Here is a 66,317-nt window from a genome sequence, read left to right on the forward strand (position 1 = left end):
ATGTTCTCATTCTGTATACAGTTTGATAATGTTAATTTTGCTTAACTGTATTTCTTTGTTATGGATCTATGGAGGAAAGAAAAGTCCATCACTATATTTTTTTAGGTTTCAAAGTAATTGCTTTACATTCTAATAGACTGAAGTTCAAACCAGTACATCTTTGACCATCTGGACTTTTTTTTTAAGTCTTTTCCACTGGGGAATACATTTTAGTTTGTTCTTTCTTGTTTAGACCTTTGCAATAAGTCTATTGAGACATTTTTTGTTTTAGTTACAATGTGAATGTTAGGTCTGTAGTTATGATGTCTGAGGAAAGATATTTTCTAGGACAATGGAACAATTGAATTATTATTATTACTACTACTACAATCATTGCTGGAAAAGACTTTTGTGAATTTCAGAAAATTTGTTAGATAATGTAACAAATAAAATGCTTCTCTTGCTGCTTCCTCCCCTAAAAAGAAAGCTAGATACAATATTTTTGATAGGAGTTTTATTATTGTTGGCCAATCTCTGTCAAAAATAACATTTTAAAAAATTAAAAATCTCTATCTGAATAGTCTTTCCAAAACTTTAAAATTAAATAATTTCTGGATAGTGAGATGGTTCAGTGGATAGAGTGCTCAAATTCGTCTTGGTGAGTTCAAATTCACCCTCAGACACTTACTGTGGACTCTGGCCAATTTAATTAATTCTGTTTTTCTCAGTTTTCTCATCTGTAAAATGAGTTAGAGGGGGAAAAAAGGTAAATCATTTCAGTATCTCTGCCAAGAAAATCCCAAATAGGGTCATGAGGAGTTGGATACAACTGAAAAATGATTGAACAATAACAAATGGATATCAGGGATATTTTGCTTTTGTAAGGCAATGGGGTTAAGTGACTTGCCCAAGATCACACAGCTGGGTAATTATTAGGTGTCTGAGGTTACATTTGAACTCAGGTCCTCCTGACTCCAGGGCCTGTGTTCTATCCACTGTACCACCTAGCTGCCCCATGACCAGGGATATGTTGACAAATACTTCAATGCCTTCCCCTAACTTGTCCCATTACCAACATATACACTAGTCCTGCTCCCCAATATAAACCTGGTCTTATTCCCTGTTGATTGCTACTATTACTAACCCATTTGCAAGCATGGCCAAAATTCTTTATGCTATTCTTTCCCTATGATTCTTAACCTCAATGGCAGCTGGCTGTTGTTTTCAGTCTAGTTGCAACATCTTGCAATTGTCCCTAATTTCTCTTCTTAATGCTGCTCTCCCTACTTATCCTCTGGCATCTGCAAGCAGTGGTACTGCTGCTTGTTGCTGTTGCTGCTGCTACTAATCCCCTCCAGGGATCAGTAGCTTCCAACTGCCTTTACTGCCTTTATCTTTTCTTTCCCTTAGCTTCTGCTAACAACCATAGTAATAAGTAATAATTTTCTCCTCCCTAAATACTTCTGGGTCAAGATTCACTCACTTATTCTCAAATTCAAAACTAGACAACACCCCAACATTTCCCCCTTTATTACTAGCATACCAGATCAAAGAGTATGTGGCAGAGAGCAAGGTGTAAGAAAACTGGAAAAGAAAGAAAGAGGGGGATTAGGTTAAGTAGAGTTTTGAATATCAAACTGAGCATTTTGTTTTTGATCAGGAGGTAATCCAGGAGTTTTTTGCATAGGGGAATGACATGGTCAGACCTTCACTTTCAGAAAATCACCTTTGTGACTGAACAGAAGATAGATTAGAATGGTGAAAGACAAGGCAGGCAGACCCACCAACTGGTATTTGCAAAGGTACAGGTGATGAGGATCTGCATGCACCAGGGTAGTAGCAGTGTTAGAGAAGAGAAGGAGGCTTATTGGAGAGAAGTTACAAAGTTGGTATTGACAGACCTTGATAACAGATTAGATATATGGGGGAGGTAGGATGAAATAAGAAATAATGAAAACTCAGAGATAATACCTAGTTTTTGAGACGATTAAATTGATTCTATTTTTTAATTGATCAACTTATAATTAATTGGTTTTGTATTGTAATTGCTTAAGTCTTGGTACTTTATCTTTGAATTCAGTGCAGAAATTTAGCTGGTCTATAATGAATTAAATTTAGAAATCCACTTCCTTGCTTATCACTGTTCTGTTCTTGCCTCTAGGAATTATGCTAGCTTTGGGGGATACAGTTAGAAGCCAGGTGTCTGATCTAGTATCTTTATGCCACCAGAATATTCTTCAAAGTTATCTGGTTTGCTATTCAATAAAGTCTGACCCACCTTGCAAATGTACACAAATAATGAATTTTTCTTATTCACTGGAGGGAAGCAATAGGGCTGTTGCTAGTCCCTCATTTCCAACTTCCAACCAATCATCTTGTTCCCCAGACTCAGCTATCTGATTAATCATGTTGTCTTTAGCCTGCTCTGTTCTTTGCTCTAACCTTATTTAAAAAAAAAGGATGGAGTCTTCATCTCAGGGTCTTTGACATAAATCAAGACAAGTCATTGACCCTTTATTAATAGGTTTGTGCCCTGTTAACAAACTATTATCGTGTCTGGTGGGAATTGTCTAATCTTGTCTATCTTGTCTAATTTTGTTAAATTTCACTCATAACAATTTTGAATGAGAGGGACTGGGAGGATAGTGTTGCCCTTGAGGTAGCAGGGAAGATAGAAAGAGTGAAGGGTTTCTAGGGAAAGATAAGGAATTCGGTTTTATACATTGTTTAAAATGTAATTCAAAATTCTCTTCCATAGTTGTTGAATTAATTTATAGCACCAACAATATTAGTGTTCCTATCTTCCCTCAGTCCCTCCAACATTAAATATTTCTGTCTAAGCCTTGCATTTTTGCAGATTTGCTGTACTTGAATTAAAACCTCAGAGTTATTTTAATTTGCATTTTCTTATCACTTTTAATTTGGATTAATCTTTTATGTGTTAATTAGTAGTTTGAAATTCTTTTGAGAACTACTTGATTATATCCTCTGGCCAGTTTTTAAATTGGGAATGGCTCTTAGTCTTATATATTTATATTAATCTCCTCTATATTGTGACTTTCAGATCTTTACCAAAGATATTTAATACAAAGGTGTTTTTTGTCTAATCAACACTTTCCCTTATCATGATTTTGTCCAAGCAAAATCCTTTTAATTTTATGTCATTGAAATTATCTAGTTTATCTTTTTGATCTTGTCTGTCCCTTGCTTTCTTAAGAATTCTCCCCTTAACCATAATTGTGAAAGCTTCTGCCTTTCATTTTCCTCCAATTTATTTTTTTTATTTGACTATGAATCAATTTGGATTTTTTTTTGAGATATATGGTACAAGATACTTATCTAAGTTTATTTTTTGTCAAAGTGCTTTCCAGTTTTCCCAGCAGTGCTAATTGAATAGGGAATCCTTCAACAAATAGTTTATATTCTTATATTTATTAAACACTGGGTTATTGAGTTTGTTCTTAATTATTTGTACTTTCCATTGACCTATTTTTAAACTAATACCAAATAGTTTGGATGATTATTGCATTATAAAGTGTTTTGAGGTCAGGAAATGCTATTCTCCCTTCATTACTACTAGCATACACTCCCCTTATATTTACCTTGAGATTCTTCATGCTCTATAACCCCAAAATTATTTACCAATTCTATAAAGAAATACCTTAGTAGTTTGATTTATACAGCACTAAAATCTATAAATTAATTTAAGAAGTATCTATTAATTACTATCTATTAAGTAGTATCTATTTAGCACTATTATTATTATAATGAATAAACCTTGGTCTTACTCACACAAAACAAACTCTCACCTCCTCATGACTCTGGGGTACCTTGAGAAGATATCTTTTCTCTAATGCCATAGACTTGTCCCCTATTTTCCTCCACTGTTAGGTGTCACTGGACTTTGTGAACAAAGTAGTCAAAAAGATCCTGCAAGATTGAGCCTGTGAACAGATTTTCCTCACTTTGGGGGTTACTTAATGTTCAGACCCAAGTATATGCATGGGTCTAGTATGAGCAGGAAAGAGTGAGGTTAATGGAAAAAGCAGAGAGTGAAGTACTCCACCCCACCTCACCCAGAGAAGGTTTGCAGGTCCTAAGTCAAGTGAGTTTCATTTCTTATCTAAAAGTAAGTGTGACTTTAGTAAATTCCAGGTCCTAAATCCCTTTTGGGTTGCATGCTCTAGGAAGCTCCATAGGGACCAGATTTCATTTTGAGATCAGAAATTAATTTTCTTTTATCTTTTTCTTTTTTCTATTGCTTTCATGTTAAAAAAGACCATTCAAGTACCAAGGCAGGAATTTATTGCATACTAAGCAGGTAAACTTTGTAAAATTCCCCTTGTTTATTAAATCTGCATAATTTTATTTTATATAATTTTTATCTACATTAATGGAATTGTATAAGATGTTGCTACACTGACTGTTTGGAGAGTCTTTCCTATATGGTGCCAAGGGAGCAAATGAAAAGACAATGCTTAGGCCTCCCCAGAACCCCAGAGAACTTTATTAGTTTAGAGATATAGTCATGAATAATGTGTTACAATTTGTCAAAAATGAGAAATTTTTCAAACAGAGGAGAGTGTAAACTGCAGCATTCATTCAATTAATTTAAATTTCCCCTGAGAAGACAGGAAAACCTCCTTCCAGAAGGGTATTGATGACCTGTGATAAAAGTGCCCTGAAGAGACTGAAGTCACTTAATTAGGAGAAATCTTTTTTGATTGGCTACATATCTGAAACTGGGACCATGAGTATGTTCAAAAACTGTTTCAGTCAGCCTTGGACCAGTCTCTTCCCTTCAATCTCTTCAGCTGTTCTCTTATGATGTGACTCCTTTACTAATGGAGCAATAGAGCACTTACCTGAAGTTAGGAAATCCTGAGTTCAAATCCTCTGTAGGATATCTCTGTGTGACCTTGGGCAAGACACTTAACTACAATTTGCTTGTTTCCTCAAATGTAAAATAGGGATAATAAAAGCACATGTCTCTCAGGATTGTTGTAAAGATCAAATAAGATCATTTTCCCCAAAGTATGAAGTGAGAGACAATGCTGATCAGAGGCTAGGTGGTCCCAAGAAATAAGCTTCAGCCCTTAGTTACCTCTTTTATAGCTACATATTGATTAGTATGAATAATGAACCTTATGAAATGATCACATTTTGTCCTTATTCTGGAATGAATTACTATATTTTGAATTATTGTAACTTCAAATGGTGTGAATTAGAATATTTAGGATCACTTCACAGAATTTATTGTGCATACATATTGAAACTAAATATATATTTTTTCAATTCTAGGTTAAAGGATTGGAGCTTCTAATTTTTTGAGTTTCTAGAGTCAGAAGAACAAGCAGTCAATTATCAGGGTATCCTACTACCTCTATTATACTAGCAACAGTCAGCTCAGCACCAGTACTGCAACAAGCAAGAAGTGACCTTCAGGAGCAACTATCAGGACCCAGGCCTAAGACAGAGATGTTGCATTTGGTCGTGAACTTGGTAGTTATGTGATGTTATATATGGAGTTATGCTGTGGAATAATTACACAAAGAGGATGCCCACCCTCCCCACAAACAAAATTGTATAGGAGACAGTATGCCCCCAAGGTGTTAGGAGAGAGAAAATGTTTGGAGTTTTGTTCTTGCAATGTCTTTGGAGTAAATTACCCTTTGTAAAAGTTAATTGCTATTAAATGATAAAATGGAATCGGGATGTTATTCTTTGGCATAATGGAAGAAACATAGACAATGGGGACTTGAGCTAATAGCTCAGCATAGCATCAGAGAAAGGACATCCCCCAAATCTCTCAGGTACCCTAAACTAAACTCTGTCAAGGTATGTGGGGAAGATGATGTAGCCAGCTTTATTCTGAGAAAGTAAGACAGAGAACACTTTCTACATAATCATATTGGTATGACTAACTATAAGCAATTTTTCCCCCTTATTTGGAAGTGTAGAGCACTAAGGCCTCAGCTATATTAAGAAATAATACTGTGACCCTGTTTCAGAGACCAAATCAACCTTTCTCAAGTAGAAAAATTAATCAACTTCAGGGAAGGGACTTAATTGATGCCCTGAAGCTAGGGTTCTTTGAAAGAGTTTGATTTGTTTATGTTGATAAGAGTAGAAACATCCTTTGATCAATACAATTAGAAGACTTATCCCTTTGCACCTATTTGAGCAGACTGAAAAGGGAATTCTTTGAGGAAATAGTTAAAGAGGAAGTAATTAATTTCAAGAAGAAATTTCCTCCCAGGTTTCTCAACATTCACATTGCTATCATTCTGTTTGGTGAATCAACCAAACATAAACTTCAACTATGCATTTTTGTTTTACATTGCCAAGAAGCAGCAAGAAGTAATTTTCTTTTGTTTCACTATTATTATAAAATATGGAGTCAGGAGTACCTGGGTTCAAATCCCGTCTCAGACACTTAGTAATTACCTAGCTGTGTGGCCTTGGGCAAGCCACTTACCCCCATTTGCCTTGCAAAAACATAATACATATATATATATATATATATATATATATATATATATATATACACACATATATATGTGTGTGTGTATAAATTGAATCCAATAGATATGATTGGATATTAATAAATTGTATATGACAGACTTTGGATAAATTGTAAAACAGTCTTTCTTCTACAATTACTTCTATAAAGAGTATTTTGTAATTATATTTAGATGAGACTTGAGTGACTTGGGTATATTGATATGGGCCACATCTGACAAAAGCTAGTCCTCTGGTACTTTGTGCTTGTTATTAGAACAAAATGAAGTACACTCCATCTGCCACTCAGTTTAGTTTCACCTGTTCAGCTTCCTTTTTTATGTTAGGGAGAGCCCCATTCAGTTGTAAGCTCCTTGTGGTCAGGAATTGCTTTTCTTTTTCACTTGTATCTCCAGCACTTGGCACTGTGTCAGGTACATAATAGGTGCTACAGAGAGGGTAGATTACTTAGCCATGGCAAGAGAAGGATATTCCACAAAGATAAATATTGAAGATGCCAAGAATTGATTCAGCTGAGCAAAGTTTCCTTGCCTGAGTTGTCCATCAAGGTCCACCAGTCAAGTCAGAGAGCATCTGTAGTTCTTTGTGATTATTTTATGCAATCAGGAAGTGATGTCCACAGAACATTCTGAGCCTTTAATCTTTTGTGCCAATAAAGCCTTGAGGATGTTTTCAATACCTTTTAAGGAAAAATGAGAAATGCCTCAGACATCAAGTTATCCCTAGATATCTGAAGGGGACGTGCAGTAACTTGGCTCTATAATTTCTTTATAAAAGCAGACCATGTACCAGGACACAGAGAAATTACAAATAAATATTAAAAGGTAGATTATTAAATTCCCATTATAGACTACAATTCAATAAAATAGAAAATAATATATAGATATAACTAAAAGACATAGATTTAAGTGAGAATTTAATGATTATATTAAATGTCATACATACTTCTAAGTCTCTTCCTGACCAAATAAGTATAGTTCAAAACTTCCACCTATGACTCTATTCAATCTCTTGGCTTAAGTGATAGTATTTTGTGTCATCTTTTTTCAAGAAGTATCTATTTATTCTTTATATCTATCCCCATCTAGTCTAATATGAATTCTTTTTATACATTCATGGGCTATATTCCCACATGTTCCTTCTTTATGTCCCTCATGAGATAAAGTACTTATAAGAGAATGTGAAAATGATTAATGATTGGTTAATAGTTAAAAGTTTTATTAACAACAGCAATACTAATTGTAACCAATTTCTAAAGGCTTAGATTTAGAAGCTATTTTCTACAGAACATGGTAGTATGATACTTGATAGGAGACACTGCAGGTCACTCTAAATAAATTTGCCAATTGAAGGAGATAAAGAAGATGAATGAATAATGATTCAACCTGGTCATGGGATGTTTTTCCTAGCACTGGGTATCTGTAATGCAGAGGAGTGAGGGATTAGGGACTTTCCAAGGATGTTGACTAATTCCGTGTGCCTGTTACCATGGAATCTGGAAGGCCTTTTTTGCAAGTCAGCATAATTATGAACAAATTACAGTCCTAGTTTAGTTGGCATTAGTTGACATTATGTAATGGACTTATGTAACCAGACTGAATAAAAGGATGCTCTGATTGTAAGGTGTGTGTGTGTGTGTGTGTGTGTGTGTGTGCAATCACTGAAGGGTCATTGACCTCTGTTATTGGTAATTGCTAATCTTATCACTAAATAGATTATGTTCAGATTTTTGTGCCTCAGTTTCTCTTAATTGCAGATTTAATATGACAAGAATTAATTCTGAACTCTCTCCTTTGTCATTTGTAGATATCACCAATGCTTATTTTTATTCATTTATTTATGTTTTTTTTTTGTGAGCTCTTTTCTAGTACCTCTTTCCTAAAAATATATTAATTCATGAAAGAAACAGTGTATGTGGTAACTGTCATTCTGAATTCTGGGTCAGTTCTCTTCTTATCCTTTGCCTTTAAAAATACCTTTCACCTGTAATAAGACTAGTATAACCTTTCTTCAGTTTCACATTCTTTCCCTTTAATCCTGGATGCTAGGCAACACTGGCCCTCCTCAATATACAAAAGCTGCATTCTCAAAGCACAGATCTAACCATATCACTTCTCTGTTCAATAAATCACACTTATTCCTATTATCTTAGTCAATTGATAAGCATTTAATTGCCTACTATGTGTCAGATATTGTCCTAAATCTACAGAATACAAAGAAAAGACAAAAGGCAATTCTTGATCTCAAGGAGCTCCTAATCTAATGGGGAAGACAATCAGCAAACTATATAAAAACTATGTGCCAGGGACAGCTAGGTGGTGCAATAGATAGAGCACCAACCCTGGAATCAGGAGGACCTGAGTTCAAATGTAGCCTCAGAGACTTAATAATTGCCTAGCTATGTGACCTTGGGCAAGTCACTTAACTCCATTGCCTCTCAAAAACCAATTCTCCCCCCCACCCAAAATGGGATAAATTAGAAATAATGGAAAGAAGGTACTAGAATTAAGGGTTTAGGGAAAGACTTCTTAGAGAAGATGAGATTTTAGCTGGGACTTGAAAGCAGCCAACAGAAGCCAGGTGACAAGTATAAAGGAGAGAATTTTAGGCATGGGTTACAGATCCAGAAAAAAGGAGGAGTGTCTTCTCTCATGGTAATATAACTGATAGGTACTAAAGGTTGAATCCAAATTCATGTCTTCTTTAGGACATATATCCCGAACCCTGGGTACCAATTTTCATCACAATTCCAAAAGTCTGAGGTCATCAAAATCAAATACAAAAATATCTAAAATTGAAAATCTTTCTTAACCTGACTCCAATCTCTTTACAAACTTTACTGTACTGAGATCAAGAATTGCCTTTTGTCTTTCTTTCTTTGTATCTCATGTTTGTCCTTCATTTTCGGAGAAAACTACAACATATGGGAGGTGATGTCATGACATGCATGTGAATTGGATTTGAGTGAAGGCTAAGTCACCAGTCTCACTTTCTCTTCCAGAGTCATCTGAGTCCAGGGACCAGATATAAATCAAGATGACTGGAGATGGTCCTGGGTGAGGCAATCAGGGTTAAGTGACTTGCCCAAGGTCACAAAGCCAGTTAGAGTTAAGTATCTGAGGTTGGATTTGAAATCAGGTCCTCCAACTCCTAAGTCAGTGATCATATCTCATGGACTTAGAACTGTGATTGGCACATGGTAGGCACTTAATAGCTTTTTATCAACTGACTGATGTAATAGGGAAGTGTTATTATTAAGTAGGGGAATGACAAGATTAGATCTGTGCTTTGAGAATGCAGCTTTGTCATTGTAGTTTGTCCTTCGTTCTGGAAGACCATGACATCAAGGAGGTGATACCATGACATGAACACGAATTGAATTTGCATGAGGGGATGCTGTGCAGTCACCAGCCTCACTTTCTCCTCCAGAGCTAACTGGGTTCAGTGACCAGATATGACTAGAGATATCCCTGGATACAAAGCAATCAGGGTTATATGACTTGTCCAAGATCACACAGCAAGTAAACTTTACTCTCCTTTCCATGCTCTTCAGTCTAACCAAACTATCCATCTTAATATTTCTCACACATGACAGCCCATCTTCTGAGGGTTTTTTTGCATAGGTTTTTTGCATATCTAGAATACATTTGCTTCTCTCTCACCTCCACCTTTTTAGCATCTCTAGTTTCTGCCTAAACTCAAATTATACAACATCTCCTACATCAAAAAGTCCCAATTCTCCCAAATACCATTCCCCCAAAATTTTCTTAACTTTATTCTGAATATAGCTTATATTTCCTACCTCTGACACATACTAGCTGGATGACTGGCAAGTCACTTAGCATCTAATGTTCTGAGAAATTCTCAACTATAAATTGAAGAAATAGGGACTGCATTGGTTAGATTATATATTTCTTCATCTTCAACTTCCTGAAGTTGTGAAATCAGGGATTTCTTTCTTTCACCAAAGACACCAACCCTCTCTACCACTCCATGGAAATGTTCTTTAATGGAAACTTTCCCAAATCTTCCACTGTGAGACCAATTTTCTATTCCCCTCCTTTCAATCCCTCCCCTCCACTATTTTTAACCTACTCTTTTATGCCCCATCAAGATTGTTGAAAGAATAAAGAAATCACTATCTCTTTTCTGTTCTGAGGCCACTTATTATCTATGTGACCCTGGGCAAGTCACTTTATACTGTTTTCTGCCTTAGTTTCTTCATCTGCAACATAAGCTAGAATAAGAAATAGTAAACCATTCCATTATCTTCGCCAAGAAAATTCCAAATGGGGTCATGAAGAGTCAGACAACTGAAATAACTCAACAGCACTACTAGAACAATAACAAAATTATTATAACAGATAATGAGAGGCATTTTGGCATAGTAGATAGAGGGGTAGATTTGGAGCTAGGAAGACCTCCATTTAAGCTCTGTCTCTAACACATAGTGGCTTATGTAAAATCATGGATAAATTACTTAGCCTCTCTGTTCACCAGGCAACTCTTGAAAATGATGATTTGTAAATCTACTTTGATAGAGGGAGTTTACATAATGGGTAGTCCTAACAACCAATGAAATCAAAAGACAGGATCAGATAATGATGATCTCATAGCCTCCTCCCTAGTTAAGATTCTGGGAATCAGAGATGAAAAGGGGAAGAGTCCCAGGCATAAAGGACAGTCAGTAAAAATACCCAGTTTAGAAAATAAGAATATTGAGATTGAGGAACAGCAAAGAGGCTATTGGATCACAGAGTTGATCATAGTTTACAAGCAGATAACTACCTAGCACTCTTTAGGCCAAGTGAAAATAAGAAGTTTAAGAGCTGGTCTCTGATCTGATTGATCTAGACACTAAGACATAAAACCTGCTGAAAGAAGGGTTTATAGATGGTAGAATTTGAACTAATTCTTGAATTTGGAGAACTAAAGATAGAAAGGAAAGCACTGAAGGTGGAAGAAATTAAATGAACAACCTCTAGGAAAAAAGAATGATTTTTGTAAAAAGAAAAAAAACCTAAGGACAGCTAGGTGGCGCAGTGAATAAAGCACCAGCCCTGGCATCAGGAGTACCTGGGTTCAAATCCGACTTCAGACACTTAATAATTACCTAGCCATGTGGCCTTGGGCAAGCCACTTAACCCCATGGCCTTGAAAAATCTAAAAAAAAAAACAAACACCTTATTGTGTAACATTGTATATTATAGCAATCTGTTTCAAGGTTATAGCTTACATACCAGTATCTATTGCAGAAGACAAAGAAATCCTACAAAGAATACTCAGCAGCTTCATTGCAAATGTTTAAAAAGAAAAAGAAAGGGATGAAAAACATGAACCAGGAGCAAGGAATAAGATGTCTCTATAACATTAGTATTTTCTTTGAGGAAAAAAATAGGAAGGTGTTGTATAAGAGACCAAATGACAGCAAAAATAAAATTATGTTTTGACAAGAAACAATTTGTTATTGATCCTGTAATCATTCCTGAATCAACTGATCAGGTAAAGTCAGACCAGCAATTTGTTTGAGTAAAGAACAAGATTCATATAAATCAAGGGGGAAAAGTCATTCCTTAATCAATAAGTGATCAAAGAATATGAAAAAATAGGTATTAAAAGAACTTCAAACAACCCTATGAAAGAATGCTCCAAATTAATAACAATTTGAGAAATGTACATCAAACAGCACTAAGTTTTGTTATATCACATACCCAAAATATTGACTAAGAGAAAAAAAGACAGGAATTGTCTATGTTGGAGGAGTTGTAAAGAGATATTCACAATAATATATTGTAGGTGGGGCTATAAATTGGTTCAACTGTTCCAGAAAACAATTTGGAATATGCAAATAAAGTGACTAAAATTTCCATACTGCTTGACCCAGAGATTCTTCTGCTAGACATATGCCCCAAAGGGGTTACTGAGAAAAAGAGAGACTCCTTATACACTAAAATATCTATAGCAGCACCTTTGTGGTAGCAAAGAATTGACAACTAAGTAGATTCAACAACTGGTGAATAGCTAAGCAAATTGTGTTAGGAAAATATAATGGAAATGATAAACATAGAAAAGCATGGAAATATTGATATGAAGTTATGCAAAATTTAGTATTCAGAGCCAAGAAAACAATATATACAATGACTATCAAAATCTAAATGCAAAGAACAATTGAAAAACAATTGAAACTGGAGGTGACAAAAATCTTAAAGTGTAAGCTTGACTCTAAAGAATAAAGATGAGAAGACACCTCCTCCCCCTTATTTGTAGAGATCAGGGTTCATGAGTGATTACATATAAGGGAATTGAGAGGATTAAAACAGCAAGTTGTAGTAGAAATTAAGTGAACCACATTGACTCTATCTTGCGACTCAATTCTGTTGTTAGCTCAGTTTCCATTTCTTTTTAGTTATAGGTCTAGTTCAATTTAATTCTTGTGAGAAAACTTTATTCAATTGTGAGAATTGTGAAAAAAATATTATTGCATTGTTTAAACCTTGCACTGCATGGTTGGACAGCTAGATCATCTCTACCTACTATTCAAAGACCCTTAACTCTGGATCTCACTTATGCTTACCAGGAATTCAGTCAAATCAGAAGACTGATGCAAAGAATTTTCTCATAGTTATACATCTCAAGAAACTTATGTGTTTTATTTGAAAACTGATCTTGTACTGATCAACCAGTTATTGTTTCCATGTTCTTTTGAATGAAAACAGACATTTGGGGATGGGGGGAGAAACATCTCTTTTCTGATTTCAGGGAATTGCATCTAGTTGTTCTCTTTAAAAATTCATCCAATTAGGGGGCAGCTAGGTGGTGCAGTGGATAGAGCACCAGCCCTGGAGTCAGGAGTATAAAATACCTGAGTTCAAATCTGGCCTTGGGCAAGCCACTTAACTCCATTTACCTTGCAAAAAAAAAAAACCCCTAAAAATAATTTTAAAAAATTCTTCCAGTTAGAAATCAAATGACCTAATTTCATATCCTGGTTATTTTTTCTCATAATTAATTATTCTTTTTTAATTAATTACTTTTAAAACAAATAAAAATCTGTCACCCCCCCTGAATTCAGGATCCAGTGCTGGAGCTTAGGAGGCCTGATTTTTTAACTGGTATGCATTGTTTAATACATTGATTCTTGGAAGTTTGAACCTCTATTCCTCAGTCATTTCATCTTCTACACATGTGATATGAGATAGTTTTACAGTATATTAATAAGATTTGCTGAATTTTTTCTACTTTTAAAATATTTATTTAACATTTTATTTTACTCAATTACATTTAAAAAATATTTTAATATTTGTTTTTTAAAATTTTGAATTCCAAATTCTCTCTCCCTTCTGTCTCCCTTCATTAAGAAGACATGCAATTTGATATAGGTTATACACATATAGTGATGCAAAACGTATTTCCATGCTAGTCATGCTGTAAAAGAAAACAGACCAAAAAAAGAAAGAAAGTATAAGGGGAAAAAGTATGCTTCAATCTGCATTCATCATAATTGTCTTGGATCATTGTATTGCTGAGAACAACTAAATCATTCATAGCTGATCATTGTACAATATTGCTGTTCCAGGTTTTTCTGATAATTTCTTTTAGTATAATAATAATATTCCATCACAATGTTAAACCATAACTGGTTCAGCCATCCCCCAAATTTGTCATCAATAAAAAAGCTGCTATAATTATTTATTTGTGTACTTTTGGGTCCTTTTTCCTTTTCTCTGATCTCTTTGGGATACTTTTCTAGCCTTCTGGCCATAGTTTCAAATTTCTTTCCCAAATGGAGGAATCAGTTCATGATTTCACTGACAGTATATTAGTGTTTCAATTTTTCCACACCTCCAAAATTTGTCATTTTCCTTTTTTGCCATATTAGCTAATTTAATAGGTATGAGATGTTTTAATTTACATTCCTCTAATCAGTAGTGACTTAAGAGAATTTTTTATATACCTCTAGACTTTGATTATATCCTTTGACCATTTATCAGTTAGGGAATAATGTCTCTTAATTTTATAAATTTGACTCAGTTCTCTATATATTTGATAAATGAGGTCTTTGTCAGAGAAAATTACTCTAAATTTTTTCACATTTATGATTACTAACCCTCTATTTCCCTCTATTTTCCCTCTTGTTTATCCTAGTCTCTCTCTCTCTACTTTCACCCCATCTATTCTCAAAAGTGTTTTGTTTCTAACCACCTCAATCTAGCCTGCCTTCTTGCAGTTCCTCACCCTGTCTCTTACCCTCTTTCCCTCCTACTGTCCTATAGAGTAAGAGAGATTTCTATAACCAATTGTATGTATATGTTATTCCTTTGAGCCAATTCCAATTAGAGTAAGGTTCAAGCACTCCCCCCATCCACCTGTCTCATTTTCCCCTCTATTGTAAAAGCTCTTTCATGCCTCATTAATGAGAGATAATTTATGGCATTCCTTTTCTCCTTCCAATATATTCCTTCTTCTTATCCCTTAATTTTACTTTTAGATATTATTCCATCATATTCAACTCATATCTGGGTCTTTGGTCTATGTATACTCTTTCTAACTAATTTAGAGCAGCTAGGTAATGCAGTGGAAAGAATACTAATCCTGGAGTCATAAAGATCTGAGTTCAAATTTGACCTCAGACACTTGGGCAAGTCACTTAACCCTGATTGCATCCAGGGCCATCTCCAAATGTCCTGATTCATATCTGGACACTGAACTCAGATGTCTCCAAAGGAGAAAGTGAGGCTGATGACTTTGCACAGTACTCCCTCACTAAAATATAATTCACATACATGCTCTGACATGGCATCATCTCCCTGATATCAAGGTCTTCTTTAAGAACAAAAGACAAACTGCTTAATAAGGAGAAAGCTCTTAGCAGTTTAAGGTATCATCTTCCCTTGTAGGAATGTAAACAGTTTAACTTTATTGAATCCCTTATGATTTCTCTTTCCTATTTATCTTTTTATGTTTCTAATGAGTCTTTTATTTGAAAGTCAAATTTTCTATTTAGCTCTAGTCTTTACATTAGAAATGCCTGAAAGTCTCCATTTCATTGAATTTCCATTTTTTTTCCACTGAAGTATTATACTTGGTTTTGCTAGGAAGGTCATTCTTGGTTGTAATTCTACTTCCTTTGCCCTCTCGAATATCATATTCTGAGCTCTCTAATCCTTTAATGTAGAAGCTGCTAAATCTTGTATTATTCTGACTGTGTCAGAAATATCCATGATAAATGGAGAAATAAAAAGTCAAAAATTTCCAAGGATTTAATGAAAAAAAAGCACAAAAGAAGGTGGCTTAGCCCTACCTGATCTAAAATTATATTATAAAGCATCAGTCATCAAAACTGTTTGGTATTGGTTAAGAAATAAAATGATGGACCAGTGGCATCAAAACTGTTTGGTATTGGCTAAGAAATAAAGTGGTGGACCAGTGGAATAGACTAGGTGCAATAGCAGGAAACGATTATAGTAATCTGCTGTTTGATAAACCCAAAGAGTCTGGCTATTGGGATAAAAACTCTCTCTTCGGTAAAAATTGCTGGGAAAATTGGAAGTTAGTACGTAAGAAACTTAGATTAGACCAATACCTCATACCCTATACCGAGATAAGGTCCAAATGGTTACAGGATTTAGACATAAAAAAACCAATACTATAAGAAAACTAGAAGATCAAGGACTAGTTTACCTGTCAGATCTATGGAAAGAGAAGCAGTTTATGACTAAGGAAGAGATGGAGAACATCACTAAAAACAAACTAGATGATTTTGATTACATTAAATTAAAAGGCTTTTGCACAGACAAAACCACCATAACCATGATCAAAAGAAATGTAGTAAACTGGGAAAGAATCTTTACAACTAATGTTTCTGACAAAGGACTCATTTCTAAAATATACAGAGAACTGAATCAAATTTTAAAAAAAGCCATTCCCCAGTTGACAAATGGTCAAAGGATGTGCAAAAGCAATTTAGATGAGGAGATCAAAGCAATCCATAGTTATATGAAAAATTGCTCTAAATAATTACTTATTAGAGAAATGCAAATTAAAGCTTCTCTGAGGTACCACCTCACACCTCTCAGACTGGCCAATATGACCAGAAAGGATAATGATCATTGTTGGAAGGGTTGTGGGAAATCTGGGACACTATTACATTGTTGGTGGAGCTTTGAACTCATCCAACCTTTCTGGAGAGAAATTTGGAACTACACCCAAAGGGCAACAAAAATGTGCATACCCTTTGATCCAGCAATACTACTATTGGGTCTATACCCTGAAGAGATGATGAAAAAGGGTAAAAACATCACTTGTACAAAAATATTCATAGCAGCCCTGTTTGTGGTGGCAAAGAATTGGAAACCAAGTAAATGTCCTTCAATTGGGGAATGGCTTAGCAAACTGTAGTATATGTAGGTCATGGAATACTATTGTTCAATTAGAAACAAGGAGGGATGGGAATTCAGGGAAGCCTGGAGGGATTTGCATGAACTGATACTTAGTAAGATGAGCAGAACCACAAAAGCATTGTACACCCTAACAGCAACATGGGGGTGATGTTCAACCTTGATGGACTTGCTCATTCTATCAATGCAACAATCAGGGACAATTTGGGGCTGTCTGCAATGGAGAATACCATCTGTATCCAGAGAAAGAACTGTGGAGTCTGAACAAAGACCAAGGACTATTAACTTTAATTTAGGGGGAAAAAAAACTGATATCTTATTGTCTAATCTTGCTATCTCTTATACTTTTTGTTTCTTCCTTAAAGATATGATTTCTCTCTCATCACATTCAATTTGGATCAATATAAAGACTGGGAAATTGCTTTCTGCTGGGGGGGGGAGTAAGATTAGGGGGAAAATTGCAAAACTCAAAATAAATAAAATCTTTAAAAAAAAGAAATATTATGATATTTGAATTGTTTGTTTCTGGTTGCTTGCAATATTTTCTCTTTGATCTGGGAGCTCTAGAATCTTGTTATAAGATTCCTGAAAGTTTTCATTTGGTCATCTCTCTGAGAAGGTAGTCCATGAAATCTTTCAAATTCTATTTTATCCTCAGGTTCAAGAATATCAGGGAAGTTTTCCTTGATAATTTCTTGAAAGATGATGTCTAGGCTCTTTTTCTGATCATGGTAATCTAATAATTCTTAAATTCTCTTTTCTGGATTTATTTTCCAGGTGAGTTGTTTTTCCCATGAGATATTTCACATTTTTATCTATTTGTTATACTTTTGATTTTATCTTATTGTTTCCTGATATTTCATGGAGTCATTAACTGTCACTTGCCTGATTCTAATTTTTAAGAAAATATTTTCATCAATGAACTTTTGCACTTCATTTTCCATTTGAATATTTATACTTTTTAAGGAATTCTTCTCTTCAGTGGATTTTATGCCTCTTTTACCATTTGGCATATTTAAGGTGATATTTTATTCAATATGTTTTGTGCCTCCTTTACCAAGTTGCTGACTTTTTTTCATTTCATTGCTTTACTCTCATTTCTTTTCCCACTTTTTCCTCTACCACTCTTATTTGGTTTTTAAAATCTTTTTTTGAACTCTTCTAGGAATTCTTTTGGGGTCTGAGACCAATTCACATTTGTTCTTTGAGGCTTTGCATGGAGTAGTTTTGACTTTATAGTCTTTATTCTGAATTTGTGTTTTGATCTTCCTTGTTACTATTGTAGCTTTCTATGCTCAGGTTCTTTTTGTTGTTGTTTGCTCATTTTTCCCTTTCTTGACTTTTAATTCTATGTTAAAGTGAGGTTCTGTAGCTGGGTGGAAGGGATACTGTCCTAAGCTTCAGTCTTTTTTTTTCCTGCTGCTCTCAAAACTAGTTCTGGGGGTCTGTAATTTTTAGTTCTTTCAAGACAGTATGATCTAAGAAGAGATGTAGTTACTGTTCTCATGACTTGTGCTCTGTTCTGCAGGGAACCAAGCAGTCTTTTCTGCCCTGGAACTGTAACCAGGGTACCTGCGCTCCTGAAGCCTCAAGCTCTAGGGTGCTAGTGCTTCTCCTTACCCTGGGACTGCTATTCAGATCTGCCCATGGTCAATGCAATAAAGTCCTGCATTCAGTGCCAGCAAAAGAACCCCATAATCTCCTTCTGATCAGTTGTCTGACCCTCCCCCATCTATAGACCAAAAAACTCCAGAAGCTGCTGTTGCCAGATTTAGTTGCCCCCAAGATCTGCTGCTCATTTACTGGGATGCAGCCTGCTCTGGCACAGTATGCACTGGGTCATATTCCATTCTCATTCAGGTAATACAGATCTTTCCTGCTGAGCTAAGTTGTCTTGTGCTGGTAAAATGTCTCACCCATCCTTTTGTGTGTTCTACCTCTCCAGAATTTATTTTGAAGCATTATTTAAAGTGTTTTGGAGAGAAATTTGGGAAAATTCAGATGAGTGCCTGATTTTTCTCTGCCACCTTGACTTGTCACCCCCCTTCCCCCTCTTTAATCTTTTTTTTTTTAAGGCATGGCTCTCTGGAAGAGAAAATAAGAGGATATGAAGAGAAAATTAGGCAGTGAAAAATCAAAGGATGTCTATATAAATCTATTTTTTAAAAGCCAGGATAAAGAATAAATTTTTTTAAAAAGATTTGGCATGCAATTAAAGCATTTCAAGCATAACAAATTATTGACATTGAAAAATGGATTATGAACAGACAAAAGGACCTCAGTGCTGATTACAGTGATTTCATATATAAGTTTAACTTTCTATAAATTGACATAAAACCAAAAGAGACTAAAAGTCTCCCTATTCAGCAAGCACTTGACTTTTTTTTTAACAAAGTGAAAAGATGTAAAAGGCAATATCAATTTTAAACACAAACTCATCTGTACAATCTAATCAAAAATATTGTAAATCACTCAATAAAAAAATCAGACAACAACGATAGAGGATAAGACCAAGTGAAGAAAGTTTAGCAAGAGAGTCAATTAAAGAAAAATTTCCTAAGGGCATTTTAGGATAAAGTTGGGAGGGGAACAAGATCCAGATAAAAGATGAGTCTGCAATTTTTAAAAAAATTCAACAAGCATACATTAAATACCTGCCATCAGGCCTTAAGGCACTATTTAAATAGAAGGTTGCTCTGTTGTGGTTTTTTAGCTTTATTAATGCATTTTATTTTTATATCACAATCAAATCTGATTATATCCAATAAATCTTCCCTTATGATGACCTGTCCATCAACATTTACCACATTCTATACCTATAATGCCAAACTTAAAAAAAAAAAAAGCAGGGAAGTATATTTCTTCATGTAACTCCTAGGGCTGAACATTTCATTATAATTGCCCAGTATTTTGTTTCATCATATAGATCTGTTTAATTAATAGGACACTGGAGTTGAATTGAATTACCAAGGTTCTGATGAGAGTGAAGAATTGATTTAAGAAAGATAAGCTATGCTGAAAGGCATAAGGAGAGAGAAGATGAAGGAGATAAGATCAGATATACTCATTTCACAATTTCAAGGAAATGGAATATTTACACTTAATAATGAAGTCCAAAGTGTGATCAAATAGTCCTTCAGGTGACTGAGGTGAAGTAGAAGAATAAGTCATGGAATCTGAGGAGACTGAGGAACTGGGAGGTTAGGAAATTAGGGGGATCAACAATATAAATATTGAAATTTCCTAGTTTAAGAGAAATAATTATTAATGATTTGGAACATGATTGCATTTGGCTATTGATAGTTTGTAATTCTTTTGAAAGTATTTGCTCATATCTTTTTAATCACATATCTTTTGAGGATACAAAGATTTTTGTTACTTTTTTATTGATATTTTATTTTTCCAGATACATGTCATGAAAGTCTTGCTAGGCATATGCATATTTTTAAGGTACATAATTTCCTTCTTCCCTCCCCTCAGTAGCAAACAGTCAAGTGAACATTGTACATACACATTTCTGTTAAACATGTTTACAGGTTAATCATTTTTGGTATGAGGAATTAGGACTAAGAGCAGGAAAGAAATACATAAGAGAATTTTTTTTAAAGTGAATGTAGGGGGCAGCTAGGTGGCGGCTAGGTAGCGTAGTGGATAAAGCACGGGCCTTGGAGTCAGGAGTACCTGGGTTCAAATCCGGTCTCAGACACTTAATAAATAATTACCTAGCTGTGTGGCCTTGGGCAAGCCACTTAGCCCCAAATAATTACCTAGCTGTGTGGCCTTGGCCAAGCCACTTAGCCCCATTTGCCTAGCCAAAAATCTAAAAAAAAAAACAAACCAAATAAAGTGAATGTAGTGTTCATCAGATTCTGATTTTTTTTGTTTGTTTTCCTTTTTGATTTTTTTGTTTGTTTGTTATCTTTTGTTTTTTCTTCCTCTGGGGATAACATTGTCCATATTTGGTCTAATAGGGTTGGATTGTTCTAGCTCTCTGAACTGCTAGGAGTAGCTGCATCCATCAGGACTGATCATCTCACAATGTTGTTGTTAATGTGTAGAATGTTTGGTTGGTTCTGCTCCCCTCACTCAGCATCAGATGCTGTAATTCATTCCACCCTTCTCTAGAGTCCAATCATTCATGATTTCTTATAGAACAATAGTATTCCATCACATTCATATATCATAACTTGTTCAGCCATTCCCCAACTGATGGGAATCCCTTCAATTTTCAATTCTTTGCCACTACAAAAAGAGCTACTCTAGATATTTAGAACATGTGGAACTTTTCCCATTTTTCATGATTTCTTTTTTTTTTAGGTTTGTTTTTTGTTTTTGTTTTTTGCAAGGCAATGGGGTTAAGTGGCTTGCCCAAGGCCACACAGCTAGGTAATTATTAAATGTTTAAGGCCGGATTTGAACTCAGGTACTCCTGACTCCAGGGCTGGTGCTCTATTCACTGCACCACCTAGCCGCCCCCCCATTTTTTATGGTTTCTTCTGGAAATAGGTCTAGAATTGGAATTGCTGAGTCAAAGGGTATGTTCAGTTTTATTGCTCTTTGGACATAGGATACAAAGATTTTTATAATAAATTTGGTCAATGGAGCTACCACAGTTAGACTCTAATATCCCACCTCCTGAAGTGCTACTAGAGGAAGAAAAAAAAATGACAATGAAGGAAAAAGCAACTGGATTAAATCAAATGTTGACAGAGGAGGTCCATGCTGAAGGTAATCACAACTGTGGGGGCCTTTAAGCTTCTCAAGGTATCTGAAGAAAGAGAAGGTACCAAATTTATGGAAAAAATAGAACTATTCCCATCTATATCAAATTTTTTATGGCAATAATCTTCACATGCATCAAGATCATTCTTTGTGAAGGTATTAGAAAGAAATAGTAGGGGCAGTGAGGTGGTGCAGTGGATAGAGCACCAGCCCTGGAGTCAGGAGAACCTGAGTTCAAATCTCAGACATTTAATAATTGCCTAGCTGTATGAACTTGGGCAGGTCACTTAACTCCGTTGCCTTAAATAAGTAAAATTTTAAAAACAGAGAGAAGGGAATAGTAAATTTCCATGACTTATGTGATATGTATGAGAATCATGCATCTTTACCAACACAAAACTGACTTAAAAATATAGAAAAGACAAGATCTTATTGGATCTATTTTTCTAATTTTAAAAAAGCACTTGATTAGGTAAGGTTGTGACTGGAATTGGATAAAGAAGGAAGCTGACTGGACTATCTTTAGGAAAACTTTGAAGTTCTCTTAATGACCTTGAAATAAAGACCTACTTTTTTCAATTACATATAGAAGCAATTTTTGATATTTGTTTTTCTAAAATTTTGAGTTCCAGGGGCAGCTAGGTGGCATAGTGGATAAAGCACCGGCCCTGGAGTCAGGAGTACCTGGGTTCAAATCCAGTCTCAGACACTTAATACTTACCTAACTGTGTGGCCTTGGGCAAGCCACTTAACCCTATTTGCCTTGCAAAAAAAAAAAACCTTAAAAAAAATTTTTGAGTTCCAAATTCTCTTCTCTCCCTCCCTCCTCACTGAAAAAGTAGCCATATTGATATAGGATATATATATATACAGTCATGCAAAACACATGTGTTGAAAAAGAAAACACAAATCAAAAAATCATAAAAAAAATAAGGCAAAAAAAGTATGTTTCGATATGATGACAGATTCTGTCAGTTCTTTCTCTGGAGGTAAAAAGCATTTTTCATCATAAGTCCTTTGGAATTATCTTAGATCATTTTATTGCTGAGAATAGCTAAAATCATTCATAGCTGATCATTGTATAATATTGCTGTTATTGTGTACAATATTCTCCTGCTTTTGCTCATTTCAGTTTGTATTAGTTCATGTAAGTCTTTACAGCTTATTCTGAAAGTATCCTGCTCCTCATTTCTTACAGCATAATGATATTCCATCACAATCATATACCAGAACTTGTTCAGTGTTCCCCAATTGACAGTTATATTCTCAATTTCCAATTCTATATTACCATGTTTTACAAGACTGCACATATATAACCGATATAAAGTTGTGAGGAGGGAGGAAGAGAATTTGGAACTCAATATTTTAGGAAAAATGAATGCTAAAAATTGTTTTTATATATAATTTTAAAAAGTAAAATATTTTTAAAAGTAGTTACTATAAATATTTTTGTATATATGGGTCTTTTTCCTTTTTTTAAATCTCTTTGGGACACACAAGTAGTGGTATTGATGAATCAAAACATCGGCACAGTTTTATAGCCCTTTGGGCATAGCAGGTTCATGTTTTTAATACTAAGTTTCTTCCTATAACATAGCTGAGTCACAGAATACTATGATCTCCAGAGAATTGAAAAGCAAGATCTTCCAGAGGGCACTGAAAGGGTACTAGATGGGGTGCCTAGGTGGCATAGTGGATAAAGCACTGGCCCTGGAGTCAGGAGTACCTGGGTTGAAATCCAGTCGCAGACACTTAATAATTACCTAGCTGTGTGGCCTTGGGCAAGCCACTTAACCCCATTTGCCTTGCAAAAACCTAAAAAAAAAGGGGGTACTAGAGTATATCAGAGTCATTTCCAATGTCTGACAATTCATGACCCCATTTGGGGTTTTCTTTACAAAGATACTGGTATGGTTTGCCATTTCCTTCTTCAGTTAATTTTATAGATGAAGAACTGAGGCAAACAGGGTTAAGAAACTTGCCCATACTCTGGCAGCTAGCTGGTTTGGAACTGAGAAAGTTATCTTCTGGATTCCAAACTCAATGAATGCTCTATCCCCTGTATCACAAGCAATGATATAGAGTAAAGCTGTGTCATCAAAATATTTTAGTTGCAGACATTAAGTACATGATCATGGGGGGCAGCTAGTTGGCCCAGTGGATAAAGCACCAACCCTGGAGTCAGGAGTACCTGGGTTCAAATCCAGTTTCAGACACTTGATAATTACCTGTGTGGCCTTGGGCAAGCTACTTAACCCTATTTGCCTTGCAAAAACCTTAAAAAAAGCATTTGATCATGGGCAAACCACTTAAACTCTGTCTGCCTCAGTTTCCTCACTAGTAAAATGAAGATTACTTAAGAAAGGACATGGATAAGAGTGAAATAAGGTAAGCAAACATGGCTAAATTATAATCTGTGAAAAAAAAAGGGGGGCAGCTAGGTGGCGCAGTGGATAGAGCACCGGCCCTGGAGTCAGGAGTACCTGAGTTCAAATTCAGTCTCAGACATTTAATAATTACCCAGCTGTGTGGCCTTGGGCAAGCCACTTAACCCCACTGCCTTACAAAAATCTAAAAAATAAATAAAAAAAATAAAAAATAAGTAAATCATAATGGAATATCTATTTTCATGAGAATACAGATCCATTTGATTTTTTGAAAGATATATGTACTTCTATCTCATATCCCTTAAAAAAAACAGAAAACCATATGAAGGCAGGCAGGAATTTTTTCTTCTAAACTTTATATATTCCTGCCAGTGCCTATCATAGAGTTTGGCACAGAGTAGGTGCTTAATAAAGGGTAAAATGACATGAGGTCAGCATGACAGGAATGGAAGGCTTTCTTCCTTTGGGGTGCATGTTACATGGGTTAGTGGGATTTTGAAAAAAGTGGAGCAGAGGAATCACAGAATCTCCATGTTGAAGACTTCTCTCAGAGTTCTTCTAGTACAACCCATACCTGAAAAGGTAATAAAAAATAGTCATTCAGAAATTGCTTTAAGACTTCTGCTGATAACTTTGGGCTTTATGTGGAAACCAGTTGACATCTCTTACAGGGAACCAAGAACATGAAAACAAAACAGTCTTCCCAAGTGATTAAGGAGGAGATGAGCAAAGTTAAAATTCATTGGAATCCTTTCTTTTATATTTGGATCTCTGATTGCTTTAATGTTTGGGGGAGGAAATAATTATTTTTTTGTTTTGTTTTGTTTTAGGAGACTGAATTTGGATCTCACCTCTACGTGACTAGACAAATTTTATTTTTGGACCCTAGTTTCCTCATCTATAAAGTGAAGGAGATGTCTAAGATGTCTTCCATCTCTCTAAAACCTATGAATAACTCTGCAACCAATCCCATTAGCCTAAAATTAGATGTGTGTATGGTGTTGAGGTAAGAGAGAAGGAGTGGCTCCCCTATGTTCTAAAGTGTCTTCATACATACAAAGGTTAATGCCCAAATCTCTTCTTGTTCCAGTTGGGGGGGGGGGGGGAGCTACCATCTTTTACTCTATTTCAATCATTCCAGAGTAGAAATGGGAAAGGTCAATCTCTCTTTAACTCAAAGCAAATAACCCTCCCTCTCCCTCTCCCATATTAATTATTCATGAGCAGAAGTGGGGTCTAATCTCAACTTTAACCTGAAGTGGGAGGGTCCCACTCTCCCACTCAAGCTATGTATAAGAGCTGAAGTGGACAGGCCCAATTCTCTCATCCCATTAGTCAGAGGTAAGTGGGTGAGGTTCTCCGTGTTAACTATTCACGACCAGATGAGGACTAGCCCAATGGTCTTATTCATGAACACAGGTGAGTACCCCGTCTTCCCATATTAGATATTTATGAACAGAAGTGTGTGAGGGCGGGGTGTCCAACCCTCTATATTAACCAGAAAGAAGTCCTCCCAATTCTCTATATTATTATTTACAGACATGGAGGTAAGTGGGCCTAGTTCTATACATTAATTATTTTTGAAGGAAATGGGTGTGTCCAACCCCTCCCTTTAACCAAAGTGAGTCCATATTGATTATTCATCACAGAGTGGGCTGGTCCTCAATATTAATTATGCATAAGAAAGGGGTGAGCCCAAGGTCATTTACCTTTCACAAGCTAAGTGAGCAGACCCAGCTCTTTCTCTTAAACTAAGGTAAGTAGTCCCAGTTTTCCATATTAATTATTCATATTCAGAAGTAGCCGGGTTTGACCCTCTCACAGTAACGGAGGCTAAATGACCCAATTCTCCTCACTGAATACTTATACTAATGAACGCTATTATATTATGTGAATGATTATAGGACTAATGAATGGTTGGGGAAAACTCTTATTTAAACCCCACATAAGTGCCCCCCCCCCGCCTCCGTATGAATTATTCATGAACCCAAGGTGAGGGTGAGCTCAACCCTCTCCATTTAGCCCTTCCCAAACCGAGGTGAGTGGGCCTTCGAGGAGGGCGGAAGGCGGGCCCCAAAGTGTGAAGGGTTGGCGGGAGATCCAGGCCGCCGCACGTGTCTAACTAGGCTCGGGGGTGGGGCCTCGGGGGAAGGGGCGGGGAAGAGCCGCGGAGGAAGTGAGGGGGCGGGGCTGGAGCCTCCTGGGTGGGTTCCAAATTGATTATTCATGAGGGCGCGCGGGCGGCTGGGGAGGAGGCGGCGGCGGAGGCGGCCGCGAGGGCGGGAAGGCGGCGGAAGCGACTCCCGGTCGCGCGCCTCCCGGTCGCGCGCGCCTCCCCACCTCTCTGTCTTCCCTACTTCCTCCCACCCGGGGAGAACTTGAGAGGGGCATTTTTTTTTTTTAGAAAAAGTTGTTTTTTTTTCAGATTTAGCCTTCCAGTAGGGGGATTAAGGGGCGGAAAGGCGGCCCTGCCTCGTTTTCCTGTGACATCCTGGGTAGGGAACTGTCAAACCTTGTGGTAAAGAGGGAGCTCCAGGCGATCCTTGAGGAGAGGCTCGCAGCAGCTGGGATGGAGCTGGGGGGTGGGGGGGATGCCGCCCCGGGACCCTGAACCCTCCGGGAGGCCCCTCACCCTTGTCCCTGGCCCGCCCTCCTGCCTTGCCCGGAGGGCCTTTCAGAACTCTCCCCGGGGCTGGACCAGAGAGGCTCCAAGGCCAAGGCCTGACCCGGCTTCAGAGCCTGGGGGGGGGGGGCGGGGCCTGCCGGGGCCCGGCTGCCCCGGGGCTACTGGTTCCCTTCCATCAAAATGAAAAAAAAAAAATGAATTGTAATTTGATAAGTCTTCCTCCAGGAAAATCCTTTGCCCAGAAGCTTGTCCCTGTATCAAAAGCAAATAAAAGGCAAAAAAAAAAAGCCATCATTTAAGTATTTCAGGAGATTATTTGTAAAAGCAGAGGCGGGGCCGGGGGGGGGGGGGGGGGGTAACCTGAGGTAACTGGACTGAAAGCATAACCTAGAGATGTTCAAAAAAGCCATCCTCTTTCCTTGAAATATGGTAAGGATTAGTTTCCTTATCTGTAAAAGGAGATTGGACTGAGTGACCTCTAAGTATTCCAGCCCAAAGAGGTGACAATTAAATCTTGTGCATGTTCTAATGAGGAATAGCAAAGGGAATTTGTTGTAAAAGGATCACTGATACTCATTTTAGACTGAGTGAGTTTATGGCAGAAGAATATCTTGAGGGGATGAAAAAAATGTGTATCTCTGTCAAGTGTAGCACTTGAAAGTGGTTTTTATTGCCCTAATTTAGTCAAGTTGCCCAAAAAGAAGACAAATGACTACTGAACCTCAGTCACTGAAGAAAGCCTTTGCTAGTATCATGTTTTAGTTGGAATCTCTGAGAAGTGTAAGCTGCATTATGCTTTTCTATTTTCTTTGATAATTTTGCACCTGTAAATATAACAATAGTGACTTTTAAAAATACTTTTTAATTTTTCTGTCTTTAGGGTATAATCTATAAAAAGCGATGCAAAGTTCTTTGTGGTGTTTTAAAAAGTTGATAAAATTGTGCATGAGTCAAGTAAAAAATTAAGCTTTAGGTTTATTTATATTTTAAATATCATGTAACTAATTTAAGATAAGTTAAATAGAGTATAGTTCCTTACATGAATATGTGACAAATTAGCTAAAGCAGTATTCTGGGCACAAAGCAGAAAATAAATACTTCAGCCATATTTGCAGGGCTTTAGTGAAATATCTTAATTGTTTAAAAAAAACAGCATTTACATTACTAACTGCTTCATTCAAGTAAATAACCTATTGACTTTTATAAACTTTATCAGTAAATTTTCATTCTTCAAATCATTGTTCAATCTTTCATTAAAGAAAGTTAGTAATTCTTATCTTAAAATGGAATCAAAGGAAAATTTAGTTGTTTCCCATTTGAATTCTATTCATTTAACTAGAGTGAAGTTGCATTGTCTGTGAATCACAAAGCATATATTTATAATCTCAATAAACTGGAGCTAGCCAATTAAAATACAGAATGGAGAATCTGTGAGGTCTATATTTTTTTCCTCTTTGGAGGGGTGGGGGGGATTGCTACAAACAAGGTATATGACTTTACCAAATTCCAAAGGGACAAAAAGAAAATTGCTATTTTTAAAGATACATTAACTGCTTTCTGTTTACAATTATTTTGAAACACCATGCTATTTGACAGAAATCTGTGCTTTGTAGTAGCATTTTGATCTTTTTCATGGTACTTATTCACTACTTTTCACACTTAGCATGATTTTCTTTGACTCTGAATATATTCAATTCAGTTAAAAATGTTAAGCTTACTATGTGCAGAGAAGGTGCAAAGATAACTACATAAACGGCACATCATATTGACTCAAACAGAAATTGTATATGGGAAATTTTATATGGGAAGATGTTTGTAACCTATCAAGCTATCATTTGGGCATTTTTTTAAAATCATAGTATCATAGATCTAGAACTGGAAGTCACCTCTTGGGCCAACCAATACAATCTCGTCATATTACAAATGAAGCTTAAAGAAGTTAGATAATATATATAAGGTCATACTTAGCTAATAAGTAACAGAGGACAATGTGGTTCAGTTAAAAAAAAAAAGTAACTCTTTCTAGAGTCAGCAGACCTGAGTTCCAACCCTGCCCTAATGTTTGCTATCTGTATAACCTCCTTGTGCCTCAGTTTCCTCATCCAGAAAAGGAAGGATTGGACTAGATGGTCTCCAGAGATCCCTTCCATCTCTAGATCTATGATTCTAAGAGCTGGGATCCAGTTAAATTCAACAAGCATTAATCAAACATCTACTATGGGCTAGACAATATACTAGGTTCTGGGAATATAAAGACAAAATGAAAAGTCTATGTTCAAGAATCTTCTATTCTTTTGTGGGGGATGGGACTAGAACAACATGTACCCAAATAAGCAAATAAAAAATATCTACAAAGTAAATAGAAATTTTTAAATGTCTGTAAAAGATTTTGTGATTCTTAAAAGAAATGTCAACTATTTTTATTATTTCTGACCAAAGAATTTAAGGAAAGTATAATGGAGGATGTAGTTTGGGGCAAGTCATCTCCTCTCCAGGCTTCAGTTTCCTCATCTTTTAAATTACAAATCTAAATCTTATGATATTAAGCAAACCCAACCAGGGAGAGTGGATAGAATGTCAATTAATGTAGGTGAAATTAAGAATGAAGGCCTCCCAGGCTTAGGGAGGATCATGTGAGCAAAGGAATGGAAGAAGTAAAGTCAGTGGAACAAAGAATTATCTAGATTGATAAGAGCAAGAGTCAAAGCTACACTTGTAAGCTGGAGCTGGATTCATTCATGTCTTCATCTTCTTTGTATCTTTTCCTTACTTTAATTCTCTTTCCTCTGTATCCCATCTTTATTTTAAATAGGAGAAATTTATGGGATAAAGAAAAGGATGACATCCATTGTAAATACCAGCTTCACCTTGATTCCCAACCAGAAATACAGACGTAGCGATCGACGATCCAACCATTCTTGCAACATCCTTGGCTCAGATTCTCAAAACTTATCAACACTTGGAGATTTTAAAGCATTACCATTAGAGCTTTTCCAGCTAATTTTGGAATATCTATCAGGTGAGGTTATAGGATAGGAAATATTGCTATAAGTAAACTAAAGAATTCACCATTTCAGGGGTGGCTAGGTGGTGTAGTGTATAAATCACCAGCCCTGGAGTCAGGAGTACCTGGGTTCAAATCCAGCCTCACACATACTTAATAATTACCTAGCTGTGTGGCCTTGGGCAAGCCACTTAACCCTGTTGACCTTGCAAAAACCTAAAAAACAACAAAAAAAAATAAATTAAGAATTCAACATTTCTGTTTTCCCTAAGAAACTATACTTTTCAAAAGACCATGTATCATTTTTAATATATTTCAACTTAGCTTAACCTAGTTTCTAAACTTAATTTTCTGAGGGATAATAATAGATACCCTATGTCAAGGAATCCCAACTTTTTTTTGTTCCTATATCACTTGACTTTAGGTAGTCTTCTTGTAACCTCACTTTCAGTTCAATATGAAAGGAAATAAATTATATGATTTACCAAACATATGGACATAAAAATAAAGAGATTAATTTTTCAGAAAACAGTGTGCATGTAAATAACATTTTAATATCATAAAGTTGTTAAATGTTTATGAGAAAGTTAAATAAATTTGTGAGATCCTTGAATCTGTTTCTTGCCAGCCAAGTTATTCCTGGTAGGTGTTTTTAACCTAGGATCAGTGAGCTTGTTTTTTAAAATATTTTAATATCTATATTTCAGTATAGTTGGTTTCCTTTGTAATCCTCTAGATTTTCTTTTATGTATTAAAAAAATTCTGAAAAAGGGTTCACAGGTTTCACTAGACTGCCAAAAGGTCCATCACACAAAAAAAAGCTAGGATCTAAGTTTCTGAAAGAGATACCTGCATATCATAAGTCAGCCTCCAGTTTCTTTCTTGAATTGGATGTGTAAAAAAATGATAAAGGACTGTGAATATTTATTCAAAGAGATGAATTTTTATAAACTATATTAGACCTAAACATGTTTCATTCCAAAAATTCTGTGGCTTCATTAATAGGAAATCAATTCAAACCTCCTGGTTATTTCAGAGCTCAATTAACTTATCTTTCACCTGGTCATTGTTGCTGATTTTTTTCTAGATCAGTATAAAAAGAATTGTGTAACAAACCTCAATTCATTTTGTTTTGATCAGTAGGAATTATCCCTTGACTGTCTCAAATTTTTCAGATATACTACATTGCTTTCTTCATTTTCCACTCCAAACCTCTCCTCCTCCCACCACCAAGTTCTTTTTCCAATCCACAAATTAACTAACACTATTACTATGTTAATATTTCAATAAGATAATATATTATTTATTAAACATTCTTCACAAACCCTTGACAAGCTTCTCATGTCCATGGTGGATACTGTTAAGTATCCCCAGAATGTGTCATATACCATGAGAACCTTTGGATTAGATGTACCAGAAAGTAGATCCAACCCCTTAAGACAGGGTCCTAGCTTTATTTAAGTAATTTTAATGTTTATGGAAGTCATAATTCTCCATTTTTTTGATAATTTTGTTAATGTATTAATTTATGTGATTAATTATATAACTAAATATAGTACTGGTTAAATTCTTATAGTTAAGCTAGTTGTATTGGGTTTTGTTGTTTTTAGTGAAGGATATCAGCATGCTAAGCATGGTGTCGAAAACCATCAGCCACCGCCTTATTACTTACATCTCAACCTCATCAGGAAGCAGAAGGCTTTTACAGCAAGATTTTCATACCCTGGACCTGTCTGGCAGAAGACAAGGCTCCTATATGCTGGAGCACTACAGATCTCTAGGTGACCTATAAAATGAGAATTGTGACAAATAAAGAGCTACATTTATTTAAGGGAATTCTCATCTATAACTCTTTTGCTAATGGGGAGTAAAGATATTTTTCAAATATTGCCTGGTATATCAAGGATTTCATTCCTTTTAAAAAGATCTTTCCCCATTAATCATGTATTTCCTTTTAACTATAACCCCAACATTTCTTTTGTGAAATGTTTACCTTAAAAGATAAATATAGAAGAAAATATTTTTGAAAGGAACTAACATAATGTAGTCACTTTTTCTCTTTTTCTTAGGTTACTTGATTGGAGCTTAAGAGTTTAGGGATGTGTGGCCTTGGGCAAGCCACTTAACCCCGTTTGCCTTGCAAAAACCTTAAAAAAAAAAAAGAGAGAGAGAGTTTAGAGAACTGATATTTCTGTGTAGAAGCTTCCTGTGAAACATTATGAGTTTAATTTCTGAATCTTTTATCTTTTTCAATTATATTCTAATCCTGTAAAAATGAGTCAAGCCTTTAAAATAATATATTGAATAAAATCACTATTCTCTAATAAGAAATTATGATTTCCTTTTATAAAAAATCCACACAAATTATTAAATCATATATTTTCCAAATTGTCATTAAATGGAGTTCAGCATAATCTTTCTTCCCTTGGCCTATAATCATTTATCTTTTTTTCTCCTAGTTTACTATTTCTGTTCTCTCTTAGAGGAATAATGATATAAAAATCTAATTTGGACCTTACTGATGAACATCAATTTAATCACAAAACTTCTGTTTTGTGCAATTAACCTTAGCATGATAGCAAAACTAAAATTTCACCAATGGTGAAATTCAGAGCTGAATAAAAACAAAAGAGCTCACTAAGCAAATACTGAATTGCAGCTCATGTATGCCTAATTTTAAGATAATTATCAGGAAGACTCCAAGTATAAAATAAGAATATTTAAACATTTAGATTTAACAAAATGAGTATAAATTGTGTTTTATAGTCTTACTATATTTTCTGTGTTAATAAACCAGATTAATTTAAAGTAGCCATTATTTTTGTCTATTATTAAAAATTATATATTTCTTCAAGGTTAGGTCAGGGTGGGAGTTAAAATGCTTGTTTCAATATTTTGTTTTGACCAAATGAAAGAACAAATTAGTACAGTTTTCCCCTACTATGATTAAATCTTCAACAAAGTCCTAAACAAAACAGCCTAATTAACAAATAAAAATTCTTCATATTAGTAAAATTTTCCAATTTCTTGAATGAGTAAGTATATAATAATCTTAGATTTCTATAGCATTTTTATATTTCATCTCTTTTGATCATGTACTTACATTTGATTCATATGTTTACTTCAAGATTCCATTTTACTTTGTAGATAACCTCTTTCTTCAAGTTTCTTAACATTTAAGAGTATGGACCATTTTTTCTTATTGCTGTTCTTCCCTGATCTTTTATTGGTTTCAAGCAGTAAGATAACATTTTCAGAATCTTTCACTCTGAAGACTGTGAATTTTAATTTACTGCCTTCATACAAGAAACAGAGCAGATGGCTAATATGAAGAGAACATTGCATCTGAGTCTATTTTTGTAGGAGGAAAGAAATTTAAGAAATTGGTCTGTAGGTTCTCTAAGCACCTGTAGCATTAAAAAAAAAAAGGAAAGAAAAATTAGCCACTATTGTTAACATTTTATGGACACTATATACCTTGAAAATCAGGTTTTTAATATTACAGGAAGCATCTAATATTCAATTACAGCTTATTTCCCTAGCCAAAATATGAAGGGAAAATATTTACCACTGAAAAGAGCCTATTACATATAAAAACTAAGCAAAGTCAATATTTAAATTTCATATTTAATCATAAGTTGCTCAGAATAATTTTCAAAAATTATATCAGTAGAATTTACATTTATATAATTTATATAACTTTTAATCTTCTATTTTTTCCAATTACATGTAAAATATTTTTAACATTTGTTTTTTAAAATTTTGAATACCAAATTCTCTCTCACCTTCTTTCCTATCCCCCTTCATTGAAAAGGAAAGCAATTAGTTATAGGTTATACATGTGCAGTCATGCAAAACATATTTCCATATAATTAAATCATTTTTAATGGAAGAATCATTGCCTTTACTGTTGCTAAAAGTCATGTTTTTAGGGTTTTCCCCTATGAAAAAAAATTATTTTCAGAATAAGAATAAGTAGATCATATTTATCACAGGACTTTTAAAATTTCCATTTGGGGAGTACAGTGCATGTAAAGTCATAGAAAGTACACAATCCAATCACTGACACTTTAGCAATAAAAACTGAAGATGTAAAGTTCTGTGAGAAATTAAAGATTTTTTAAAAAATTATCTGAAAACACTTCTATGCTCTTCTTAAAAGGATATTTTTGAAGGAAAATTTTAACACACGTAATAGTCCTTAATTTAGCACACTTAATGAAACTATTTGCAACTTCTGGAATTCTAAAATAGTTTTCATTTTAAATTTCTATATGTTTGGGGAAAAGGTTAAAATTGCTTTTGTCACTCTAGCAAAGTTCTTCACTGACAATTGTGCTTGCCTAAGGAGACAAGATGTCAAGAAATATAGCCTTCCCTGACATATCCACAAATTTTACTCAATATGCCTTTTTAGTCCAAATATTTTACCATGTTTGCAACTTTAGAGTCAATATCATATTTTTACTAAACTATGTTTTTTATTTTATTTTAAAATTTTTTTATCTTATTTCAATGTATAGAATAAAACAAGCAATTCCATAATATAGTATAATAAAAAGTTGATTGTACATGAAACTACAATATCATATTTTTTGCAGAATATGTCCCTGTCATAATTGGACATTAAAACAACTTAGTAAACAGCATATGCCTTGCACCTCCTTGCCAGACTTTGTCTTATCAGTTCACAGTTGACTTGGTTTAGTATTACTTTGATACTTTCAAGAGATGTGTCTACTTGGTCTGTTTAAATCATCTGCCATTTTCTTATATGTGTATCTGTTTCCTTTCTCAGGTTTATTGTTTAAAAGGTGTACATTGCTGCTGCCCACAAAAGAAAGGCTAAAGTACATTCATAAGATACTCTCAGAAGTAAGAATAAATTTATACTTCTGAATACATTCATAAATTTATTTTATAGTAAACATGTTTAATAACTGTCTTGCAATAATTTTTAATCTATTTCTTATAATTTTCATTTTTTGTCTTAGGATAATGAAGTATACTAAATATTTATTCATAATGATCAAGTGCTTCATGTACTCATGTATTATAAAATATAGACATGTTTATCTTGGTTTTTAATCATCTTTTAAATGTATCTAAGGAATTTATTCAAATTCATGGGATTTCTGTGGGAGAGTATAAAAAGCACTGTGCTTGGAATATGGATTCATTTTTCTAATTTGACATTTCCTAGCTTCATCATGTGGGAAAGTCATTTAACTTTAGATCATAGTTTCCTCACATAAAAAATGTAGATAACAATATTTCTAACCCCTACTTCATAGTGCTGCTATATGGAAAGCACTATAAAATGCTATATAAATTTGAGTGATTTTTGATTTTACATTTTTAAGCCTATATTGGAATTATAATCAAATTTTTTTTCATTTAATTTGATTTTATTTTCAAAGGAATATACACCTTTCTCTCTCATCTCATCTTTTCCTTCCTGTTCCCCTTCCATCCACCCTCTCATTGAGAAAGCAATAAAAACAGATCCCCAGTTACAAACATGTATAGTCAATCAAAACAAATTGCAGAATTGAGTGGTCATGTCCAGAAAAAAAAAATGTCTTAATCTGCATTCTGAATCCAATGCTTCACTATCAGGAGTTAAGCAGCACAGAGGGTTTTTTTTTTAGCACTTTCTTTCTATTCTTTTCCCACTTTTACTTTTTTCAACTTCTATTTTCTACTTACCCTATTGTAATGGTCATTTTTAGATAAAAAAAAATACTGCAAGTGCAACTATAAAGTTCCTACCTGCATTGGTAGAGATAGTTTCTTCATATATAAGTTCCCTATCTAATAAAAAATGTCACTGTTCCCAGTTAATAGGGTATAAAATATTTCTCACATTTTATTTATTATGCTGGTATGATATTCATTGGAAATGGAATTCTGGCCTAAATTGTTGTAATATCTCCAAAACTGACATTTCTATATATCTCATACATTCAATATATTGACCCCAGATTTATCTTCCTTTGAATATAATTAAAAATTCTTAAAACATTACTATTTTCTTATTATATTCCCACAAAAGAACTTTCAAGATTTCCTAATTTTTTAATGATAAAATCCAATTGTTTAATCCTATCTCCTAATTTGCCCCATCTAACCAATGCAACATGAACTTTCCCCAAGCATATGTTCTCCTTACCATTCCCTATGAATACACCATATTAATTTCTGTCTCTTTATCTTTGACCATGCTATTTGGCTACTTGAACTGTCTTCCCTCTCCTCCCTGCCTGTCTAAATTATACCAGTCTTCTAAGGTTAAACCAAGTCCCACCTTCTTCATGAAGGCTTTCTCATTGTTCTATCCCAAATGAATTTCTTTCTCTACTGAACTCTTAGAATATTTATTGCTTTTCCAACCTATTTAGCATTTACACATAAACTATATTATGTTATTATTTAACTGTATAAAATTATCTCCCCCGGAAGAAATCATAATTTTCTTGAGGGCATAGATCCCATTTAATAGGGGTTTTCGTAGCTACCATACCTGCGTATATAGGTATATATCTGTATATAGCACATAGCCAGGCACTCAATAAGTGTTATTAAAATGCATTTGAAAGTCAAATTGTTACAATGTAATTGCTGAGGAAATAACAGCCTTTCTCTTTATAGGTTTCATGTTTTAAATTCAGTGGCTGTGGAATTCCTATGCAGTGTTTAGGATTGCCATGTTATGGAATGTTTTTACAGGTACTGTACCCAACAAAGGGAGGAAAAAGCATTTTTTATTAGTTAATAGGAAATAGAACCTAGAAGTGTGTCTTAAGCCAAGTAATAGAGGTTAAAATAGTTCCAAAGTGAACAAAAACAAATCTGCGCTAACTATATTGCTCTGACCAACACTATTTTGTAATCATTAATACATTTTACTAAGACCCTAACTTAAAGTTATGACTCAAATGTTTTTGACCAATTGCCCATTTATAATATTATTCCTGCAGAATATAGCTGCCCTTGATAAGGTTCATTTCATGAAAAGTTGTGATTTTCTGAAACCATAGGTGGGGCTTGCCTGTACTCCACCTTGAGTTTTATTGTGAGTTTCTCATTATAGTGATAAAGTTTGGAATGAATGCTTAAAATTTCTGGAATGATTTCAGGTCTAGAACCAAAGATACTGTGATCCTAAAAATCTAGTATATCTAATGAATACAAGGATTTTGGACTAACTCTAAAATAGCTTACAAGCACTAGTACCACTATACTTTCAGAAATCAATTTTTTTGTTATTGAAACTATTATTTCAATAAAAAGTTATAATATGGCTAATCTTGTAAACAGGAAAGGTAAAGATTGATAAATCTGAGACTATAATTAGAGATACCTTTTTTAAAAAAAAGCTGGACACTTTTCTAAATTAATCTGCTAGAAGCAATTCTAAATAACTTAAAGAGAACATTTTTAAATGACAGAAATTCAATTGAATTATTTTTGGAGAATTTATGTACCTAATCACTTTTTTGTTTTTAATTTTTTTTAACAGATGTCTGACTTGGTTTTGCTTTTTTTCCTAATAGATAATCCTAAATTTTAGCTGTAATAAATGCTTTCACTATATACTATATGAATGCTAATATTTATAATCATTTAACTATTGGTAAAAGATAGGTTTTTGTTTGTTTTTCACTATAATCTCGGTTAATAATCCTAAAACTCAGGACCATAGTATAATTCTGAGTGAAATCCCTAAATCAATGTTCCTGAAATCTTGTCAAAAAGTAGGCCCTGGTGGGGGTGGGGGCAACTGATGGTGCAGTGGATAGAGCACCTGTCCTGCAGTCAGGAGTAGCTGAGTTCAAATCCAGCTTCAGACACTTAATAATTACCTAGCTGTGTGGCCTTGGGCAAGCCACTTAATCCCATTGCCTTGCCAAAAAAAAAAAAAGTGGACCCTGTTGAAGAATCAGATTTTCTTCTATTGTCAAAGTTCAAGTCATAGTGTATGTAACAAAATAATAAACTATACATAAGAACTTCAGTGTCATTTAGAAAGACCATTGAAAAGTTAATGTCTTTTTCAATAAAAGAAAGGAATTTTAATTTAGAGTATCTTAAAGATACTATTTATAAAAACTATTTCCTGTATATGCGAGAAAATCCATAATGAATGAGAACAAAATATGCTGCAAATCATCTTTATAAAAAGCAGAAGTGGGCCAGCTAGGTGGTGCAGTGGATAAAGCACCAGGCCTGGAGTCAGGAGGACCTCAATTCTAATCTAGCCTCAAAAACATAATAATTACCTAGCTGTGTGACCTTGGGCAAATCATTTAATCTCATTGCCTTGCAGAAAGAAAACAAAAAACAAGCATAAAAAGCAGAAGTAACTTGAACTTTAACTTGATGGTCTGCATACCTATAATATTTCCTTTATTTTGTTATCTTTAGACCCTAACAGCAGGTTGGGATGAGTTGGAGTGCCATCGTGTTTATAACTTTTTATGTGAATTGACTAATCTACCCCGAAAGGTGCAGACAGTTGTTTGCAGTAAACCAGGTAAAGAAGTGATATTCAAACAGAGTATTTTAAAAGGGAAGTAAAAAAAGGAAATAGAGACTAAAATTCAAAAGTAGGTTCAGTAGCTCATCACAGTGTTGAAAAGTTAATTTTAAATACCACTTTCATCTGCTCCAGTCAGACTTGATCTTTTTATCCCCTGAACCTTACTTGCAGATTCCTATCTTGCCATGTTTATGTCACTTTCATTTCTTACTCATCATAAGAATAAGTAGCCTAATAAGATTGTAAGTTCCTTGAGGGTAGGAAGTGTATTTTATATTTTTTGAATTTTCCTTAGCACCTAGAACATGATAGCTTTTCCATAAATATGTTGATCAAAAAGGAAACATAATCAACTTAGACAATAATTTGGTCACAACCTTTTTGATTCAGTTCAATTCAACAACTATTAAGGATCTACTTTCAATAGATTGCTGGATGGTATAGGGAATACAAAGGCAAAAAGGAAACAATTACTACCCTCAAATTTACATTCTACTGGACAACACAACATGTACATCGATTGGTGAATAAAATTTGAAGGGAGAGAGAGCATTCACTACTTAGAATATTGGAGAAAATTTTGAGTAGAACTTTGAAGAAACATACTAGAAAAGAAAAAAATAAGGGATTGCCTTTCAGAATTAGAGAATAAATTATGTGAATGGGAAGAGAGAGAAATGCTGAGTCATAAGGAATACCTAGACCAATTTGGCTGGAACATAGAGTATATAAAAATGAGAGAGTAATAATGAAATTAGGCTAGGACCAAATTATGAAGGACTTTTAATACTAACTTTTGGAGTTTGTATTTAATCCTAAAGGCAAAAGGGAGACCCTGAAGGTTTTGTACGGGGGAAAATGAGATTATTACTCAAGAGAAAGATTATTTTGGTAATTGTACGGAGAATCAATTAGAAAGGAAAAGATTGAAAACAGGAAGAAATTAGAAGGCTACTACAATAATCCAGGTGAGATGATGAGGGTTTGAAATACAATAGTGACTGAATAAGTGAGAAAAAAATGGAGACAGGTGCAAGATATATTGTGGAAGTAGAATTGACAGGACTTGGCAATTGAGTAGATAAAAAAGGAGGGTAAAAAGGAAGAGCCATGAATAACTCCAAAATTATGAGTCTGAGTACCTCAGAAAATGTAGTAGTGTCATCAACAAAAATAAAGTTGAAAGTAGGAAGTAGGTGCAGGTAGGGAAGAAGAAATATATTTTGGTCATATTGAGTTTAAGATGCTAATGAGGCACCAAAGTAGAGATATCCATCAGACAGTAGAAATTGAAGAACTGGAATTCAGGAGAGAAATCAGAATTAGGATGTTATAGATTGGGAAACATTTGCATAAAGATGACAATTGAATCCATGAAAATAAGTAATATCAATGAGGAAAAATGAGACAGAAAATAGAGCTGGGATTGAACCTTGGGTGATGCCCATACTTAGAGGGTAGGAGACAGATGTTGAACCAGCAAGAAGACTGGAGAAAGAATGATCCAACAGGGAAGTGGATAAGCAAGAGAGAACAGTGCTACAAAATCAAAGGAAGAGGAAAGGAGATAATGAACAGTATTAGAGTTAAAAGTCAAAGAGGCTAAGGGACCATGAGGACACTGGTAATTAGAACAGTTTGAGTACAGTGGTGGGTGGGACTAGAAGCTAGATTGTAAAGGGCTGAGAAATAAGTGAGATGGGGTGGTGGTGAGGAAGAGGAGGCAATGAATCTAAACAAGACTTTCTAGAAGTATGGCAGTGAAAAGGCAAGAACTAGGATGATGCCTTGAAGGAATTATAGATTTGAAGAAAAGTTTTTGAGATTGGGGTAGACCATGGCCAGTTTGAAAGCAATGAAAAGGAGCCAACAGATAGGTAGAGATTGAAGATAAGAGAATTAAGAATAGGGCAAGCCCCTAGAGGATATGGTATCTAGGACACAGCTAGATATGGTATGTAGGACACAAGCCACAGAATAAAGTAATGGAATAACTTTAACAGAGAGAAGGGTGATCTTCTGTGATGAACTGGAACAGGAAGAGAAGAAAAATAAAGATTTTAGAGGGGTTTTTTTTGAGATATTGAGTTAGGGGAGATGAGGGAGTACATATTAGATGATTTTAATTTTCTTGGCAAAATAAACAAGATTATTTTCTGGGGGAGGAAAGAACCTCATAGGAGTCTTAAAGAGAGAATAAAGTTTGAAGCAGTCACTGAGGGAAGTGGAATAGAGGAAGAATCAAAAGAGAATAAAAGATTGCAATGCAGCAATGGAAGCATAGTTGGGATCAGATAGTATCGCTTTACATAGGAAATCCAGTATTCACAAGTATGTGACTTCCTTGAGCAGTGTTTGAAAACATCAGGAATTAAGAAAGAGTGTGGGAGTGGTTTAGGGGGCTTGATGATCCAGAACTTTGTTGTGTAAGACTGGTAAAATATCTTTCACTCTATATTAACTAATGATGTATAGCTCTATGTCTTTCTATGAACTAATTTTTTTTTAAATTGGAAATCTCATGAGATTCTGACCAAATTGTTCTTTTTATTAACCATGCTCCTAATTTTAATGCATCAAATGGGGCAAAAACAATGAGCAGATTAGCAAAAACTAGAAAATTTCTTTTTCTAGAAATTTTAAGAAAAGATTCCTAGATTACTTATTGTCTAGAGACAAAATAAAATAAATAAAATAAAAATAAAAATCAGTTATTTTATTAATTGGTTAATCCTCTATCAAAGCAGATTGCAATCCCTCTCTACCCTCTTAGAGCTTCTATAAGTTTCTGACACTAAAAATATACGTCATTTAGTGGATAATTTTCAGATAATTAATTTAGTCTGTTCTTTGGACAACTGACATCCAGTAAATTATCAGGCCCATACTTGAAGCCTTTGTAATTTGTAAGGCCTCCCAAATTTTGCATTTTAGTGGCAGAGTATATATCAACTCCACAATACAACAGGACTTTAGAGTTGGGCTTTATTGAAGATTCTGACTTCACTGTGTGAATCCTGTGGGTATTTCCTTGCTTCAATTTTTCCAGAAAATTTTTGAAGGTAGTTTGTCTAATTTCTTTCTTAGGAAGTTCCCGAAAGTTGGAGTTAAGGATTAGATTATTCTGTCGGAGTGTACTATTAGATCACTGGATACAGCAAAGTGACTCTGCCTTTTGGTTGACTCGAATACTAAAGCCATGGCCAATGGTGAATCAGGCACGACTGCTCTATATAATCTTTGGACCAATATCATCTCAGGATGGTAAGCCCATATTTTCCAGTAAAGTCACATTTCTGTTTAGCTTGATTTATTTTAAAGGAGAAATACTGTTTTGTTATATCTCTTTGGTTTCCCCATTTCTAATAATCATATATATTTCATGATTATACAAGTATATTTGTGGACTCATAGAAAACATAGTATTCCTGGGGCAGCCCATTTACTTTGTGTCAACTTAATTAGGAAGTATTTCTTCATATTAATCCTAAATCTACCTCTCTACAATTTCTTTTTTCTTTTTTTGCTTACTTAATTCTAATTCTACTTACTTTTAACAGGCATTTACTTTCCATTCTGTTGCCCTTCCCCCCTAAAAAAATGAACTGTAAAAAGAAAAAGGAAACTTTCATAATGAATATTCATGGTTTATGAAAACAAACTCCCATATTCATCTTTGGTCTTTTGGAATCATAGTTTGTCATTGCCTTAATAAGAGTTCTAAAGTCTTTAAAAGTTGGAATTCTTTTTTGTCACTCTATAAATTGTTCAGTTTCATCTGTTCACTCTGAATCATTCATAGAGATCTTTAGTGTTTCCTCTGTAATTTTCCATTTCATAATTGCTAATGGTGTAATAATAATATTCTTTTACAATCATACGCTACAATTCATTTAGATATTCCCCAATGGACAGGCAACCCCTTTAGTTTCTAATTTTTGCTACTATCAAGAACTACAATATATATTTTGTAAATAGGACTTTTTCTTCTTTCTTTGATCTCTTTGGTGTATAAACCTACTAGTGGTATTGCTAGGTCAAAGTCTGATGACTTTTGAGGCATACTTTGAGGATGACTCTATAATAATGTATTAGTGTAGCTACTTTCCCATAGCCCCTCTAAAATTTGTCATTTTCCATTTTTTATCACCTTTAACAATCTGATGGTGTGAAGTAAAAGTCAGAATTGCTTTTGATGCAGTTTGGGGCTCAAGTGGTGAGCCAGGGTTCAAATAGTAAAAGAATTCAGGGAGACTCACAATTCAAAGTAATAAAGGATAAGTTTATTTATTACACAGATGCAAGGTTATTGCATGTGGGCTCTATCTCTAGAGCAGGGATGGGGAACCTTTGTTCTGCTGAGTGACATTTGGACATTTATAGTGTCAATCACCTGATATATTTGGTCAAACATTTAATTATTTCACCCTAAAGAGTTCTTAGATTTATTGAATTAACAATCCCTCCTGCGACTGCCATGGTAGCACCAGATCATCAGCCTTTTGTGGTCTGGTCAGACATTTCCTGCCCCTGCCCTAGAGGATGAGCAATTAGCAGGGGAAAAAGCTAGGACTTAGCAGGGGAAAAAGCTAGGACTTAATATATGGGTACAAAGGATGGTCTATGACCTGGGAAAGGGGTAGAGGTAAGCATAGGCTTAGTGTAAAAAATTATGTCAGGATGTTCAGGGGTAAAAGTTCATTTTAAATAACAAAGAGCTAACAGTTATCATATTGGCCTTCTGCCTCTACCTCCCTGTCCTTGTAGGATATTCCTAGAATTAAGATTGGGTGTTGTATCTAGTTGGTAGGTCACAAGATAATGACTGTTTTCAATTCAAGGTCTTAGTACAAGGAAGAAGATTGTTCTCAGGAATGGTAGTAAGAGATGTTACAAGAATATAATTTCTCAGGATACACAAAGTCAGCACAGAAAGACCCAAGATTTAACTATTTATTGTCTGCTTGGTATTTCCATGGTGTTTCTGTGACAATGTATTTCCTTAATTATTAGTGATTTAGTGCAATTTTTCATATGATGTTGATAGTTTGGATTTTGTACTTTGAAAACTTCAAGTTTATATTCTTTGATAATTTATCTATTGGGGGGATAGTTCTAGTTCTTTTAACTTTGAATCCATTATTTGTGTATCTTAGATATAAAACTTTATTAGAGAAACTTGCTGAAAAGCTTTCTTCCCTGTTAGATTTCTCTCTTAATTTTGACTGATTTTATTGGTACAAAAGCATTATAATTTTGCATTATAATAAATGTCTTTTATCTTTGATTCTTTCTGTCCCTTATTTAGTCATGAACTCTTCTGTCCATATTCTGAAAGGTAATTTCTTCCATGCTGTCCTAATTTGTTTATGTCATTATCTGTGTCTAAAATATGTACTTATTTGGAATTTATCTTCATATTTAGTGCAGGAGGTTGGTGTGTGTATATATATCCATTTTTCCAGAATATTTTTACAGGCATATTTTTACATTGACTTATGTAAACTTTAAACTTCAAAGATGGAAACATCTGCTACAATTCATTATCAAGTATATTTCTATTATCTTCAGTGTTTAAATTAAAAAGGTGCTATACATTTTTCAATATTCAATCACTTTTTTTGCCTAGGTAGTTAGAAGAGAATAATGTAATTAACGATCAAAAAGAGAAGTCAAATATATATATATATATATGATTTGTTGTGATATATTTGTGCTCATATGTACTTTTTTCTTCCCACAAGCAGAGAAGTTTTAAATTGATATGACTTGTATGCTCTGATTTAAAATATTTCAAAGCTACCATGAATAAGCATATTAATATTGGTTGGTTGGTTGTTTGGTTATTGTCCTTCATTATCAAAGAAGATCAAAATGACATCACTATTTTGAGACAAATTACAGTGTGTATATCTGTGGTTGATCAGACCAATAAGAACTCAGAATGCTCTATCACAGGTCGGGACCAAATAGTCCATGTGAACACCTGGGATACTTACTCTAAATTTACATATGTCATGTTTACTTTGAGTTTCTTTAATTCTGTCTTCCTCATGGAGTGCAGCATCCTCCTGACAAGGGCACATCATGCTGGGGCCAGTGTCTCCCATGCTGTACAATCAATTATGTCCCAGTATCACTTCTTCTGATCCCTTGTGAGCATAAGTGCTCATATATTCTTAGTATAAATCAATGTTTAATACTGATTTAATTAAAAAATTCAGTGAAGTTATAAAAATCCTATTTTTCTTCATCCCTATTTGTGGTATGTCAGTAGCATTTCTTCATACTGAAAGCATTACTCTGCTTACTATTGGCTCTATTAAATGCTGTTAATATGATTTGTCATTCTAATAAGTAATATTTTAAAGTTATATTGCATCTAAATTGACTTTCCATTATGAAAATTCAAATAAATGTAACATGCTTAAATAATGGAATTTTATTTTCTAGTATTATTTATTTTTTATATTACTGGAACCATCTGCCTGTCTCTCAAAGAAATTTTGTCACATTTTCCTTGTTACAATTATTCAGGACAGGTGCTTTGGCAGAAAATGACAGAAGGACCTACAGATGAAACCAGTCTAAAAGGCTTAGCTGATGCCATTAAATTACTCTATGACACTGACTCTAAAGAGTGGACAGCCGATGATGTAATCAGCCTTATCGATGAACTATCAGGTAAACCTGTATTTTTACTAATGTTCATTATACATTACACATTCCAGGGGCAGCTAGGTGGTGTAGTGGATAAAGCACTGGCCTTGGAGTCAGGAGTACCTAGGTTCAAATCCGGTCTCAGACACTTAATAATTACCTACCTGTGTGGCCTTGGGCAAGCCACTTAACCCCATTTGCCTTGCAAAAACCTAAAAAAAAACCAAAACAAGACATTATACATTCCTACTGGGAATAAATTTTCTATTTTAAATCATAATACTCAAATATTTTGTTAGTAGTGAATTTAGGAAGTTTTATTTTTAAAATTGAAGAATGGATATAACTTAGACTAAATACATATATAATTTATAGCTTCTTAGTTGAACCATAGTAAATTTATCAGCCCAGACCTCAAACTCTCCATATGTTCTTCCTATAGGAGAGGGAAGACTAGTTTCTGACCCCTGAACAATCCTGAAGAAAGGTTCCATACATAGCTTCATTCATATCATCCTGCATTATGAGTCAGAGAATCAGAATAAACATGATTACTAGTATATCTATAGTATTTGTATAACATTAAATTTTTTTTTTGCAAAGCAATGGGATTAAGTGACTTGCCCAAGGTCACACAGCTAGGTAATTATTAAGTGTGTGAGACTGAATTTGAACTCAGGTCCTCCTGACTCTAGTAGGGCCAGTGCTCTATTCACTGAACCACCTAGCTGCCCCGACATTAAAATTTTTATTCTGGTTGAATACAATAATTGAAAAGCTAAAATATTTTCCTGAGTTATTCTTTTGGTATTAATTTTCTCTTCTATAAAATTATATTATGTTTTTAATGATGATTACTACCAGCATTGAATAATTTCTCATTAAATAACTTATTGTTTTTCCTACAACAAAAGTGGTTCCCCGAGAATGGCTTCTGGAGAATAATGCACGTCTCCTTATCCTAAGTGGAAACAACATTTGTTTCACCTTCATGGCTAGCAAAGCTGTGAATGGACGGGCCAGCGAACTAGCACGAATGATAGTCTTTTTGGCTTTGGTAAGTACAGAACAAAGTCTCTTCTGGTACTCAGAATAACACTGTAATTTACCACCATCTAAAGTGGTGAATCAATCTTCCTGTATAAATGAAATATACTTAAAATATCAATTATTTTGAAAGAATAAGAATGTAGGTAATCTTTAAAATATCATGTTTTCAAAATATATACAGTTAACTAACATCTTTTAAAACATCCTTCAAAACCCTTCCTACTTTTTTCCCTCTCTTTTTCCAAATCATATCCCTCACTACCTTAGGGAGGATAGGAAATAATGCTAGACCTCGTGATCATCAGTCTCTTCATTTAACAGAAGAGAAAACTGAGGTCTAGAATGATTACCTGACTCATCTAAGGTCAATCAGATAATTAATAGTACAACCAGAATTCAGATTCAGTTCCTCTAATTTCAAATTTTTTTGTTCTTTCTATTTATACCATGTGTTTTAAGAAAAAAACAAAACACCACAACCCCAACACCTGCTCCAGGAATAACTTTCTATTTAACTTTATTAAATCTAAGCACTCCTTTTCTCTAAAATTCTATATTCAGCTTATATTCTATCTCAGCTCTATAATTCTAGGATGATTACTTTCTCTACCATATTTACTAATATTCTCAAGTCATTTATGTATGTATATATTTCATCACCCCTAAAGGATTATAAAATCTTTGAGGGAAAGGATTGTCTTTTTATTCTTTAGGACTCAAGTATGGTGTTTTCTATGTAGGAGATATTCAGGAAGTGCTTGCTGACTGACAGTAATTAGTTATCCATATCCTTATATAGTTTGCTATACATGATGAACTGGTCATATGAAAAATTATTAAATAAAACTTTCCCCCCTTCTTGAACAACTTTAGCTATAAATATACAATCATTACTTATAAATATTTTAGTTGAATTGGTATAAATGACCTCTAAATACTATATATGTTAAAATTATTAGTTTTTTTCAAAAAAGTAATCAAGAACTTTTCCCTATAATGGTTCTTATGTTAATTAATGATATTTTTTGACAGTCATGGAATTGAACATCTCTTAAGTAGTGTTTCTCATAATTAATTGAGCTGTGCAATTTTTTTTAGATTTGCAATATATTAATAAAGTTATATATGCTGATAAGAGTTGGAGAAAGGAAGATGTGAGGATTTACTAGGATGGCTATTATAAGGATAAAAGGAGGTTGAAGAATTTGTGAGCCAATATAGAAAAGAAAGCCTACTGTCTTGCCAAAAATGCCTAACAGAATTTTTGATAATGCACAATTCCATAATTAGTATTGCAAGTGGAAAAATATCCCTAGCATCAAAATGTTTTCATTAATCCCTAATCATAGCATATAGGATACCAGGGTTCCACAGAATTCAATTAGTGAAGGTATGATTTAAAATATTTTCTAAATTTGTACCTTTTGAATGAATTATTAGGCTTGCAAGCATTTTTCATTCTTTTGTTACACATAACTAAAATTGGATATTCTTCAAAGTACATAATGATCCAACACAGTTATATACTTTAAAAATCAGCAAAGATATTTCTTTCTTATGAAAGATATCTGTAAAAGTCTAAAAGTAACAGTATAGAAGGTAATTGTTTGTCTATCACTTCCACATCATGACTTTCCCTAGTGTGTTTTTAATATATCCCAGGTAGGCATAAAAAATTAAATGGGAATTTTGGGGGAATTTTGCAGAATCCACAGACAACAGGTGAAGGCCAGCAGATGACCCAGAGCCTATGATCAAATACATAACTCAAATTTTGAAATAAGGTGCTGTAAACATCCCTTACATGAAAAAGAAAAAAATTAGACTTCTCTGGTAAAAAGGAAGGACTGAAAAATTTTACTCAGATTTTCCAGTTTGCAGGAACACCACAACCTAGCCTCCTGATGTAGAAGGGATAACTGTAATTATTACTAGCAGTAATCATCTTGTTAACAGCTGATATTTAAATAACACTTTACAATTTACCAGTTGATTCATATGCTATGATCTCATTTGATTCCCCCAACAATCCTGTGAGGTAGTTGTTGGTGTTTAGTAGTTACAGTTATTTTCAATCTTTGAGAGCCATTTAGGGTTTTTGTGGCAGAGATTGGAGAGGTTTGCTATTTCTTTCTCCAGTTCATTTTACAGATGAGGAAACTGAGGAAATCAGGGTTAGGTGACTTGTCCAAGGTCACAGAGCTAGTAAGTGCCAGAGGCCAAATCTGAACTCAGGTCTTCCTGAGTCCAGACCTGGCACTCAATCTTTTGTGCCATCTATGTGCTCTGAGGTAGTTAGTACAAGTATAATTATATTCATTTCATGATGAGGGAGGAAACTAAGGTTTAAGAATGTGACAACTTGACTAAGGTCATATAGTGAGTAAGTTGTAAAGCTAAGTCTCTGACTCCTAATTCAGTTATTTTACCACTAAACCACAGCTAATAGCTATTGACTATGCCAAGTCAAGTCAATAAGCATTTATTAAGTGCCTAACAATGTGTTAGATAGACATTGCAGTAGGTGCTGGGGAGACAAAGAAAATCAAAGAACAGTTCCTGATCTCATGGAGCTCACAGTCTAATAGAAGACAACATTCTAATAGCTATGTACAAACAAAATATATGCAGTATAAATTAGATATAATCAACAGAGGAAAAGTACTATTAAGTACTATTAAGGGGTTCAGAAAAGCTTCTTGCAAAGATGAGATTTTAACTGTTTCTCAAAAGAAACCAAGGAAGTAGGGAGATAGAGAGGAGGAAGAGAATTACAGGCATGGGGGACAGCTTGTGAAAATGCAAAGTGTCAGGAGTGTCATATTCAAGGGAGAACCAAATTCCAATTCCAGGGGCATTCACATTGATAATGATCTTTGTATGTCTAAATCAGGTCTGTGAGAAGGACCTGTACTGCATGGACTGGGCAGTAAAAATGATGCAAAAAGTCTGCAAAGTCTTTAGCACTCAGGTGGAGAGAAATAACTTCCTGCAGAATGTGGAAAATGCATTTGCACGTGTTATAATGGACATGCTGCAATCAGTTATGTCAGGTGAGTACTTACATAGGCATTACACAGAGGTGCAATAAGAATGCTCAAGTTCACATAACTAGGAAAGGGGAAAGTTAAAAATATCACCCACAATTTTTGACTCCTAGTGCAATATATTTCATTCCAGTATTTCATGGTTGTCATAATTGATTTTTTTTGACTGGGTAAAACTTGTTGATTTGTCTTCTATTAAATTATTCAGGGAAATTTTGGAAATTTTGTGTTTCAAATAAATCTTATTTTAAAATTAATTGTCTTCCTCTCTCCACTCTCTCTATCCTGTTTCTGGTTTTTAGGAGACCGAGATGAAGAAGATAGCAGTTTTTTGAATTTGTTTCATCTTGTGAATGCACAGGCTAATTTCCATAAGGAGGTTTTATATATAACCATGAACAGTAATTCCACCTAAATACTCAAACATGATTTTAGAGAGTGCCTCACTGATCCAACCTTTAATAGACAGCTGCTTTTTCTTCATGTTCAACTTTTCAGACATGAAGGATAATGTCTGTGTGACTTTTTTTTTTAACTAGTTACCCTGTACTAAGGACCAAAAAAAGGTGCTCTAGTTATAGCAACAATTAATTACACCATTGAACCTAGAATGTTTTTGTGAAGACTTGTAAAGGAATTTGGGGCTGTGTAAAATATAAAATTCACGCTTTTTCCATCTCTCTCAATATATAACCACAATGAGAATATTATTCACATTACTGTTCACTTCACTTTTGCAGACAGTAACAGATCATCTAGATATAAAGAAAACATATTTCCCCCTTTTCTTTAAAGTGAATCATATATTTTGCTAGGGATTGAGATAAATGTTGCAAGAGAAAAAGTATAAAAGGAAGGAAATTAACCTACCTTGATACCTGAAAAACTTCAGAAGAAACTTATTTTTTCTAGTGTGATGCTTCTTTCATGAGGTTTTTCCTTCATCCTCGGAAAGTGAGTAACTTCAAAGAGGTCTGAAAAAGGAAATTGGAAATATCAGAGGTTAGAACAAAGGAATTAACCTTAGAAAGATCTCATAAAAAGGACAATGACTGGTTCTGCAGCTGAATTAATTAAATCCCAGGAAGAGCAACTTGCGGAGAGCAGAGTTCTAGAATAATTTCACCCTAACCAACTTTCTCTGCTATATCACAGCTATAACAAAATTCCAAGTCCTATTGGGTCTAAAATAGTGTTGGAATCTATCTCTTTGTAGTTCTGCCTTCCATTTCTTACTTCTACTAAAGATAAACTCTTGGTGCCCTGCTGTGATCCTTTTATGGTCTAGCATTTGGATTTGACTCTCACCGACCTCTAGCTTTCTTCACTAAACCACTTGAAATGACTCACCTGAGGATACAGAAAGGACCCTGAAGAGTAAACACAAGAAGTGAAAATTTCTTGAAGATAGGATGGGAAAAATGCATATTATGGGAAATTCTGGTATGTTTGGTTATGTTTGGTACATGAATAAGACAGGAAATTGGACAAAACCAACGAAAAAGCATAAATTGTGAGAAAATAGTTGTGATAACATTAAACAGGGTTTCACTGAAGTTTCTGTTCCAATAGAATTTATCTTGGAAAGTGAATATTTCCTTACTATAATAAAAGTTTTTGCATGGAACTTTTTAAAAGAAGAAGAAATGGTCCAACTTTAATTCCTTTGATGGTGGGAGTTTTTGTTCCAGATTTTGGATTAGTTTTTTCCTGCAAAAACAGAGGATCTTGCTGTTTTTAATTTAGTTTCATTTTGTTCTTTTTCTGATAAGAATTCCCCCCACATTTGAGGTCTAAAAATGAAAAGTTGGGAGGTGCCAAAATATGTAATATGATTTTCATTTCAATATAATAGTTTTTGTATCCTTAAAAAACCTTGTACATATTAGCATTTATTTAGTACAAACATTGTTGAACTTAAGTTGAAAATATATCCTACTGAATAATTTTAGGGTAAAAAGGAAAAATTATTTTTTTAACTAATGATCATAATAGCTTTAAAGGAAATTATTTGCATGTAGGTAGTAATGATTTTTCATATTGTTCACTGTAAAAAAAACTAAGCATCATGCATCTTAGTTCTAGAAATGTGGCTTATCAAAGTTTCTTTTGAGTTATTATTGAACATTATCAAAACTATTTGGTTGTTATCAGCAAGACTGCAAAATTAGTAAGGTAAGGTTTCTGTAAAATATACTCCAACCTGGATTTTAGATTTTATATTGATTTGTATTAATAAGTTGGCTACTCTGAAGAAAAAAATATATTTTCTTATACTTTTTCACAGTAAAATGTTAGATCACCTTCCAGCTAGAATTGGAGGAAAAACCAAAAACTACATTTATTCTTTGTTGATGGTGGCTAATTTGCCTTACTTTGCCACCAACAAAAAATAAACTGACAGATTTTAAGACCTGTCTTTGAGGACAACAAACAACATTTGTAACCAAATTACAATTTCCTTAAGTCAACCAGTACAATTTTCCATGAAGTGATATTTATGTATTTGTCATCAGGAAAAAATTGTGAAGTCATACTTTTAAAGAAAATTTTCTATTGTTTTTAAAATACTTCAGCTAAATTAAAGGAAGGGACATATATGTGGCTACAAAGCAGTCATTTGAGAGACATAAATAGCATTAATGCCCCTGCAAAGAAGATGGTTAGTCAATTTTCACTAATTATCATAAGAAAAAAATCATAACAGTAATATTGAAAATGCTAAAAATTACATGCATTTTTTTCCCATAAATTAGGTTGACATAGATGTCTGCTGGCCTTTTTTTCCATTGGTTTCCTTAGTTACCTATGACCTATTGATAGGATAAAGGTCACTTCCACAAGAAGACAGCTTCCAAAATGCCATTAATCATAATAATTATAATAATACTCATTAAAAATGAGTTCACAGTTTTTGCCTAGTGTCAAGTGCTTTATATCTCATGCAACTACAGACCACCTCTTGTAATAGATATACAATTTTTATCCCCTAGCTACATCTTATTCAGTTGGCAAGTGTTAAGTGGATAAATTGTTACCTAGAAGTTGATCAAGTCAAGTTGCTGATCATCATGATGTGCTTTAAAGGGTGGATAATGGATACCTTATTTTTTGCATTTTGGCTCTTATGATAATGTAGTTTATGATCTCAGTTCCTCTATCAATAGCAAAAGAGTTAGTGCCAAAATTCTCATCTCCTTCTGAAGACTGGAATAACTATTGTGTGTGTATATATATATATATATGGATATAGGTATATACATATATATGTGTGTATATAAGTGGAAACTATATTTTATGCCAGTGAAAGTATAGAATAGCTTAACTTCTCACAACAAAGAGTTATATCTCTACAGATTTCTGTGTCAGAAAAGGTTGTGAGTATAAAAAGGGAGCATTTAGTAGGTGCCTGCTTAGTTATTATATACCTTACTAGCAATTTGACTTCACTTACCAACTCCACAAATTAGTTAGCTATGAAGCCTAGAAGAAATCAGGTTATATGTATATACCTCCTACTTAGCTAAAGCAAGATTGAGGATGAAGAAATAAACTAAAAGATGCCTGCACTATCAAAGCTTCTCCAGGCAGAAAAATAACTAGAAATATTGAATACTTCTCATTAAGAAAGTAAGGGGGGGAAACTCCAGAACATATCTCTGAACAGCAAACTGTATCTTACAAGAGTCTTGACTTTGAAAAAAGATATTTAATATAGGTAGAATTCCAAGATCACTGCTTTTTTAAATGTGTATTGAACTAAAAAAAATTGTTGTTATAAAAAGTTTTATATTTATGAGAAAAAATGTATTCAAGAGACTAATATTTAATGTTTGCTAAATTATATTTTAATTTATTTCATATTAATAAAGTGAATTTGTACATTTGAAAAACTTATTCAAAGTTTGGTTTTATTAAGGCCATTGGAGTTTAATTTGTTTATGTTTTTGTGGGAAACTCAACTTTACATCAATTTTGATTACTATCCTTTTGTGATTAAAAAAAAAGTGATGCTTTACATTTAAATAACAGTCATATATACACAAACCTAATGACATAAAAGCATCATAAAATTGCATCATTAATCAATATTTAACTTCACTGTTCCAGTGAGTCTGCAATCTAATCTGTATGGCTATTTCCTCTAGTGATACAAATTGCAACCTGCCCTGCATATTTAACAAAAGTAAAAAACATTTAATATATGAGGCAAATATTGCTTTAATCTGTACTATTCTATTCTCACTGCAAGTTTTCAAAGAATTAACATTCCAGTGGTTGCCAAACAATATCTGTTATTATTTGCCACGTGGAGGATTTTTTGTTTTGTTTTAAAAAAGTAAATAATAAAGCATTTTGGATTACTTGCAATTTCCCATTACTCTCCCTTCTTCTATCATCAGTCCTTAGAGAATTTTTCTAAAGAACAAGAAAGTCTAAATAATACTAAATTTTTCTACACAACTGTTTGGTTTTTCCATGTTTGAGGTCAACTGTTTTCCCCCAAACATAAAAGTTGGGTCTTATTTATATTTAAACTACAGGGAAGTAGTTTGCTTTGCAAATGTTTAAGATTTTATAAATGTTTAAAAGTTATAAATCCACTGTATATACTTTCCCAAGACATTTTTTCACTTTTCTTTTTAAGCTAAGTATCACTAAGAGAAACGTAATTTCAATTTTCCTGAGCCATCTTATATTTAAATTACATTTTGAGAGTTTTTTGAAGTCTAAGATTCTGTGAGCCTTTTAAAAATGTGCAGTGTTCCTAAAAAATTAAGAAATTGTCAGATCAGTAGGATTTCACTAAAAAGTCTCAGTCTCAGAATTCTTGGTTGATTCAAATTTAGCAACAGTCACACATTGTAGTGTTGCTTCTCAGACCGTCCTCCTTTTGTAATCCTTTCTCAATATAAAATAATTTCTTGTAATTTTAATACAATACTATATTAATTTTATATTATTTTAATATAAAACTATATTCATCTTTATGAATATCAATTTTTTCAAAATTGCTCACAATTTGAGGTGTTTTGTTTTGCCTACCCTAATCAGGCTATATCTGTTATATATTATTATTATTATTATCATCATCATCATCATCATCATCATCATCATCATCATCATTATTATTATAACATTGAAGTGTGAATTTATCAAAAATTTTACATTACAGAATTTCCTGCTTTGGTACTATTATAATTTGTGCATTTCATAACACATCTGGCTAAGAGTCAGTCAATCTGCTTTTGGTCTACATGATTATAATCATGTATAATACAGCATGAGTTAGTTCAAATATACAACCAGCTAAATTATACCCCTGAAACACAAGATAAAAAAATAACAATCAGTTGACAAAATATATATTAATCCTCTTTATAACAAGACTGTTGGATAAAACCCACTGATTTTTTGGCTGATTTTTTCACTGAAAATACTAGTTGCTATATTATCACTGGGGAACCTTAGATCCAACATTTGAAAGAAAGTTCAGATTAGTGGTTAAGATGTGACATGAAAGATATAGAAGCACCTTCTACATCTATTCCAGAAAAGAGCTAAAGAGGATACCAGATTGAATAATGACTAAGATAATCAAAGAGAAGTAATAATATACTTCTGACCTCGGACTTCAAAAAAGACATCTATGTGTTTTGAGGGAGTGGTTCCACCAGGGAAACCAGTTCAAGCTTAGGCAAATAAGGATAGAAATCTTTGACTTCCAGGGATATCACTTCAACTCTCAGGTATATCTGGAAGGGGGGGGGTACCAAAAGCATGCTCCAGTGAGGTCAATGGATCCTAAAACCATCCAGTACCCTAAGAGCAGATCTGCCAAGCAGAGGGACTCAAAAAATTGGATGCAGGACCAAATGGAGTACTCCAGCCAAGAGGGCCAGAGAAAGCAGATCCTAGATCTGGTGGACTGAATCTTTAGATTGTTTGTCCTTCATTTTTGAAGATCACAATTTCGGGGAGGTAAAACTATGACAAGCATGTGAATTGGATTTGAGTGAGGGGGTACTGTGCTAAGTCACCAGGCTCACTTTCTCCTCCAGAGCCATCTAGGGCAGTTGTCAGATGTGAATCAGAATGTCTGGAGATGGCCCTGGATGCAAGGTAATCAGAGTTAAATGACTCATTCAAGGCCACACAGCTAAGTAAGAGTCAAGTGTCTGAGGCTTGATTTGAACTTCTGTCCTCCTGCCTCCAAGGCCAGTGCTCTATCCACTGTGCTACCTAGGACATTCTTTGAGAATAAAGGACAAAACATCATCACATTGGCTTTAGATATAAGTAGAGAGAAGAAAAACAGCAAACACAATGAAGAAATATAGTGGGTTTAGAGATGCTCAAGAGGTAAACTCAAAAGAAAATGATTATTCCACATCACAAATAGAACCTCAAGGAGGAGAAATGGTTTGATTGGATTCAAAAGTATGACTGAAAAAAAGAAAGAAATTTTATTTCCATTTCAAAAAAATAAGATAAAAAATTATAAGTTGAAATAAAAGCTATAAAAAAAAGGTGAGAATGAAAATAAATAGCTTGGGGAAGAGATGGAAGTCTTAACTTAAGTAGTAGATTTCCTGAAATAATTAGGTTGTGCAGTGGCTTAAGTGCCAGACCTGGAGTCAGAAAAACTCCTCTTCCTGAATTCAAATCTGACCTTAGACACTAACTTAGATGTTTGACTTTGGGCAAGACACTTAACCCTGTTAGCCTCAATTTTCCTATCTGTAAAATGAGATAAGAGAAGGAAATGGCAAAACCACACTTTGCCAAGAAAACCCTAAAGAATTGGACACAACTGAAATGACTCAACAACAATAGACTTTGAAAATTAGAATGGAGGGGCGGCTAGGTGACACAGTGCATAAAGCACTGGCCCTGGAGTCAGGAGTACCTGAGTTCAAATCTGATCTCAGACACTTAATAATTACCTAGCTGTGTGGCCCTGGGCAAGCCACTTAACCCCATTTGCCTTTGCAAAAAAAAAAAAACTAAAAAAAAAATTAGAACAGAGTATACAAAATTCAGTGCCTCCAGGATATATGAAATATTAGAATAACATGAAAAGATAGAAAAAATGGGAGAAAATGTAAGATATTTGCTATCAAAAACTATGTTCCTACAAAACAGATCCAGGAGAGACAATTTATGGGTACTCTGAAAAATATGACCAAATAAAATCTTGGATGCCATATTTCAAGAAATCATAAAAGAAAAGCACTCAAATCTATTAGAACTAAAATGCAAAGTAAAAATAGTAATAATCCACTGAGAGCCCCCTGGAAAAAAATACCAAACTGAAAATATCCAGGAATGCCATAATCAAAATCCAGAAATAAAGAATTTGAGTCGTATAAAGAAGTTGAAATCTTAGACAAAAGTAAAGGCTTACAACTTAACAAATAATTTACCTTGTAAGAAAAAATAATCCCATCAGGTAAAAATGGACCTTTAACATGTTCTTTAAGTATTCTTGATGAAAAGACCTAAATGGAATAGAAATTTGAAATGCAAATATAGGAGTTAAGAGGGATTTAGAGAGGTGATATATTTAAGGAACTGGAAAAGACTAAGAAGACTGAAGATGATTCACTTAAGAGTCATGTTCCTTCAGAATTATACTTTCTTCAAAGGTGACAGAGTTACTAAAAACAAATTCAAGATTAATTGTGTTTTGTTCCAAATTATTAAAATAAAAAATTTAAAAGATAACAACAATTAAAGATAAAATAAAGCAAATTATTTTGCTCAATTTTATACCTACAAAACTGAGAACTTAAAAAATAGTTAAATACTAAAATCCCCCATATGAATAGGAGAAAAATAGAAGATTTAAATAAACAATTTCTGATAGAAAAATTAAATAAAACATAAATAAAGAAAAAATCCTGGATTGGAGGGATTTACAAGTTAATTCTTTCAAAAACTCAACAATTGGAGTGGCTAGGTGGTGCAGTGGACAGAGCACTGGTTCTGGAGTCAGGAGTACCTGAGTGCAAATCTGGCCTCAGATACTTAATAATTACCTAGCTGTGTGGACTTGGGCAAGCCACTTAACCCCATTTGTCTTACAAAAACCTTAAAAAAACAACAACAACAATTAATTCTAACATAATATAAAGTGTTTCCAAAAACAGGTAAGAAAGGGATCTTTCAAACTTTTTCTATGAAACTATGGTCTTGATATCGAAAAGAAATAAGGCAAGCTGGCCAATATGACCAGAAAGGACAATGATCAATGTTGGAAGGGCTGTGGGAAATCTAGGACACTAAGACATTGTTGGTGGAGCTGTGAACTCATCCAACCTTTCTGGAGAGAAATTTGGAACTATGCCCAAAGAGCAACAAAAATGAGCATACCCTTTGATCCAGCAATACCATTATTGGGTCTATACCCTGAAGAGATGATGAAAAAGGGTACAAAAATCACTTGTTCAAAAACATTTATAGCAGTCCTGTTTGTGGTGGCAAAAAATTGGAAATTAAGTGAATGTCCTTCAATTGGGGAATGGCTTAACAAACTGTGGTATATGTGTGTCATAGAACACTATTGTTCTATTAGAAACCAGGAGGGATGGGAAATTAGGGAAGCCTGGAGGGATTTGCATGAACTGATGCTGAGTGAGATGACCAGAACCAGAAAAACACTGTAACACCCTAACAGCAACATGGGGGTGATGATCAACCTTGATGTGCTTGCTCATCCCTTCAGTGCAACAACCAGGGACAATTTTGGGCTATCTGCAATGGAGAACACCATGTGTCCAGAGAAAGAATTATGGACTTTGAACAAAGACCAAAGACCACGTCAAATTAGAAAAAAAAGTTATATTATTATATAATTTTACTATCTCATACTTTTATTTTTCTTCCATAAGGATATGATTTCTTTGTCATTACATTCAGTTGAGATCATTGTATGACATGGAACCAATGTAAAGACTAACAGAATACCTTCTGTGGGGGGTGGGGGGAGGGAAGCAAGAATGGGGGAAATTTTGTAAAACTCAAAATAAATAAAATCTTTCTTAAGAAAAAAAAGAAATAAGGCAAGGAGGAAAAAAGCTATTGACCAATATCACTAATAAATAGTGGTCCAAAAGAATTAAATAAAATATTGACAAGCCACATAATGACCAAATTGCATTTTTAATAGGAATACAAGGTCTGTTCAATACCAGAGAAACTATAGACCATATTGTAAAAAAAACAAAAATCACATGATTATATCAAATATTTTAGAAAACATTTTTGACAAAAACATCTATTTATGGGTTGGTTGGTTTTTTTTTGATTGACCTTATCTTTTTAAGTCCAGATTCCCTTAAATTACCCATGGCAGTGCCAGTGTAGGAGTCACTCCAGGGTCTAAATCTGATAAAATTAGCACAGAAACTTTAACCTATTCTATTTTTTTTTCAACCCAGGTCAGTTTAACTCTACTTAAGCAGCCCAGTGAACTCACAAAGGCTCACTATATTGATGCCATTTAGTTGGAGGTAGCCTTACTGCAACTCAGAACTCTTGATCTCAAGCTATCCACCATTTTTAGCCTCTCTGGCCAGAGGGTGCCATTATGTCTATCCTATCTTCAAAATTTTTTAAATATAGGAATAAATGGATATTTCCTTAACATATTATTTATCAAAACCTCTTTATCTAAAACTATCTAAAATAGTAGCTATCTAAAACCAATGACCCTCCTTATCTGTAAGGGAGAAATACTAACAGCTTTTCCAATAAGATCTGGGGTAAAGTAAGGGATGTCCATTATGACCACCATTATCTGATATAGTTCCAGAAATGTTAGGTATAACAATAAGAGAAAAAATAAGAAAATAAACAGGCAAAGAGAAAAAATTATTGCTTTCTGCAAACTATATGATTTACCAAAAGAATCCTAGAACCTCAACTTAAAGATTAATTGAAATAATAACTTTAGCAAAGCAATAGATCATAAAATAAACCCAAATGAATTGTTAGTCTTTCTGTTTATTAACAACAAAACCCAGCAGGAAAAAATAGAAACTCTATTCAGAATAACTACAAAATATATAAAATATTTGGGAGTCCCTTCTCCAACACAAATTAGATGAATATCACTATACAGAAATAATAAAGACAAACAATCGGAGATATATTAATTACTCATGGTTGAGAAGTACCCACATAGTAAAAGTTATAATAGTACTTCAATTAATTTACAGACTTGGTATCATGCCAATCAAACTACTAAATAGTAATGTTGCAAAATTAGAAAAAATGCAGCAAAATTCATCAGAGCAAAATGTCAAGAATCTCAAGGTAAATCATTTTTTAAATTGAGAAGGAAGATGGCCTAGCAGTACTAGATATCAAACTATGCTACAAAACAGTAATCATCAAAACTATGAAAAATGAATTGCAGAACAGGTTCACTATAGAGAAAACTGGAAAGCAATCTGTCAGAAATTAAGTTTTTATCTATATCTCTCATATCTTATATTTCAATAAGTTCCAAATAGATATATAACCTAGATATAAAAGTTTGCATCATAAAGAAAATAAAAGATCTTGAACCAAGTCACCTTGTACAACTATCAATAGAAGAAGAGTTCTTGATTAAACAAAGGACAAAATTTTTATTACATAAAATTGAAAAGGTTTTACAGAAAATCACTCAAATGAGAAAAGAAAGAGCTAACTAGGGAGAAAATCTTTGCAACAAACTTCTCAGGTAAAGTTCTGCTTTTCAAGATATAAGTGAAGTTAAATCAAATAAATAGGGCAGCTGGGTGGCACAGTAGATAGAGCATTGGCCCTGGAGTCAAGAGGACCTGAGTTCAAATTTGATTTCAGACACTTAATTGCCTGCTGTGTGACCTTGGGCAAGTCACTTAACCTCATTGCCTTAAATCAATAAATAATAAAAATAATAACTTTAAGAAATCAAATAAATAAGAATAAGAGCCATTCCCCAGTAAATAAGTCATCTAAAGATATGAACAGACAAAGAAATACAAACTACCTAAAGAACTATATGAAAAAAATGCTTCATATCACTAATATTAAAAAATGCAAATCAAAACAATTCTAAGGCTCCACCTCCCATCACATTGGAAAAGATAAAAAAAAAAGGAAAATGACAATTATAGGAGGACAGGCATGCTAGTATACTCTTATTGGTGCTATAAATTGTTCCAGTCATATTGAGAAAGCAATTTGGAGCCAGTTCCACAAAGTCTCTAAGTTATGCAGACCCTTCAACCAAATGAGAGCACTTCTAGGCCCAAACCCCAAAGAGATCAAGGAAGGAAGACTAGGACCCTGTTTATAGTTGTTATAGCAAAGGACTAGAAAGTGAGGGGAGAAAAGGGAGGGAGGGTAGAAGGAGGGAATTAAAGGAAGAAGGAAAGGAAAGGAAGAAGGAAAGGAAAGGAAAGGGAAGGGAAGGGAAGGGAAGGGAAGGGAAGGGAAGGGAAGGGAAGGGAAGGGAAGGGAAGGGAAGGGAAGGGAAGGAAAAAAGAATTTATTAAGTGCCAAGCACATTGCAAAGTATTTTACAAATATTATCTCATTGCATCCTGCAAACAACCTAGGAGGGAGGTGCTATTATGATCCCCATTTGACTATAGAGGAAGCTGAGACCAAGATTAAATGTCACCTAAGGTCACATAGCTACTAAGCACCTAAGGCCAAATTTGAACCCAGTTCTTTCTGAACCCCTGGGCCTGGCACTCTATCCCCTCCCTACAGGAGGTTCCCAACAGTTATGAAATGGCTGAGCAAATGAGGTTAGACGAATGAAATGGAACATGTATTGCACTGTAAGAATGATGAAAGAGATGGAGACAGAAAAATCTGGGAAGACTTATATGAAGTAAAACAGACTAAAATGAGAAAAAGAGAATAATTTATACAATGAATACAACAGGAGAAAACAAAACAGTTGTAAAAGGCATAAGAAACTTGATTAATGTAGTGACTGACTATAACACCAGAAGACTGATGATGAATCATCCTATCCATCTTTGGCAGAGAAATGATAAAGTAGAGGTGCAGAGGAGTCTTACATTATTCAGACATGATCAATGTGTGGAGATTATTTGCACTTATTTGTTACAAAGGAAGGTTTTTTTTTTCTCCCAAGGAGAGTTATGGAAGGAAAGGAAGGCTAGTGATAGTAATGCCAGAAAAAAAAAGGGAAAGGAAATCAAAAAGTATGGTAATGAAACATTTTTATGATGTACAGAAGAGAGCAAAAGAAAGTTCCGAGAGCCACAGAGAAGCAAGATAGTTTTAGAACTACAGTATTAAATTTATTATATACTTAAAAAAAACCAAGATATACATAATAGATTTTTAGTTTCTTCTAGGATCCTCTTTTTCTGTTCTTTGTATATGGAAATGATCATGTGTCTTCATGCTTGTGAAGTTCATAAAAATAAAAAAAGATTTTTAAAAGAAGGGTATATATGTCATGAATGAACTTTTTCTATGAAGAGCTACATTAATTACAACATTAGGTTTCTCCCCAAATTAGCAATTTTGTCTTAATTATCTAGAAGCTAGTATAGACATGGCACTCTGGTCTAAAATGGGGAATTTCAGGCTAGAACTTATGCATATGTCATAGAGACAAATATTCCTAAGCATATACCAGCATTAAAAAATATTCCTCAAATATTCTAGCATTAAAATTTTTTTCCAAAATTTTGATCCAGGCATTTATATATCTTTCAAGTTGTCATTGTCAAATATCATCATACAATAAAACTTTAAAGTCACAATTGGTAAAAAGAATTCACCATCATTTTCTCTTCTAAATGTGGCTATTATACTACAGTAGTTTGTGTTGCATCAAGGTTTTCATTACAAAACCTGATTTGTAGAAGAGAAGGGATTATTGCTTAACTCTTAAGAGTTTGTTCCAAAAGGTCAACTAGGTGGTGTAGTGGATAGCATGCCGACCCTAGAGTAAAGAGGACCTGAGTTCAAATACGGCCTCAGATACTATTTCTTTAACTGTGTGACCTTGGGCAAGTCACTTAACTCATTTACTTGCAAAAATCCAAAACAAAAAAAAATTGAGTTTGTTCCAAAGGAAGGCACCTTGGAGATAACCTCTATCTTTTGACAAATGAGAAAACTGAGGGCTAGAGAAAGGACTTGACTTGCTCAAGGTCATCCAGATAATTCATGGACAAATTGGGTCTGGAAAACAGCTCTATGTACAGAATCCTAATCTAATTCTCCTTCAAACATCAGCTTTTCATTTCTAATATAAATAAAAAAAAATCCCTTAATCCCTTAACATAGCACAAATGTTTCAATTTGTGTTGATTCCATTATAAAAGTTAATTTTTTAATGTTTATTTCTTTTTAAAATAGACTTTACAACAATGTTAAACCAACTTGGTGGCCTTTTCAAAGGAATGAAGGGTTACTAACAGGCTTAGATACCCTAGTCTCAGCTTTAAATTCTAAGGTTGACCAGTACCTAGACTAAGTTTAAGCTTTCTTCAACCTATTTGAATAGAGGATTCAACTGATGATAGTTGATAATACACAGAAAATGCCTTTTTGGAGAAAAGTGCAAATTATCTCTATAATATTCATATTTTGTATTCAGATTCATTTACAGAGATTTCGCAACAAACATCTTTTTCTTTGGGCCAAAAGTACAAACCACAGCATATATTTGTGATATGCAATCCAATTCCTCAATTCATGTGGCACAAAGAATGAGGATTTCCATACCACAATTTTTCTCTTTGTAACAAGGACCTGGGACAGTATACTGGCAGGGAAAAGAATGATAAAGAAACATTAAAAGCTGGATAGGTTTCTGCAGCCTAAAGAGCACAAAACTAGAGACAAGTTATAAAAATGAGTTAATAATGGAGTGAAAAATAGATTCTGGTCCCTTGCAGTGATGTATTTAGTTCATATATGGAGTCATACAAGTTTTCTTTGAATTTATATGGGAAAGCCTCACATATGGAAGGAAAAGACACAAGAGATTGTACAGTAAAAATCACTTGCACACACAACCAGCAAAAAGCTGCCTCTACTCTTATTTTTTTCACAGCTCTTCACGGGGACTTGGATGATTTCACATTCCTGTTCTCTGCCACTTGAACTCATCCATGGCCTGCACAGTCTGCCGGCAACATCTGTGAATTCTGCTGGACTTGCTGAGATGCAGCTGCTTCTCAGCCTGCCTCTGGCTTCCATTTCAAAATGTCATTTGCTTGCCAAGGGTTAACAGTCTCCAGAAGGCTCTGGGAGAGGTCCTGCTGGGGCATTATTCTCTGGCTGCTGTTGCTGAAGATAAGAAGTCTCCTGTTGAACTGTGGGACCAGAAGCTGTGAAAAGTCCATAGTGGAGTGACAGCACAGATGTGAATATAAGCAAGAACCTCTGCTCAGAATCCACCCTTTCCCCCTCCCTGTGTCCCCCTCCCCATTTCCATGAAGGAGAAAACCAAACCCAAATCAACACATGTGCATGAATACATCCCTGGAGTGCTCCAGATGAGAAGAAACACAAGCCCCGCCCTCCCTCCCAAATAAATCTCACTTGCAATCTCATCTTCAAGCCAGAATGAATCACTGACAAATGCATTTATAATTGCACTGTTTCTATAAACCTGTCTGCTGATGAATACAAACACCCTATCTACAGCTTGTGGGAAAGGAGATCTGCCCGACTGGAAACCCGACTCAATCAAGAACAGAACAATAATTCCTCCAGTGCCTCCCTTCTCCCTCCCTTAAATCTTTTTTTTTTATTATGAATAGAATGGTTGCATAAAAACAAGATTTCCATAATAGTTTAAATTAGGCCCCAAATATATTTTTGAAACGGTAAATAAACGCTATTTTTAAATGACTATCTTTCAGGATACTTTAAGAAGCAATGTAGTAAAGGAAAATGAAAAGAAATACTATTTAGGGTGGGGAGAGGAGGTCTCTGGACCCATTAGTACCCGAAGTGATGATCTGATGATCAGAAGCACAAGTCCCCTTGGAAATGAGCGGGCAGGATGCTCGGCCTCTGGGCTCCATTATTCTCCTTCACAAAGCCCTCCTCCCCACCAAGAGGGCTCCTAGGATGCTAAAGCAGATAGATGATGTAGGACAGGACGACCAAGCCTATAATAGCGAAGAACATCAGAATGAAAATATCCAGCATTGTGGAAGCTCAGGCTTCTGGGAAGCCCAGGAGCTGGAGGTAGCGATGCTGCAGCAAAGGAGGGAGGCAGGGAGGGAGGTGAGAGAGAAGCAAGAAAAGCAGAAAGCTCCCTCTCCCTCCCCACCTCTTTCTCTCTCTCCCCCCCAACTGGGGAGGAGGAAGAATTGAGATGTCACTGCTATTTCATCATCACCCTTTTTTTTCCCTACCCCACTCCACATCAGCCAATCAAAAATCCAGCATCTAAATAGCCTGGGAAATGGTAGCTTTTGACAAAGTACCAGAGAGAAGACATAATTCCTCTCCAGAAATATCGTTCCATTCATTTGAATTTATGCATGAAACTGGCATATTATCAAAAAGGATTTAATCATAGGGAAACCCACCTACCCCTCATGGCTTCTCCCTTTCTCTTTCCTCCCTGATCCACTCTAGTCACAATTCTGGTCCTGGAAAAATATCAGTAGGCTATATAACTCATTAATCAATCCTAAAGATTTGATAAATAGTTATATAGACATACATACAGCTTTATATTGAGATATATAGCTATTAAGACAAATAAGATATTATGTGGGAAGGGGGTTAGTTTAACAACTCTGGATCAGGGATAGCTAACCCACTTCCTCCAAAAAGCCTTTACCTTTCTGGAATGACTTCCTTTTCCTTGAATCTTCTCAGTATTTATATATTTTAAAGGTTCAGCTTCACAGCACTTATAAGCACTCTGTAACCATTCTTAAATCTTTTATCCATGTGTTCTGTGACTTTCTCTTCTTAAATCTAGGATCAAGTGCCAGATTCCCTACTGGAGATCCTATCACTATCCAGGTGATACACAGATGCAAAGGGTACACAACTGTCCTTCACTCATATGTGCTTCATCCTATCTCTTCCCCACCATTGGTCATGCCCCATATGAAGCTCTCTGAAGACATTAACTAAGCCTTGATCTATTTTTGGTGGTATTCACACCAATCTCAGGATAGTTTGTATGTATACACCATAATTCTTGGTTATACATCTTTGCTTCTAGCACCTTGAACACTTAGTTTCTCAACCCTCTTCTGGTTTGAAAAAAACATGATGTTTATAGCTGGGGCCAGATATTCATAACAGCTTTCCACCATCCTGTCATTTCTCTCTGCCCCATAGGCCAAGTCACTAAATAATGTCCAGAGATTCAACTTTCACTCCTGCTAGGGAAAAAAAAGTCCAGTCTTCAAGAGACAGAAACCACCAACATCAAAGCAAGAAAGGAAAATGTCTCAAGGTCAAAACACTGAGGCATTTCACTTCTCCCAAATGATACGAAGACAGTGAATTTGATATGAAAAACAAAAAACAAATTAATAGCATTTCCAAATCAGAGTGGGACAAACAAGTGATCAACAAAAGGACATATAACTTGCCAATTGAATTCCATTCAGTTGGAAAATATTATAAGGAAGTAAAGCTAAGATGGTGGAACATGGCAGAGCTCCCAAATCCTGATGGGGAGATCTAGAAAAAGTCACATTGACTCATTTTTTAAACACAGTTCGGCATCCAAAGACAGCCAGGAAGGTTATGAATACAGAAGCATACCACCTGAAGTATCTAGTACCCAGGGAGAGCCTATGTACCAGGGCAAGAGGAGATCCAAGACCCATATCAGTTGGGCACCGCAAAAGTGACAGCTTTGCCTCTCACTATTCAGCTTTAGACCCATGGTTGACCTCTCTGAGTGGGGAAGCTCCAAATGGTACACTCAGAAAAGGGAAAGTTCAAAATCCATCAATAGTAGCAGCAGCAGTAGTATGGCTCAGACCTCAGATGCAACATAGGGTCTCATTTCCAGTCTGCAGAAGAATAACTAGGGAATCTCAACCAAAGAAATGCCTATAATACTGCCACTATGAACCAACAAAGTTTTCCAGCTATATGATAAAGGTTGGATCTAATAGCATTCTACTCTTTCTCAGAACCACATTCAGGTCAAGAATTTGCAGAGGTCAGACCAAGTGGGCAAAAAACAGACTTAGCCATCAAACATATCAAGCTGGGATGACTGAAAGTTTGCAGGTCTTCTGCCTATTACTGAGATTCTGGTATAACACAAGATTCAATATCCCCAAAAAGCAATCTAGACCTTCCTGGAAGAAGTGTGGCAGAGTCCCCAGTCCTAATATTAGGTTCAAAGTCAGAAA

The 66,317-nt window shown here is 34.6% G+C and overlaps 1 protein-coding gene and 1 long non-coding RNA gene across 6 annotated transcripts; one reads left to right on the plus strand and one right to left on the minus strand.

The window, feature by feature from the left end:
* Positions 1-26,330: 26,330 nt before the first annotated feature.
* On the plus strand, positions 26,331-52,748 carry FBXO47 (F-box protein 47). 4 transcript variants are annotated; one of them, XM_074224067.1, is made up of 12 exons: positions 26,331-26,502; positions 27,318-27,413; positions 29,446-29,652; positions 31,248-31,418; positions 34,436-34,512; positions 36,289-36,366; positions 38,065-38,173; positions 41,267-41,443; positions 44,717-44,863; positions 45,754-45,896; positions 48,783-48,942; positions 49,239-52,748. In XM_074224067.1, the coding sequence occupies exons 3-12, from the start codon at positions 29,472-29,474 to the stop codon at positions 49,349-49,351; spliced, it is 1,356 nt and encodes a 451-aa protein (XP_074080168.1). In that variant the 5' UTR covers positions 26,331-26,502; positions 27,318-27,413; positions 29,446-29,471; the 3' UTR covers positions 49,352-52,748. The 4 variants fall into 4 exon arrangements, with proteins under 4 accessions (XP_074080168.1, XP_074080170.1, XP_074080171.1 ...); XM_074224069.1 differs by lacking the exon at positions 27,318-27,413; XM_074224070.1 differs by lacking the exon at positions 49,239-52,748 and having other exon boundaries at positions 48,783-49,208.
* Positions 27,950-50,639, minus strand: LOC141513851 (uncharacterized). Of its 2 annotated transcripts, none has more exons than XR_012475894.1 (5): positions 50,287-50,639; positions 49,807-49,910; positions 32,741-33,044; positions 31,676-31,784; positions 27,950-31,423 (listed from the first exon to the last, which is right to left on the minus strand). It is a non-coding gene; the product is annotated as an uncharacterized LOC141513851 (long non-coding RNA). The 2 variants fall into 2 exon arrangements; XR_012475893.1 differs by having other exon boundaries at positions 31,631-31,784.
* Positions 52,749-66,317: the final 13,569 nt, after the last annotated feature.

Source organism: Macrotis lagotis, chromosome 2 (assembly GCF_037893015.1).
Source record: "Macrotis lagotis isolate mMagLag1 chromosome 2, bilby.v1.9.chrom.fasta, whole genome shotgun sequence".
Taxonomy (NCBI): domain Eukaryota; kingdom Metazoa; phylum Chordata; class Mammalia; order Peramelemorphia; family Peramelidae; genus Macrotis; species Macrotis lagotis.

Excerpts from the sequence above, each read along its gene's own strand:
- FBXO47 (XM_074224067.1), top strand. The coding sequence starts at position 29,472 with ATGACATCCATTGTAAATACCAGCTTCACCTTGATTCCCAACCAGAAA. Across the intron at positions 36,367-38,064 it reads GTTATGGAATGTTTTTACAG|ACCCTAACAGCAGGTTGGGA; the intron begins GTACTGTACCCA and ends TGTTATCTTTAG. Across the intron at positions 38,174-41,266 it reads AGTTGTTTGCAGTAAACCAG|GAAGTTCCCGAAAGTTGGAG; the intron begins GTAAAGAAGTGA and ends TTTCTTTCTTAG.